Genomic DNA, 72089 nt, shown 5'->3' with positions numbered 1-72089 from the left:
CTCTTCTGTTTCACCAGGCAGTTCCCAAATCCATGACTCTGAACCATCTGACGCTCCCGAGCCATCTGAACCATCTGACTCTTCCGGGCCATCTGAATTATCTGACTCTTCTGAACCAGATGCACCAATTGAGTCACCAGAGTCATCGGAATCATCTGATCCAACCAGACCCACTGCCTCACCTGAACCGACTGAACCATCTGAAACTGCTGAATCTACTGAAGCTACTGAAGCATCTGAACCCTCTCAACCAATTGAGTCACTTGATGAACTGAAAGGTTTTTCATTGCAGAAGCGGGATGAGTGCTCCAGTGAAGAGGAACTAAAACCTCAAGCAAAGTCCAGCTTCCCTGATCGTACAGCTGAAGTGTTTGAAACACAAATGAGCAAACAAGCTCAACCCGATCATGAAATTTCTCTTGTAGAGAACACTTGTGATAATTTGATTGCCATTGAGACCCCAGTAGAAGATCAGATGATATGAGTTCTTTTCCCTGGGTCAACACCACAAGCTAAGATACTGGAAGGTCAGGAAAAGCTGAAGCACCTGGAGTTTCTCAAACGTCCTGTGGTGTGCTCCAAAGATATTGAGCCGAAGTTAGAAAAGCATCCAAAAAGAGCTGAGAGCTAAGACAGCGTCAAGTCTCAGACCAAAGAATCCAGGACAAGCGGTGGCACAACAAAGGAGAAATCAGTTCAGGGAAATCCGGAGCCAAAAAACAGCTATGAGAGTCCAGAGAAGTCTACAGATGACATACTGAATCCGGTCAAGTTCACTGAGGCCTCTGGAAATATCAAGAATCCAAAGACTGAGCACAGTGTAAATCTCGACCTTACACCCGCTGAGTTTAGTTTGGTCGACGGCACTCTGAAGGACAATCCACCCCAAAGTGGCCATGACGAAGTCTGCATCAGCCCAGATGACAAGACTTTGAAGGTGAGTTCTCCAAGATCTGGTCCAAACAGTGCTGGTCATACACCATACCACATATCCCTTGAGGAAACTTGGGCCTCCAGTGACCGCAGCAGCTTAGCGGCTAAGGTGTGCTTGGGATCAGACAGTCAGCAAGGAGCATCATGGAAGACTTCAGAGTCTGGATGTCCCATAAGCACACGAGAGCAACTTCAGTTCTTCTAAAGAGAAGCACTCAAGTTTCCCGTCTCTGAGCTCTTTCAAGGACATTATCCCTGATATATCACCCACAGTGACCACCACCACTGAGGTTGATGAGTCTTTATCAATGTCCTTTGGACAGGGGCTGCCTACGGTGAGTGAATCCACGAACGAGGACGAGACGTCCTACTCTAATGGACACTATGGAGATCCTGACTTTAAAGTAGGCATGTCTTTATCTTTGAAGATGGCCAACTATGAACTCTCTGCCTGGCCCAAGATGGTCGTTTCCGGGTTCCCTGAACTCTCTGCCTGTCCCAAGATGGTCGTTTCCGGGTTCCCTGAACTCTCTGCCTGGCTTGAACCAACCAATTTTCTCGTGTTATCTGTCTTGTGTTTTATTCCACTGGCTTTGCCAGCCCCTCTACCTCCTGTCTCTGTTTACAAGCTCAGAATACCTCCAGCACCTCCTTGGATTGCGATGCTGACCAGTTTACTGAGTTACTCTGTGGCACCACCCTGGTCTCCAGCCCTGCTCTGGTCTCTGGCTCTGCCTGCGGCACCACCCTGGTCTCCAGTCCTGCTATGGTCTCTGGTGCCGCATGCTGTACCTCCCTGGCCGCGCACGCAGCTCTGGTCTTGGGTTTTGCCTTCAGCCCCACCGGCTCCGCCCTGGCCTTCAGCTCCGCCCTGGCCTTCAGCTCCGCCCTGGCCTTCAGCTCCGCTCTGGCCTTCAGCTCCGCTGACTCCACCCTGCCCTCTACCGCCACATGGACCTGGCCCACCATGCCACCCCCTGTTCCGCCTCCACTCCACCACCCTCCGGATCTACGTTGGAGTGTCTGGAATCCACTCCTGGGGGGCTCTGTTATGAGAGCCATGAGGGCTCCCTCTGCTGGCCTGCAGAGGATTTGCTGCACTTTATCATCAGGACTCTATTTCCCACAATCCATTGCACCACCAACTCAGCACACCTGTTTCCTGTTCGTAATCACCTGGTCTATTTAAGCTCACTCAGAACGCTCCAATGGCGTGAAGTATTGTCAGCCTTGTCTGCATTCTGAGTGTATTATCAGTTCCGTCTATTGCTTTGTTTTGACCCTGCTTGTTTTTCGTGTTTATGAATGTTTGCTACCCGCCCTGACCTATGCCTGGATTATTGACTACTGTTTTGGATTTCCTTTGTTGTTGTTTGTCTGATGTTTGACCCTTGCCTGTTTTGGATATCGCCTAATAAACCAGCATTTGGATCTAACCTGTTTCACATGCATGACACCAATGGAGTTAAGAGATTTGCGCTCAAGCTATTTTCAAGACTTTAGATTGGTTAATAACTTGTACAAATAACAGACCCACGTGGGGACTGACCAATAGCATCGATATGTGAAAAAATATGAAATTGACAAAATTTGGACATAGGAGGTTTCCGCCCGACAGTGACGAGGTGTGTGTGTGTGTATAGGAAACAAAAAGGAAAGGATTAATTAGGCTCTTGTAAAGACTCACAGCCTTTTACCATTGTGGAGAGGATGCTGGCTTCAGAAATTGTCAGCCTTTTTAGAGCCTACATGCCTTCTCCCTTCAAGGCAAACACTGAAGGCGAAGGCAATAAAAGGTTTACAGAGGAGAAACAGATGGCTAAAAAAGAAGTGCTTAGGGCTACAGCTGTGACCTTAATTTCTGATGTGTGTACATCCATCCAAATGGATTCTTATTTGCCTCTTATTTTATTGAGAGTAAAGAAAAGCTTGCTGTTGTCTTGGCAGATGAATTGTCAAGTCAAGATTATATATAAAGCACTTTTTTTAAACAAGTGTTTGTCAAAGTGCTGTACAAACAGAAAGTACACATGGTTTATTAATACAAACACACAAATAAAAGAAAAAAATACTTAAGACACAGTAAAACAATAAAAGAAAGCAAGCAGCTCTCACATGGCATCATATGCCAGACTGTAAAAATAAGTTTTTAGGGCAGATTTAAAGATTTGAGCCTGTCTAATATAGAGAGGCAAACTGTTCCAGAGCTTTGGGGCCATGCCTGCAAAAGCTCGGTCCCCCCTGCTCTTTAGTTTCACTCTTGGAACAGCTAAGAGCAAGTGGTCAGCAGACCTTAGTGCTCTTGACGGAGCATACAGATTAATCAAATCTGATAAGTAACTTGGCGCTGACCCATTAAGAGATTTAAAAACAAGCACCAATGTTTTAAAATGAATCCTATAATGGACAGGAAGCCAGTGAAGAGACGCGAGAATGGGAGAGATATGTTCCCGCTTTCGTGTGCCCGTCAATAGGCGAGCTGCCGCATTCTGGACCATTTGCAGTCTGGAGAGGGAGGCCTGATTAATACCTAAATAAAGGCTGTTACAGTAATCAAGGTGACTTGAGATAAAAATATGCACAACTCTCTGAAAGTCCTTAGAGCACAGGAAAGGTTTCACCTTGGTGAGTTGTCTCAATTGGAAGAAACATGATTTAACTACTAAATTAATCTGTTTATCCAATTTAAAATCACAGTCCATAACAACACCTAAATTTTTTACAAAGGGCTTCACATAAAGATTCAGCTCACCGAGGTTTAGGTCTACTGACTCACAGGTTCCCCCTGGCGTAAACAACACCACTTCTGTTTTCTTTTCATTAAAATAAAGGAAATTTAGTGCCATCCAGGTCTTAATTTCTTCAAAGCACTGCAGTAGGGGCACTAGAGAGCAGGAATCTTTACGTTTCAAGGGCAGATAAATTTCCAGGTCATCTGCATAACAATGAAAAGAAATACCAAATTTCCTAAAAATATGCCCTAAAGGGAGCATATACAGGGAGAACAAAATAGGCCCCAAAATGGAGCCCTGGGGGACCCCACATGTGAGTATAGCAGTTGAGGAGACATAGTCTCCAAGATGAACCGAAAAAGTTCTTTCAGCCAAATAGGATTTAAACCATTCCAGAGCAGTACCCTTAATACCAACACATTGTTCGAGCCGTGAAATCAAGATATTATGGTCAACTGTATCAAATGCAGCCGAAAGGTCCAGTAAAATTAAAATAGCACAGTCACCAGAGTCAGTGGCAAGTAGTAAGTCATTAAAAACCTTCAATAGTGCAGTTTCTGTGCGTGCTTTAAAACCAGACTGAAAAACTTCATGAATACCATGTAAATCTAAGAATGAGTTCAGTTGTCCAAATACAACCTTCGCCAATAGTTTGGATAGAAATGGGAGTTTTGAGATAGGTCTATAATGAGCAAAAACTGAAGGATCCAAATTAGGTTTCTTGATTACTGGTTCCACAGCTGCATGTTTAAAAGATTTGGGTACAACTCCTAAATCCAGGCTGCTATTGATAATAGCAAGAATTTTAGGACCAATGGTTTCAAATGAATCTTTAAGAAGATGGAGAGGGACAACATCCATACCACATGAGGATGGTTTCATTTTAACAAAGGTCTCTTTCAGTGAATCAAGAGACACAGACTCAAACTGATCAAAAACAGCAGAGCACTCAGTGGGAATGGATGAAAAAGTTGAAGGGAGCACAATATTAGCTCTAACAGCCTCAATCTTGTCAATGAAAAAGTCTAAAAGTTTCTCACACATCTCGGCTGAAGGCTCTAGGCAGGCTGCTTGGGGAGCGTTTAAAACCGAGTTAATTGTACTAAATAGCACAGCTGGCTTGTTGGAGTTATTACAGATGACACTAGAAAGATACTTTGATTTCTCAGATTTAACAGTTTTTTGCTATTTAAGCAAACTCTCCTTCAACATATCAAAGGAAATCTGTAATTTATCCTTCTTCCAGCGGCGTTCCACCCTTCTACACTCGAGCCTAACAGTTCGAGTTGTAGCGTTCAGCCATGGTTGAGTTCTAGGTTTTGCTCGAACCATCTTAAAAGGAGCCACAGTATCCATTAAGACAAGTTGAAGAGAACAAAGAAGTCAGATCATCAGTGTTAAGGCCGTATGAAGACCTTGAATAGTCATCGTCAATAGCATTAAAAGCCTCTAAGAATGATTGAATGGTTGAAGAGTTAATTGTTCTACGGCGACGGGTTGGAGCAGTCACTTTAGGATCACCGGTAATACATATCTCAAAGAAAACAGGCAAATGATTAGAGAAAACAGCATCACCGACTTCAACATTACCAATTGGCAAGCCATATGATAAAACCAAATCTAAGATATGACCACAAACATGTGTGGGACTAGACACAAGCTGAGTTAAGTTAAAAGACTCCACCAAATTAAGAAAGGCTTTAGCCAAGGGTTTGACAGGACAAAACACATGGATTTTAAAATCCCCAACAATTAAGACCCGATCATATTTTGGCATAATTTCAGCCAAAAAATCTGAAAACTCCTCAATAAAGTCTTTGTTATATTTGGGTGGGCAATAGACAACAGCCCACAACACTGAATAACTCAAGCTTAGTTCAAAAATACTGAGTTCGAAGCTGGAATAGGAGTAAGCAGACAGACAACGACAGTTTAACTGATCTTTAAAAATACCTGCTACTCCACCTCCTCGACCCGTAAGCTGTGGAGCATTAAAATATGTACAATTCGGAGGTACGACTTCTGAAAATACACTTGACTCACCAACACTGATCCACGTCTCCGTCACACACAACACGTCCAAGTCCCTGAGAGTGAAAAAGTCATTCAAAATAAAAGACTTGTTGGCTAGTGATCTAGCATTCACCAAGGAAAACCTCACTGGGGTTGAGTCTTTCAGCAACGGAGGTGCACGATCAAAGGATCGGAGGAGCGAGAAGTCCACACCAGCTCTTCTAAAATGAGGAGGCCGATAAATGTTCTCTGACGCCTTCCCATCCACGCCAGCAACTGTTACCGGCACCAGCCACCCATACGCGGGATCCCAAGAGCGCGGGAGCACATACCGGCAATAATCCACGCCAAGCTTGGACAAAATCCAACGGGGATCAGCCTCTGGAAACAAGGCCATCAAGGTCTTAGTTCTCACCAGTAGGCCACCGTGTTTACCGCGGCGTCGCTTCTTCCTCCCGGGAGAGCATAGGGTATGACAAAGAAAGTCAGGTAATCCACACAGGAGCGGAGGAGGGGCGAGTAGTTTTTTCCACCCTGATTAACCTTATAGATCGCTGTATTTTCAACAACCGATCTAATATTAAGAAGAGTTTGGCGATCATTCACCAATAGAGAGTCTGCAGTATTTAAAACAGTCAATAAAAACACAACAAACATCCAAACAACCAGGAGCAGTAGACGGCCGGTGTTGTAAACTTTTTCCAGAGAAGACCAGGAGACTTGGATATCCTTGTGCAGTAGTCTTTATTGTAGATACACGATGAAACGGGTCTGCAAGTCGGAGCGTACTGGCACGGGTGCTGCAGTCATCAAGTCTGACTTAAAGTTGTAATACATTGTAAATATACACATTCTGGGGGGGCAGTCCCAGCAGATAGAGACAAAACACTCGGGTGACAATCAAAGCATGAAAGGATGTAACAGCCCCCACACCAGATCCTGGAATTTCACCCACCCTTAATCCCATTAACATAACAGTCTTTCTCAGACCCCTTCATTATCATAGAAACGAGTTCACCTCTGATGCTTGCCATTCCTTCTTGACTCAGTCCTTGAAACCCATTGCCACCTTAAACAATGGGACAAATGGTGAAAAGAGACAGATGATACCCTGAGTTACCTTGTCCCTTTCCTTTGATATTTATGAGATACAGGAACCACAAGTCTAATGTGAAGTTTGAATTTAACTAGCATTGTAACTTGATTTGGCTTCTACATGATCCACAAAATATGCTAGAACTAAAAGGAAATAAAACAATGACTTAAAATTATTTTCCCACAATTCCCCCTTTGAGAGTTCTAATAACTCTCACAATATATTTAAGTCAATAATAATAACAAAGTTAAAATCATGCTCAGTTTTCTATTTACAAAATATATCTGGCTTGAGTGCTTTAACATATAGCCAGTATTCTTGCAACTTTGAGTTGCAGGCAAAAGAAAACTTCTTAAGGGCAATAGTTCTTTGTTGTTTCCTGGAGTCCAAAGCTTCTGCAGTGCACATTGTAGATTGATATATGATGTCCCTTTTGTCATCAGGTAAATGAAGACAGTGAGAATTGATGTTGTCTGCCAGTCCTGAGCAGTTGTTCTGCAGATGTCTTCAGATGTCAGTGTTTTGGTGCTTCTGCTGCCTTGGTTGTCGCAGTGCTTTTCAGTCCTTGTATCTGTAACACAAACATAAGAAGGCGAGCAAGAGAGAAGCAGGAGAGCAATATTTCCATACTACAGTTTATATTCAGGATCTATGTGATCGTATAGTTTTTAGTTTCAGAATCTCTGTGATCGTATAGTTTTTTAGTTTACTTTCCCTAATCTGCAGTGTTATGACACCTAAGGACCAGTTAGGTAGGGATAAGCTAATAAAAGGGGAATTCTATAAGGAAGTCTTCACCACCGGGTTGACCCCCGAGGCCTACTGCCTTCGGTTCCTCCCTGGGCTCCTTACTAGTCTATCCCTGCAGGTGATAGATCTACTTTACAGTGTGAGGCATGAGTCCTGAGACTTTTTCCTTGACATAGTAGCATTCTGGCAACTTCCTTCGCTACTTTTCCTGTAAAATACATCCTGTTTGCTCTCTGTACTTGACCTGATGCTTGTGGTCTATATGGACAATGAAGATTCCACTTCATTTTAAGCATTCGGGCAACTTCTTTCAATGATTTCAAAATCTACAACTGCCGAGACATCAGTTTTTCCCTTACATAGGTTCATTGAGATTTAATCTACCTGTAAGTGTTAAAAAGGCCCTGGTGGGGCTGGGGTATGTGCTGCTGATGGGATGTTATTCTGTTGGCATACAACCGTGTTTGTCGGGCTCTGTGGCTATACCTCTAAAAGCCGGATTCCAGGATTCCACCAGTGATTTGACAAAGGTTGAATCATTGCTGCTGGACTAATGTGACCTAAGTTATGTAACTGCTGAGCCAAATATGGCAGAAGTGATTCTGGTGCCATATATTTTCCCCCTTTGGTCCAGCAGCCTGTAAAATCAACCATGGCTCCCTTATCTAACCATTTCCATGCTTCATACATTGGAACATCTTTGTAGAGGTCTGTTAGGGAGTCTGGAGGCATAATGACACCGGTTGTTGTCATTCTAGTACCCACTTGCACTGTACTGTATGAACAGGCTTTTTTAGCAGCTACGTCTGCAAGAGCTTTACCCTGTGATTCTGCAGTGTTAGGTTTAGAATCTGGGAGATGACTAGAAGCTACTACATCAGATACAGAGGTCATTGCTTTTCCTGCTCTATTATTCCCTCCAATGACTTGAGCTGAACCATCAACAAACAATTCAAAATCAGCATTATTTAGCAGAGTCTCTGCAATAGCATTTGAAGATGAGTGTGTAAGCATAACACAGTCATTAGTCATTTCTTCTTCCTCTAAAGGAACATCAGTCATTGCAGACCTCACACAAGAGGATGGGTTAGTGACAGGGGCATTGTCCAAAACCAAGTTGAGGGCTGTGAGAGTAGTTAACCAATTTCCCCAACAGGAGGAGGTGATTTTAGCTTGATTCTTTGATGTGGATACTGAATTTGGGCACCTGACTTTTATTGTTTGGCCTAAAACTGCATTTGTACAGGCCTGAACAAGCTGTCCTAGGGTTTCACTAGAAAGAGGATGAACTACATCTGGGTTATAAGCAGGCTGGGTGAGTGAGGCGTTATGTTGTAAATTTCTTCTGCTATCTTGCTGCTTTTTCCTACAGTCTTTTACCCAGTGCCCTGATTTTCCACAATAGTTACATGTTCCCTCTCTCATAGGGAATCCGGGTTCTTGCCTAGTCTCTGCATAGGAATTATTTAGCGATGCTGCGGCTGCTCTGACTTTTATCCTAACATCAGAATCCCTTTCCCAGATGGCTAACCTGTCCAAGTTGCTTTTCAGTGTTTGAATAGACTAATAAGGTCTAAGAAAGGCAAAGCATTCCTGTACTCTGATGAAAGGCCATCAAACCATGCCCTGACTAATGGTCCCTTATCATCTAATACATCATCTGGACTGTTGGCTATTCCACTGTATGCAACAGCTGATTGACAAAATCTTTCAGTGTATTCACTTACAGTTTCTTCCTTCTTCTGCACGCAACTAGTGACTCTGGCCCAGTCAATCTTTGGCCCAATAATATCCTTCAGTATCCTAAGGACTCCTTCTCGAAATTCAACTTTGCTATCATGTTTGAACTCCGAACTATTCACAGCACTTTCAAAACAATTAAATTCTGACTCTGTTAACACCTGAGACATAAGTTGAGTGACCTCCGCCAGAGACATGTCATAGAGACGCAATTATTTTGATAATACTCTCCTAAATTCAGAAAAGTTAGCACGTGCTGATGGCAAACTTTGAGAAAGTCTCTCTATTGCTTCAGGCCCTAAGGCTTTAATGACTGTTTGCACTTGTAAAACTGGAGATGGGCAAGAAGTATTTTCTACCTCTTCTTTCCTACTATGAACCCTTTTTCGTGCTCCACACACAAGGGCATTGACCGGCTGATCAGCAAGGTCGCTAAGGGACACATTGTCTCCCTCTTGGTTAAACAAAGACTCCAAGTCAGGATATACATTTTCTGATGCCGTTGTCTTTTTCACATAATTTTTTTCTGAAGCCTTGCTGTGCCCTAACTTCTTAGTGATGGAAGATACTCGAGCATGTAATTCTTTGTTTTGCTCTTCTAGCTCTGCAATACGTTGGGCATGCTCATGTGCCGAGGAAACACAAAATTCCATGTGGCAACAGATAATTCCTTTGACGTTTTTCTTTCTGATACAAGCACCCATCACCTTTTTCCACTCTTCAATAGACCACATTTTGTCTGGATGAATGCCATATTTCTTTGCCAAATTCTGTTTGACTGAATATGTCACTATAGCATTCATTTGCTCTGCCAACATTGATTTGAATTCTCTACTAGTCCACAAAGGGGTAGCTAATCCACCTTTTTCAGTAGTGGGGATCAGTCTTGCATTCTTTTTAAACATTTTGATTGCTATGGGATTTCTCTTTTTTAGACAATCTGCTGTTGGTTTCTCTAAAGTAGAGACTAACCTAAAACTTTTTCTGATTTATAGAGGATAACACACAATTCTTCCCTGATGTACAGAGGATAAACCTAAACTCTTCCCTGATAAACAGAGGGTAACTCAAATTTCTTCCCTGCTTCAACAGAGGATAAACCACAAAATCTTCCCTGGTAAACAGAGGATAAACCAAAATTCTTCCCTGATCAACAGAGGATAAACCAAAATTCTTCCCTGATCAACAGAGGATAAACCACAAAAATTCTTCCCTGCCTGAACAGAGGATAACCCAATATTCGTCCCTGCCTAAACAGAGGATAGCCTAAAATTCGTCCCTGCCTACACAGAGGATAAACCAAACTTGTAGTTAACCAAACCCTGCAGCTGTTTGTTAACTCTTCCCTGACAAAGCAGAGGATAACCACATGTATACTGGTCTGTAGGTTCTTTGGATAGAGTGACACTCACCAAATCAAAGTTGAGTTGGAAAAAAATCTGAAGATTCTGGAGTTTTGAAGAAGTTTTGAAGACGTTTAGTGAGATGAGAAGCTCTATCCGGGTCACAGCACCATCTGTTGTAAACTTTTTCCAGAGAAGACCAGGAGACTTGGATATCCTTGTGCAGTAGTCTTTATTGTTGAAACACGATGAAACGGGTCTGCAAGTCGGAGCGTACTGGCACGGGCGCTGCAGTCATCAAGTCTGACTTAAAGTTGTAATACATTGTAAATATACACATTCTGGGGGGGCAGTCCCATCAGATAGAGACAAAACACTCGGGTGACAATCAAAGCATGAAAGGATGTAACAGCCCCCACACCAGATCCTGGAATTTCACCCACCCTTATTCCCATTAACATAACAGTCTTTCTCAGACCCCTTCATTATCATAGAAACGAGTTCACCTCTGATGCTTGCCATTCCTTCTTGACTCAGTCCTTGAAACCCATTGCCACCTTAAACAATGGGACAAATGGTGAAAAGAGACAGATGATACCCTGAGTTACCTTGTCCCTTTCCTTTGATATTTATGAGATACAGGAACCACAAGTCTAATGTGAAGTTTGAATTTAACTAGTATTGTAACTTGATTTGGCTTCTACATGATCCACAAAATATGCTAGAACTAAAAGGAAATAAAACAGACATAAAATTATTTTCCCACACCGGCCAAATACACTGGCGCCATATTGGAATGTATAAACTGCCACTAATTGTCACTAATGAGGCTGCTAATATGATTGCGTGTGCCAACAATTTTCAGCTTAGGCGCAGCATTTGTATAGAACATGCTATGAATCTTGTCATAAAAAAGCTATTGACTTTCCAGGGCCTGTAGAAATAAAGAGCTAGTCAAGGAAGATTGTTGCTTATTTTAGTACAAGCACTGTAGCAAAGGGGTGACTTGTAGGTTTCCAGCAACAGATGGACAAACCTGCTCATAAGTTACAGCAGGAGGTGGACACCTCCTGGAACAGCACAATTGACATGCTGTCTAAACTGTATGAACAACATGAACCAGTTGTGCTCTCTTTCCCCAGAAAGAACCGGTGCTGGTTCGAAGTTGGTTCCACTGGTGAGCCTTCTAAGAACCGGTTTGCCTTTCCATGGGCTAGATAGCCATCACAGAGCCAAGTGTTACGTCTCATCTTTCCCAGCAACGTTAGCGCAGCAGTGGCAAACACAACATCATCAATGGCAGATGTTGCTTTACTGTTCATGCTCATGGCTTTGCGGACCTACATTGGCATTCAAAAGTAATTTGTATAAACGGAGATTACAATCGAGAATAACAGAAAGTACAGGTAGGGGAGACCAGGGACAGTTGTAACAGGGGACGGTTGTAACACTTTGAATTCCTCCAATCAGAAACAACCTAGAGTGATGACACACTGTGCACATGCTCAGTTAGTGTCCCTCCATTTTTGCCATAAAGGGAGCCACATTTGAATCTTCCTGATGGAGTTATCTAAAAAATATTGTTTTTGAGGTATAAAAAAATTACTTTTCTTTCTGATATACTTTTTTGGATGCTGTTATAGGATCAAATGTCTATGAATTCAAAGAAGTATTATTAGAATCACTATTTTGTAAGCTAAAAATATAAATGGCTAACAAGTGTCAAACTAGCAGGCAAGCTAGCTCACATGAGATGAAAACTTGGTTGGTGATACTGGGACGGTTGTAACACCCCGTTCTGGACAACCATACCTCCCACCTTTCTGTGGAGGGGATTGATTTTTGCAAGAGCCATGGCATCGTCCTCCTCTCATTCCCCCCACACTGTTCCCATAAGCTGCAGCCCTTGGATCGCAGTGGGCCACTGAAGAGGCTGGTATACAACTGCTGTGACGGCTGGATGAAAGCTCATCCAGGAGCCACAATGTCCATTTATGATCTGCCAGGCATTGTGAAGAGTGCCCTTCCCTGTGCTGCATCACCGGCAAATATTCAGGCAGGGTTTGCATGCACTGGAATTTGGCCTTTTAATAAGAATATTTTCACTGACAGTGACTTTGCACCATCCTAGTCACAGACTGCACAATGCCAGCAGTGACACCAGAGGTTCCAACTTCTTCTACAACTCCATCACCCAATGTGGCAAAGGTGGCATCCTCCATGCTACTTAGAGCATCATCCTCTGTCACACCATGTGTGGTGTCCAAGCTTGAGCCTGAGCCATCATCCTCTGCTATAGACACAACTCTTTCACCTGTGTCCATCCGTCCACACCCAAAAGCTGTCCCAAGAAAGCAGACGACAAAAGGCAGGAAAAAAAGGGAAACCTGGGCACACAAGGACTGCACGGACGGAAGGGATTTTTACACTTGCCACAACTGTGACTCAGACTAGGCCTACCGAGCCCCCCACCCCCTCTCTCTCTGTTTTTGAGAATGTTTGAGTTTTTTCTTTAACCTTTTTTTGAGGTGTTCTACCCAATAAATAATTTTCTTGTATTATAATTTGACAGTTTCATCCGATTTTTTTGTCATTTGTGTGAAAAAAAAGGTAATCATTGTTTAAAAACATGAAATGAATAGTCACAATAACATGACTGATAAATAATGACTGTTCTATTTTGAGTATACTGTATGATTGATTGATTCATTCATTCATTCATCTTCTACCACTTATCCGATCTACCTCGTTTCACGGGGAGCCAGTGCCTATCTCAGGCATCATCGGGCATCAAGGCAGGATACACCCTGGACGGAGTGCCAACCCATCGCAGGGCACACACACACACACTCTCATTCACTCACGCACTCACACACTAGGGACAATTTTCCAGAGATGCCAATCAACCTACCATGCATGTCTTTGGACCGGGGGAGGAAACCGGAGTACCCAGAGGAAACCCCCAAGGCACGGGGAGAACATGCAAACTCCACACACACAAGGCGGAGGGGGGAATCGAACCCCGACCCTGGAGGTGTGAGGCAAACGTGCTAACCACTAAGCCACCATGCCCCCCTGATTGATTCATTATGTATATTTTAGACATGTTACAACCGTCCCTGACATGCGTACATCCCTGTACACTGGGACGGTTGTAACAGTGGAGAGACTGTATTAAACAGTGGAGAGACTGTATTAAAATCAATTTTGCAGCCTGTACATATTTCATAAAACCACTTAAATACATTGTTTCTGCTGTTGACAGATTGAAGTTTATAATATAACAAATTGGTTATTCCAGTAAAAATGTTTATTGATGTATTGCTAAAAATTGCAAAAAGTGTTACAACTGTCCCTGGTCTCCCCTACATAACATTATTTTATCATTAACCCAGAAAAAAGTTAGCCTTAGCATGTAGCTACCTACTATCATATGTGCTGATAACTGATCATACTTGATATACTCAAGGTACATTATCACAGGCGTTCTGTGGCGTTCTGTGGTGTGTACATTATCACAGGCGTTACATTCTGGTTAACCCCTACTGAATCTAAGATGAAAACAACTACTGTTCTCAGAGGATCTTTTAAATTATCAAAATGAATGTTAAAGTCTCCAACAATTACTGCTTTGTCTAAAGAAACAACTTTGTTGGTTGGGTCCAGGTTCCCCTTAGATTGAGGAGTCACTGTAAATCAATACAAAGTTCTTCTGACTGATCTATCTATCTATCTATCTATCTATCTATCTATCTATCTATCTATCTAAAGCCCAATTATTTCTCATTTAATGGCATCCTTTTGTGTGGTTTGTTTATAATACCTCAGCAAATACAGTGTAAAAATGCTCCGTTCAACCCGGTGCGTGGGGCTAAATTAAAAGTGTGTGCGAGCTCGGGCTTGATTGAATTTAAATACCCTGAGTTGTAAAAAACGCAAAAAAAACAGTTCCCTCGAGCACTGGTAGGAGTTTCAAAGGGAGCAGTTTTAGTACTCGGAGAGTCCCGAGCTATTTTTTTTCCTCCCTTCCTCGACATGCCCAAAGTTTTCCTAATAAATTTACCATCATCCAGGGAAATCAAACAGGATGATAACACGGAACTACGCTTTCCTGAGGGGTAAGAATACACACACACACACACACACACACACACACACAAACTTACTCTGACGTTAAAGCTGTAATTGCTTTAATTGAAATTGTGTTTAGTATTTATTCACTCTAACACTTGTCATTGTGCCTTTATACTAATCACTAGTGTGTGTGTGTGTGTGTGTGAGAGAGAGAGAGAGAGAGAGAGAGAGTGTACCATGAGAGAATGTACCTGTACCTCTAGAGGCAACTCTCACCACACAGTCTGACTACAATAATCAATCCATTTTAATGTTCCACAAACTTCATTTCTGACTAAACACAGTGGATCTGTTATATTGGACATGTAGGACTTTTAGACCCTGTTAACTGGATCCTGATACTCAAACCCTGATACTTAGACCATAACTCCACCATGTGACTCGACTGGGCATCGTGAACACTAATGATGAATGTACCCTGAAGTTTTATTTCAGTAGTCATCAGTAGTTTAGGAATGTTACTAGGTGTAAAAATAAGGGGGCAAGCTAAAATGAATGGCCCTTATCCAGGAGCGGAGGCTGATACACACTGTAGATCAGTGCACTTCATCCATGTGGATTAGAACCTAGCCCTTTCTGATACAACTGTAAACTAAAAGATACACAAACAAGAAACAAAACTACTTTAAAGATACTCAAAGAATGTGTCAAATAAGATACTGAAATGTTTTCTGTTTCCTGCACATGACATGCAGACAGTCCTTTAAAAATGTTATGATTATTAAACTGATTTCATATATTACATGTCCTATATGTATTCAAATTCAAATGTACTTTTATAGCACTTTTAACAATAACCATTGTCTCAAAGCAGCTTTACAGAACATAAACATAAAACAAAAGGTTAATATAAAGATTATTATAATACAAAAATTCAAGATTAATATTAAATATATATTTAAATATTTGTATTTATCCCCAGTGAACAAGCCTGAGGTGACTGTGGAACTGAGGAACAAACTCCTTTAGGAAGAAACCTTGAGAAAAAACAGACTCAAAAGTGAACCTTATCCTCATTTGGGTGACACTGGAGGGTGTGATTATAAATATACGCTAATTCAATATACAGTCCAACAAATGTTGTATTGATGAGGAGTTTGTTGTTCTAAAAGACCACATGGAGTTGGCATCTCCTCTTAGTATGTGTGAATACTTCATGAGTCCAACTGGAGCTGGACCATCTCTAGATGTATCAGGATTCTCACATGGTTGGCCTCATCTCAGCGAAGGTCCAAAATCTTCATGACACGGAAGACAGTCGGAGCTTGTACAACTACTGGATGTCTCAGGATGCATAGAAAGAGAGAAGCATTGGAAAGGAATCAGTGTAGCTGCTATTCATAATATTAGCTAGCACTAGATGACAATGTGCATGTGATCAGATGTAATAGAGCACAATATTATGGGATGTATTATGTGTATGCCTGACTAAAGAGATGAGTTTTTAATCTACATTTAAACTGGGAAAGTGTGTCTGAGCCCCGAACACTATCAGGAAGACTATTCCAAAGTTTGGGAGCTAAATAAGAAAATGCTCTACCACCCTTATTAGACTTAGATATTCTGGGAACTACCAGAAGTCCTGAGTTTTGTGATCTTAGAGAGCGTGAAGGATTGTAATGTCCTAGAAGACTAGTTAGGTACATGGGAGCTAAACCATTAAGAGCCTTGTATGTAAGTAGCAGCAGTTTGTAATCAATTCTAAACTTAACAGGTAGCCAGTGAAGAGATGATAAAATTGGGGTTATATGGTCATACTTTCTTGTCCTAGTGAGAACTCTGGCAGCTGCATTTTGAACTAACTGTAGCCTATTTATTAAAGATGCAGGACAACCACCTAGTAATGCATTACACTAGTCCAGTCTAGAGGTCATGAATGCATGAACTAGCTTCTCAGCATCATTCACAGACATCCTGTTTCTTAGCTTGGCAATATTTCTAAGGTGGAAGAAGGCTGTTTTTGTAATATGGGTGATATGATTTTCAAAAGACAAGTTGCTGTCTAATAAACACCCAGGTCTTTCACTGTCAAGCTACTGGTAACAGTACATCCCTCTAAATGGAAGTTGAATTGTAAGAGTTTCTGTGTACTAGTTTTTGGACCGATAAGTAGTATTTCTGTCTTATCGGAGCTTAACAACAGAAAATTACAGCTCATCCCATTTTTTAATCTCTTTAACACACTCAGTTAATTTAGACAATTTCATCTGGTTTTGATGAGAATTATAACTGGGTATCATCAGCACAACAATGGAAACTAATACCATGTACTGTATTCTAATGATGTTCCCTAATGGAAGCATGTATATAGAGAAAAGCAGAGGACCTAGAACCGATGCTTGAGGGACCCTATAATTAAGTGGCAATAAACTGGAGGATTCACCATTTAATTCTACAAAATGGTATCGATCAGACAGGTAGGATCTAAACCAACTTAAAGCCTGTCCATGAATACCTGTGTAGTTTTGTAAGCGATCCAGGAGAATGTTGTGATCTATAGTGTCGAATGCAGCACTAAGATCACGTAGAACTAACAGTGAAACGCAGTCTTTGTCTGAAGCTAAGAACAAGTCATCTGTAACTTTAACAAGTTCAGTTTCTGTGCAGTGATGGGGTCTGAAACCTGACTGAAACTCTTCAAAGATATTGTTCTCCTGTAAGAAGGAGCTCAGTTGAACAGACACAACCTTTTCTAGTATTTTAGACATAAAAAGAAGGTGTGAAATTGGTCTGTAATTTGATAGTTCATTAGGATCTAGATTCTGTTTCTTAATGAGGGGCCTAATGACTGCCAACTTGAAAGATTTAGGGACGTAACCTAAAGATAACGAGGAGTTAATAATATTAAGAAGAGGCTCACCAGCTTTATACTGTATAACACTTCTTTCAGTAATTTAGTTGGAATGGGATCTAAGACACATGTTATTGATTTAGCTGTAGTAATAAGTTTAACTACTTCTTCTTGCCCTGTACTTGTAAAGCACTGTAGTTAAGCACAGTGTGAGTGTAGAGCTTTAGGTGAGACTGGATCATGAGATTCTGTCACAGGTCGAACATCAACCTGTGAACACAAGCACACCCGAGACAAGTAAAATAGAGGAAAATATTGTTCTTTTAAGTTATAAGGTGGGTAAAAGTGCAGGTGAAGGAAGGACAAGTTCCTCTTGTCATGGAGAGGGTGCTCTGTGCAGTAAACAAATTATCAGTAATGAGGCATGACCCAGGTGGCTGGGAGTGACGTCTTCTGTCTCTTTCACTGTCTCTGTGAAAAATAAACACAGACATGCATCAATTCACTGCCTAGTGAACTCATCTTACCTCCCTGAGTGTGCTGTGTCCCATTAAACTCTCTCCTCTTGCCTATTGCTCTCGTTGTGCTCCAGCTGCCCCATACAGTGGGGACTACAGTGCAGCAGTTGTGTGAGAAGTGAGAAGTTGTCACATGTAGGTGGTGTGCAGGATCACACACACACACACACACACACACACACACACATGTTCAGTGTAAAACATCTAATTTATTATTACTTTTTTGTGTTGTTTTAAAGTAATAAAATGTAACAGCTCTGTGTTCAACAGGTCAATATTTAATAAAGAGCTTTTAAGCTTAGTTACCCTGCTGAAAAATCCAGCATATATCAGCATGAATTCCATGCTGGTCCAGGCTGGTTTTTACTGGTTCATGCTGGTATAGTGCTGGTATAATGCTGGTCAGTGCTGGTATAGTGCTGGTATAGCTGGGCCAGCATAGTCATGGTGTTATCAAGCAAAACGGGGCTGGTGTAGCTGGTTAACCAGTATGATCTTGCTGGAATGGGCTTTATGGGAACAACCTTTATTTTTGCTTGTGTATGTTTCTATGTAACACATTAATATAAGATTAAAACACAATATATTGGAATATATTTAATTATAAGTGTGTTATTTCTTTTGTTCCCAAAGAACTGAAATAACAAAGCTCAAAAAGCTTTGAATAACAAAGAATAAAAACATTTAAAAATCGTTCGTTAGGGATTAAACACAAATTAAATATAGTAATACCAACAAATGTTGACTGTGACTCAAAATCATACAAATGTGATGGGCTCCATGACGGAAGTAGCATATAAATCATGTAGTTAAGTTGTTTGTCTGTTTTTTTAGTAAAGCGGTAATGTGAAGAGATATTACCCAGCATCAGCGTTGCTATGCAACCTTTAAAGCGACTATGTTCACGAAGGTAAATATAGTTCCTGCACTTTCCTAAAATAAATCTTGCAATGTTTTCGACTACATTATATACCTTACAGTATTTATTGAAATTAGTATAAGTGCACGTGTTCCAGATCATCATGTTTTTGCCACCGTAAATAGGATTTTGTTTTGGGGTAAATAAAAAGCTTCCGCTTCTACACGACGAATCTGCTGATCACTGGGAATCAGAATGTTTGCATACGTGAGGTACCTGGATGACGGCTGCACGGCAGTTGTTTCAACCAGCGAAATTAAGGACTTTAACTATGACATGTTTGACCAAACTCAGGTTTCCTGGGTACGATGGAAGCAAGACTTCTTCAGGGCACAAATACTAATGCTTAAAGGTATGTAACTTAAGCAGTAGCTGTTTTATCGTAACTCGTTCTCTGCACAATATAAACAAATGAGTGATATATAGTTTTGTTTCTTATTTTGTTTCTATAATTTTTCAGAGAATAAAGAAGACATAGAGCAGGAGTTGTCTAAAGGCAAACGACTCCGGGTAGCACCTCTTAAAAAAACACGGTCATCGCCACCACATACTACTTGTTCCTCGCTAAAAGAGAGAGCGGAAGCTAAGACCTAAAATGTGTGTTGTAAAGGTTATATTGTGTAACGTTATTTGTGCACGTGTGTATATTACAGTGTGATTGAACATGTCATTGTCCAATAAATATTTTAATCAAACTTCCAGAATGTTTTTCTTTATTAAAAAGTGAATTGAAATTCTCTAGAAAATTGTCTTGGTCTTTATTTAACTATGAATATGCACTAAGAAATGTGATATGCAACAAATGGGTTGTGTTGTGGTCTTGCTGGGATTATACTAGCATCCAAAAGACAACATATGTTGACCAGCACACCAGCATCCCAGGCTGGTCGACCAGCACACCAGCATCCCAGGCTGGTCGACCAGCACACCAGCAACCAGCACCTAATGCTGGACCAGCACACCAGCATCCCAGGCTGGTCGGCCAGCACACCAGCAACCAGCACCTAATGCTGGACCAGCATACCACCATCCCAAGCTGCTCCCAGCATGCAAAACATAGCTTACAGATGCAGCGGCTCAAAGTTGTACTTTTCCAACGTGTGACTGACCTTAGTCAGACTTTCATCACACCTTTATCACACGTTTAGCAGACTTTTGTCATGAGCCCCCCTCTCTACAGGCAATAAAGGACGTGTGAATATTCTAATGTAGACACCCCCATTTTTAGCTGTTGTATTGCAATTCCAGGGCACAACCTGAAGATGAGTATAGAAGCAGTTTTCTCTTTCACCTTTTACCTGTCCAGCAGGAAGATAGTAGGAAGGACCTGAAACTTGGTTTTGAACTTGTGCAAATTAAAGTCAGTTTTTATTTTATATATATATATATATATATATATACATACATATTTGATTTGAACCAAGGACAAGATCTTTTCAGGACATGCATCTATGACCTGTTTAGACTTTAACCCTCTTATTACAGTATGTTGCAGGTCAAATTGACCTCAAATTGCTAAGGTTTGTCATTGTCATAGTACATATGATATTTATATAACCCTTGTGCAGACATGGGGTCTATTTGACTCATCTGGAAAGTTTAATGTGTCATAACTTGGGTTTCCTTCCACATATTTGCCTGAAATTTACCAGGACTGTTCCAAATTATGAACATTGCAAGTAAAATTAATACTTTCCTCCTCAAGTCCTCCCGAGTCAATTTGACCCGGCCACATTTAGTGGGCAATAGGTCACACTTTTGCCCTTTTCAGCGCAATGAACATACATACAGACACAAAAATGCACACATAAACTGTCCACTAACACACACACTCACCCCCCACACACACACACACAAATTGGGCATTGCATTTCATTAGGCCTCCAGAAAAAAAAAACCCACACATTTGTAAATATTTCACACTTTTGATATGCCTTTGCCTAGCAGAGATCAAAATATGATCTAACGAAATGATGCTACACACACACACACACATTGTGTTTTCATATTCAAATCATATTTAATGGTCAAAATGGTTTTAAAACAATCTCCTGGCTTTCAAAGAGACAATGCCCCGAGATAGATTCATTTCAATTATGCAACACCTTCTAACAGACAAATTTGCTGCGGTCTCCGACATCTGGACACGCTTCAACAAGAACTGTGCTGAGAGTTTCACTCCAGGAGAACACATGACCATAGATGAACAGCTGTTCCCTACCAGGGTTCGTTGTCCATTCACACAGTATATCGCAACCAAGCCAGACAAATTTGGGATCAAGTTCTGGATGGCCACGGATTTGGAGACCAAATATGTCTGTTATGCATCTCCTTACTTGGGAAAGGACCCCAGTCAACAGAAGGGAGAGAGGCTGGCAGAGAGCGTGGTCATGAAGCTGATGGAGCCATTTTTGGATGATGGCAGAAATGTCACGTCGGTCAATGTCTTTACTTCACTGTCACTGTTCTTCTTTTGTTCTTCTTGAAGACCTGACACACCTCATCTTCACTGAACTGAATTTTAGGTGTGTTGGAGTCGGGGTTTTGAGCCCGTAGCTTTTCAGAATAATTTCTCTTTGCCACTCTGATCTCCTTTTCTAGTGTGTATTTGGCCTGTTTGTACAAGACTCTATCCCCATGAGCACTTTGCACAAAAATGCTGAAAGCAGCACATGCGAGAACCAGAAACTGAGGTTTGTTGGATGGATATGTTTCCTACTGTAAGTGCAACGTGTCAAAGCGGTACAAGAGGTGTGATTCCCCCTTGTTGAGATTTTCAAAGTTCTTCAGCTCGATTCGCCTCCTGCTTTTGTTGTGCAAACACCCCCATCACCTGTGAGGCCAGGCACATTTGCATTTGTTCACTCAGAGTAGCCCAGATCCAAGGCAGGCCAAACCTCTGTGTGTGACATGGAAACCTTCAGAAATGCCCAAATAAATAAATGCAAAATAGTCTGTTTTGTTTATAAAAAATTGTGTGAAAACAGAATGAACAGTTGCTCATACAATGACATGGGGTCTATTTGACTCATCTGGAAAGTTTAATGTGTCATAACTTGGGTTTCCTTCCACATATTTGCCTGATATTTACCAGGATTGTTCCAAATTATGAACTTTGGAAGTAAAATTAATTTTGTCTATTTTCGTTGAACTATTTGTTCATAAAATAAATACTTTACTCCCGAGTCAATTTGACTCGGCCACATTTAGTGGGCAATAGGTCACACTTTTGCCCTTTTCAGTGCAAAGAACATACATACAGACACAAAAATGGACACATAAAATGTACACTAACACACGTACCCAAAACACACACACACGCATCATGAGGTTTCTTGTTTATAAATTAAATATAATAAAAAGCATAAGAGGTGTAAAGGAAGTTTTATTCACAATAAATTATGCCATGTTTTTGAGTGGTGTGTGTGTGTGTGTGTGTGTGTGTGTGTAGCCCGTTTTTGGGTGATCAGATGGCATCTGGTAGGTAAAATAGACATAACAAGTGTAAAATGTTTACAAATATAAGCTGATCACACAGAATGCTGATCATTGTAGAATTTTTGATTTATAAGCATTCAAGTCAATTTGACCTGGAAAAAAACAGGTTTTATTATTTACTGACATTAAAAATGGTCAAAATGGTTTTAATTTAATTTAGAGACGGTTCATTGGTTAATGCCAGCAGCTGTTACACTGATCACGGCGCCACCTGGTGGATCAATGCGTCATTGCAACAGACGCGCATAGGGGGCGTGAATAAGGCAGCTATTCATTAACTACGTCGGAGCGGGGGAACAAGATCATTGTAGCACTCCTGGTGGATGTCTGGCAGAATCACACAGTAATCATGCACTTATCATGCAATAGTCAAACAGCAATTCTGAGCTGCTGCATCTGTATGCTGGACCAGCAATGCTGGTTTTTTTAGCAGGGTATAGTGCCATCAGAACATGTGCTTCAAATGTCTTTATCCTGCATCTAACACACTGAGCTGCTGATGTTAAAGAGACTTCTTCATCTGGCTCTACTGCTTCTCATTAAGTGACATAGAAGTGTTATGTTCTGTAGTATATCATAAAATCTTTGTACATCCTTGATTTAAATCCTTGATGAAAACAGTTTTTGCGGGTAGTGAGAAATTTTGGCTTGGGAAAAAGAGTTGTGTTCACAGTGGACACAACAATCGTGGACATCAAAGTGGCAGCTTGGTGGAGAAAGACAGTAACGCATCAGTTTGCAGCTTGCTGTGTGAGAGAGGTCAGTGAGAGGCCACGTACTTCAGCCTTGTGTGAGACAGATATGGAAGAAATATAACATGAGGATTTTGGGTAAGAGAATATATCGTTACTTTTATTTGTTTGGTTAAATTAAGATAACCACATTCTTTGGTTTATTTTCTCAAGTTCAAAGTTAGTTATAATAAGTCATAAAATTAGATTGAAGTCCAGAAGAATATACCAATGTTTTTTTATTAATTCTGAGTAAAAGCATCGCAGTGGTGTGTGTGTGTTTGGAGGTCATGTCACATGCGTGATAATCATCACAACGAGACTAAGCTATTGCCTGGACAAACACGGGAGAACTGTGCAGATAGTAGCAGACATATTACCTGCTGGCTGCACCTGAGACTACAGGCTATGGAATATTATATCAAAGACACATGGAACGTGGGCTACATTCAACTCTCCATCTCTTAAGCTGCTGAAGGTTTCTTCTTTGTGGAAATTACAAACGGCTATGTACTGACTACAGAGGTCTGAATGCCATCACAGTCTGACACCCAAATTCACTGCCATTCACTGTCCGTTTTTTATTATGTGGATCATGTGTTATTTCCAACAGAAATATCCACACTGACCTTCCACATAGACCATCTGTCTGTCTGCATTGTAGTTAGTCTGTCACCTAGTGAACCAGTATCCATGTTTTCATAGACAGAGACTTTAATGAACATGATTGAGCTGATTGCTCAACTTTGGTCTGTTCCTTACATTTTGGAATTGTCTTTCTGGTTAATAAAAACAACATTGAACTTGTATCTGACTCCAAGTCTGTGTTCTAACAAAATAATAAATGATTCTTCCTATAACAGCTCATACACACAGTCTTGTATAATGGATGGTGTTGTACAGTGTTGTGTAGAGTCTAATGTCTGACTGTACTGTTTTCTGCTGTTTAATGTAAAATGTAGCACCGGTTCCTCACATAACATATCTGTGGTGAAAAGGATTAACAATAAAATGCAATTGTTAAAAGTTTGAAAATCAAAAAACTACTACATTGTTTTCTTTCTATTATTATTATTATTATTATTATTATTATTATTATTATTATTATTATTATTAACCCTGAATGTTATGGTTAGTGTTCACCAGCACATTCTCCAATAACCCAACAAACTTCCACCAAAATTCTGATTTGGTTTAATCAAAGTAAAGTAATACAAAGGGACTGAGTGGACTGCGTAAGCCATTTTGCCTAAAAGAAAACAAAAATGGAGCTCAGAGCTCAGGTTATCACCAAATGAAAAAAGGCCTCTGACAGAGAAAGTGACAAAATACAATATTGGATAATATAGGATTATGGCAAGGGTAAAGGGGAAAATACAAAGTAACCACTGATGCACACATATTATGACTCCATAAATGTTATCAAAAGCCCTAGTGGTAGTTCACACATACACACACACACAAACACACAAACACACACACACAGACAGTAACACCGTTGCTGCACATACTCAAAATCATAGTCTAAACTCTGGCTGTTTTAGTTCTTTTAGGACACATTCCTCCATATTAAGTGTTAGGGAAACTTAAGTCTTTCCTAAGGAGTAGTGTATTAGTAGGGAACTGAAATATGAAGGTGCATCAGTTTTATGGTTTTATTTTAACTTTGTAACTTTAAGAGTGTACTACAGTACAGTATATTTGATAAACTGAGATCCTTAGTCATCTTCCTTCAAGGAAATTTGCTTATGCAAATCACTCGTTCCCTTTGCCCTGCATTACATAAACTCTGCTTTCTTCCTGCATTCTAGTGACATCAGAGAATTTAGCCTGATGTTTTAAATGTGAAACATACAGAAGAGCTACATTTTCCTTTTCTCACTTGGAGACATTTACAGCATTTTTTCATCTCATTTAGTAGACACCCTTATCCAGAGTGACTTTTATATCTTAATTTATACAACTGAGGGTTAAAGGCTTTTCTTACAGGCCCAGCAGTGGCACTTTGGTGGGCCCGGGATTCTAACTCACAAACGTCCGATCAGTAGTCTAACGACTTAACCAGTAGGCTACCAGTGTTGTAATGTAACAGAATACAAATACTTCGTTACTTTACTTAAGTAGAAATTTCACGTATCTGTACTTTACTTCGCTATTTAAATTTATGTCAACTTTCACTTTTACTCTACTACATTTCCTAGGCAAAATGTATATATGTTATATTATATGTTATATATGTTAATGTTATATTTCCACTAAGCATCTTCGTTACTCGTTACTACAAAATAAACTCAGAAAAAATGTGTGCGACTGCAATAAGGGAGGTTTGGCAAATCATTGCTCCTAGATTGCATTACGCAGCTCCGCACGCTCTACGGAGAAGCACAGGGACGCGCAGTGTGCACACGCAGTCAGAGCTGGAGGCGTTTATCTATAACGTTAATTGGCAGAAAGCCACAAATATGGTAACCAAAAGCAGTGAAATTTCACTATTCTTATTACCAGAGTTGATACCACAAACAAAATATTAACGCAAACAATTCTTTCAACATACATACATGTACTGATCTGGTTCAAGACTGGCATCATGCATAAAAGTTTGGTGTCCACTTTTGCCATTTTAAATAATACCATAACATTTGGCTTACTATGTAGTCATATGATATATAATATAAAATCCTAGAACTGCCCCTGCTCTTATGCCTACCAAAAATCACTGAAATTTAACTTTTTACTTTTACTTCAAATACTTAAGTACATTAAATATCAGAAAATTACTTTTGATACTTAAGTACAGTATATATATACTTTAAGACTTTTACTTGAGTAATATTCTAAAAGGTAACTTTCACTTCTACCAAAGTCTTTTTCTAGTACGATACTTGTACTTTTACTCAAGTATTGCTTTCTAATACTTTATACATTTACATTTACATTTACAGCATTTGGCAGACGCCCTTATCCAGAGTGACATACATAAGTGCTTAAATCTCTAACATTGAATCATTAATGCTGGCTTACTACGTTACATACATAAGATACCATGAGTTTAAAACATTTGTTCAAAGTTACAATGAAAGTGTCAAAGTTTGTGTTTTTTTTTTGTTTTTTTTAATGCAAAAGAGAAGGAAAGAAGTGCTAGTTGAAGTGTTTCCTGAATAAGTAGGTCTTCACCCGCCGTTTGAAAATAGCCAGTGACTCAGCTGTCCGGACCTCTAGGGGAAGTTCATGCCACCACCTTGATGCCAGAATGGAGAAGAGTCTTGTAGTATACTTGCCTCTTACCCGGAGAGATGGTGGAACCAGTCGAGCAGTGCTGGTAGATCGGAGGGTGCGGGGTGCAGTGCGAGGAGTGATGAGGGCTTTGAGGTAAGCGGGAGCTGGTCCATTTTTGGCTTTGTAGGCCAGCATCAGTGTTTTGAATCTGATGCATGCATCTACTGGAAGCCTGCGGAGGGATCGCAGCAGCGGGGTGGTATGCGAGAACTTTGGCAGGTTGAAAACAATCCGTGCAGCTGCATTTTGGATCATTTGCAGGGGATGGATGGATTGCATTCATAGGTAGACCTGCCAGCAGTGCATTGCAGTAATCCAGTCTAGAAATTACAAGAGACTGAACAAGTACCTGAGCAGCCTGTGAGGACAAAAATGGCCGAATCCTTCTAATGTTGTAGAGAAGAAACCGACATGAGCGAGTCACATTGGCAACATAAGAGGAAAAGGACAGTTAATTGTCCATGGTTACCCCAAGGTTGCGAGCTGTGGCTGAAGGGGAGATCCTATCATTGTGCAAGGATATAGCAAGATCATGACCTGCGGATGAATCACCTGGGATGAACAGCAGTTCAGTTTTGCAAGGATTGAGCTTTAACTGATGAGCAGTCATCCATGATGAAATTTCTGCCAGGCATGCTGAGATCTGATCAGAAGCTGCAGTATCTGAGGGTGGGAAAGAAGATAAGTTGTATATCATCAGCATAGCAGTGGGAAAAGAACCCATGTGAGGAAATAACTTCACCAAGAGAGTGAGTATACAGGGAGAAAAGAAGAAGACCAAGTACTGAGCCCGGTGGGACACCAGTGGAGAGTCTGCGTGGAGCAGATGTCACTCCCCTCCATGTTACCTGATTTGAGCATCCTTCCAGGTAGGACACGAACCATTCCCAAGCTGATCCGCAAATCCCAAGACTCCTGAGGGTGGACAAGAGAGTCTTGTGGTTGACCGTATCAAACGCTGCTGAAAGGTCAAGGAGGATAAGGACGGATGACAGTTTGGCTGATGTAGCTGATGTAATTTCTCAGAGAAATCCAAAAGGGCTGTCTCTGTGGAATGAGCTGCTTTAAAGCCAGACTGGTTGGGATCTTGGAGGTTGTTCTCTGCGAGATAGACAGACAGTTGATTATAGACAATGCGTTCGAGAATTTTTGAAAGAAACGAGAGAAGTTATACTGGTCTGTAGTTACTGATGTCTGATGGATCCATTTTTTCACACAGGGCCATGTAGGTTTGGATTTTGTTTTCCCTGAATAATAAAAACTGCATGTTGTGTTTACTTGTGTTATCTTTGACTAATATTTAAATTTCTTTGATGTGAAACATTAAAGTGTGATAAATTATACAACACATAATTAAATACACACATGAATAAAAAAAGAGTTACAACTGCTGGGATGGACAGTGAATGGCAGTGAATATATCAGGCTGTGATGGTATTCAGACCTTTTCAGGTTTGAAGGTTAGAAAGAGTACAAATAACAGTGGTGTGAAAAAGTGTCCCTTTTTGTTATTTTAGTTTTTTGCACATTTATCACACTTTAATGTTTCACATCATTCATTCATCTTCTACCGCTTATCCGATCTACCTCGAGTCACGGGGAGCCTGTGCCTATCTCAGGCGTCATCGGGCATCAAGGCAATATACACTCTGGACGGAGTGCCAACCCATCGCAGGGCACACACACTCTCATTCACTCGCACAATCACACACTACGGACAATTTTCCAGAGATGCCAATCAACCTACCATGCATGTCTTTGGACCGGGGGAGGAAACCCCCGAGGCACGGGGAGAACATGCAAACTCCACACACACAAGGTGGAGGCGAGAATCGAACCCTGACCCTGGAGGTGTGAGGCGAACATGCTAACCACTAAGCCACCGTGCCCCCCGCACAAGTAAACACAATATGCAGTTTTTATTATTAAGGGAATACAAAATCCAAAACCTACATGGCCCTGTGTGAAAAAGTGCTTGCCTCCTAAAACTAATAACTGGCTGGTCCACCCTTAGCAGCAAGAACTGCAATCAAGAGTTTGTGATAACTTGCAATGAGTCTGTTACAGCACTGTGGAGGAATTTTGGTCCAATCATATTTGCAGAATTGTTGTAATTCAGCCACATTGGAGGGTTTTCGAGCATGAACTGCCTTTTTAAGGTCCTGCCACCGCCTCTCAATAGGATTCAGGTCAGGACTTTGACTTGGCCTCTCCAAAGTCTTCATTTTGTTTTTCTTCAGCCATTCAGAGGTGGACTTGCTGGTGTGTTTTGGATCATTGTCCTGCTGCAGAACCCAAGTTCGCTTCAGCTTGAGGTCACGAACAGATGGCCGCACTTTGTCCTTCAGGATTTTTTGGTAGACAGCAGAATTCATGGTTCCATTTATCGCAGAAAGTCTTCCAGGTCCTGAAGCAGCAAAACAGCCCCAGACCATCACACTACCACCACCATGTTTTACTGTTGGTATGATGTTCTTTTTCTGACATGCAGTGTTACTTTTACACCAGATTTAATGGGACACACACCACATCTGAGACGAGTCTTTATGTTCTTTAGTCTTGTAACTCTGCCATGCAGGCTATTTTTGCCCCAGTCTCTTTCTTATGGTGGGATCATGAACATTGACCTTAACTGAGGCAAGTGAGGCCTGCAGTTCTTTGGATGTTGTTGTGGGGTCTTTTTTGACATCTTGGATGAGTCTTCGCTGCGCTCTTGGGGTAATTTGGTCACCGGCCACCCCACTGTTCCATGTTTTGGCCATTTGTGGATAATGGCTCTCACTGTGGTTTGCTGAAGTGCCAAATCTTTAGAAATGGCTTTATAACCTTTTCCAGACTGATAGATCGCAATTAATTTCATTCTCATTTGTTCATGAATTTCTTTGGATCTCTGCATGATGTGTAGCTTTTAAGGATCTTTGGGTCTACTTCACTTTATCAGTCAGATATTTTTTGATTGCGAACAGGTGTGACAGTAATCAGGCCTGGGTGTGGTTAGAGAAATTTAATTCAGGTGTGATAAAACACAGTTATGTTTTAACAGAAAAAATCAGGAAGGGGCAAACTCATTTTCACACCACTGTAAGTTCTGGATAAGGGCGTCTATCAAATGGCATAAAAGTAAATGTGAATGATGTCATCTGTAGGACAGGGCAACGCTCTGTAAAAAAACACTAGGGAAAGCAGAACACAGGCACATCAAGAGGGAAAATAGTGCTTTATTACATGAAAAGGTGGGGTAAAATTGCAGATGAAGGCAGGACAAGTTTGTCTTGGGGTGAAGCTGGTGCTCTGTGCTCTGTCAATTGTTCTGGAAATAAAAAAAAAAAAACACACACACAGACATGCATCAGTTCACTGCCCAGTAAACTGATCTTGGAGCCAAAAAGGTATATCAGTATCAGAATCAAGTTTATTGCCCATGTGTGTTGACACACACAAGAAATTTGGTTCCAGTTGTTTGTGACTCTAAAAAGCACAGACATAAATAACACTATACTATACAAGACACATTACAGACTATACAAGACAATGCAGATGTGATACAATGGAGAGTATGAGTATTAAATATGAATACAGAATATATGACAGATCAGTTATATCCATAAAGTGGGAGAAGTGCATGGTAGAGCAAATAACAACATTGTGCAATATTATGCTTTTTGTACAATATACAGCAGCAGTAGTGTGTGTAATATATACAGATGATGTGATGACTGACAGTTTTGATAATGCAGTACTTATAGATATGAAGCAGTGAATATAATTAGAGTGAGTTGTTGAACAGGGTGATTGTCTGGGGAAATAAACTGTTCCTGTGTCTGGCAGTTTTAGTAAACAAAGCTCGATAGGGCCTGAGAGAAGGGAGGAGCTGAAAGAGGTTGTGTCCAGGGTGTGAAGGGTCAGTGGTGATTTTTCCTGCCCTGATTCTGGTTCTTGTATGGTACAAGTCCTGGGTGGTGGGCAGGGGGGCAGCAATTATTTTTTCTGCTGTTTTTACTTTGTTGCAGTCTGTTCCTGTCCTGTTTTGTTGCTGCTCCAAACCAGATGGTGATGGATGTGAACAGGGCAGATTCAATGACTGCAGTGTAGAACAGCATCAACAGCTCCTGTGGCAGACCAAACTTCCTTAATTGTTGTAGAAAGTACATCCTCTGCTGGGCCTTTTTGATGATGGAGCTTGATGATGGAGCAGTACCGGACCACGCCATCCAGCCGGCCGAGTTCTCTGTTTACCGCATGGACAGAACACTGGAGTCGGGGAAGTCAAGGGGAGGTGGAGTGTGTGTCTGATGGTGAGCAACCACTGGTGCGACAGCGTGAGCATCGTTCCTCTTACAGTACACACTCCTGCACACCAAATCTGGAACTACTGACCATCAAATGTCAGCCCTTCTATCTACCTCAAGAATTCAGCTTGGGCTTAGTCAGTGGCCTTTATATTCTACCTCAAGCAGACACGGACACTGCAGTATGGGACTTACAAGAGTCACTATGCTACACCAAACACAGCATTGGCTGTGCTCATTGTGGTGGGAGATTTTAATAGTGTCAACGTCAAATGCGCACTACCAAACTTTCAGCAGCACATCACCTGGCCCACCAGGGGCAAAAAGACATTGGACCACTGCTACAGACCGTTCAAAAACAGCTACAAGGCACAATCACGTCCACCGTTTGGGAAATCAGACCATGCCGCCATCTTCCTCATGGCTGTTTACAAACAAAGGCTGAAAGTGGAAGCAGGAAGAAAGGCAGGAAGCTCCAGTTCACAGGGTGGTTGCGCGCTGGAATGACCAATCGGTGGCCGCTCTGCAGGACGCTCTAGATGACGCTGACTGGGACATGTTCAGGCGCAGCTCTGATGATGTCAACATGTTTACAGAAGCAGTTGTGGGATTCATCGAGAAACTAGGGGATGATGCGGTGCAGAACACCACCATCAGAACATTTCCCAACCAGATGCCGTGGGCGGATAAAACCATCCGCAAGGCTTTGAGATCCCGCTCCGCTGTCTACAACATGGGGTTTGACACCGGGGACATGGACGAGAACAAGGCTGCATCGTATAGTTTGCGCAACACGGTGAAGGAAGCAAAGCAGCACTACATGAGAAAACTAGAGTCACAGTTCCAACATAGTGGCTCTAGGAGCCTGTGGCAGAGACTAAGGAACATTACGGACTATAGAACACCTGCTTCTAGAATGGGGAATGCGGACGCTTCTCTGGCAGATGAGCTAAACACCTTTTATGCGCGCTTCAAGGCTGAAGCTAACCACGCTAGCGGTGCTATCGACACAAACAGCATGCATGCTGAGAGAGCTGGAGAGGTAAACACGTTCACCATCTTGGAGCATGACATGAGGAGGGCATTCAGGAGAGGGAATACCAGGAAGGCAGCAGGAGCAGATGGCATCACAGGTAGGGTTCTAAAAGCCTGCACTGACCAGCTAGCACCGGTGTTCACTGAGATATTCAACCTCTCACTGGCACAGTCTATTGTCCCCTCATGCTTCAAACAGTCCACCATTGTTCCTGTCCCAAAGAAACCCTAGCCCGCCTGCCTCAAGGACTACCGCCCTGTAGCTCTGACCTCAGTAGTGATGAAGTGCTTCAAAAGACTTGTCAGAGACTTCATTATTGCATCACTACCAGACACACTGGATCCACTACAGTTCACGTACCGCCAGAACCACTCTATTGAGGATGCCATTGCTCATCTGCTCCACACCACGATGAGCCACCTGGACTGCAGAAAAGGGAATTATGCGAAAATGCTGTTTGTGGACTACAGTTCAGCGTTTAACACCATAATTCCCTCCACGTTCACCTCTAAGTTGGAGGTCCTGGGACTCAGCCTGCCGCTGTGTCAAGTGGATCTCCAACTTCCTGACAGACAGACCACAAGCCGTACGGGTGGGCAAACACACATCATCCACCCTCACCCTCAGCACTGGAGCCCCACAGGGTTGTGTTATGAGCCCCCTGCTGTACTCACTGTACACGTATGACTGAGTGGCCACTTCCAACTCCACCACCATCATCAAGTTTGCCAACTATACTGTTGTGGTGGGCCTGATCTCCAAAAACGATGAGATGGCCTACCTACAGGAGACTAAAAACCTGGAGAGATGGTGCCAGGAGAACAATCTTCTCCTGAATGTCAGCAAGACTAAGGAGCTGATAGTGGACTTCAGCATAAAGCAGGAGCAGTCATACCAACCACTAAACATCAACGGGACCCCAGTGGAGAGTGGACAGTTTCTGGTACCTAGGTGTTCACATCACACAGGACCTGTCTTGGTCCTGTCACATCAACACCCTGGTGAAGAAGGCCCGGCAGCGTCTGCACCACCAGAGATGCTTAAGGGACTTCAGACTACCCTCTCAGGTGCTAAAGACCTTCTACACCTGCACCATTGAGAGCGTCCTGAAGGGAAGCATCACTTCCTGGTTCGGGAACAGCACCATGCAGGACAGGCGAGCCCTCCAGAGGGTGGTGCGGTCAGCTGAACGTACCCTCCACACTGAGCTCCCTGACCTGCAGGACCACAGCCAGGAAGATTGTAAAGGATCTCAGCCATCCCGACAATGGACTCTTTTCTTTGTTGCGTTTCAGGGAAACGCTTCCGCTCCCTGAAAGCAAACACAGAGAGAATGAGGAGAAGCTTCTGCTTCTTCTCGCAGGCCATTCAGAGTCTAAATCAGGAAACACCCAGGATCTAGTACTGGACCTCTCTCTCTATCTTCACTGTTTTCATGCACACCTTTTTTGCACTGACACTTTAACTTTGGAAAGTCACTGTAACTTCAACTCTGGACTTGCACAGCACAGTGCCCCTTTATACACTATATACACTATTTACACAGCATACTGCACCTGGACACTTTAAGGACAATCTTTAAAAAACCATACATATTTCTGTATATATATATATATATATATATATATATATTTGATTTGATTTGAACTTGATGTGGTTGTTGTTGAATCTTGTAAACCAGTATAGTTTGTCAGTAGGGTGAACTGCAAGGAACTTAGGATTCAGCCATGTGTTGAGTCTGTGCTTAATCAGGTCTAGGATCCAATAGCATGTGCTATTTTCCAAGTTCAGCAAACTCAGCTACTTTGCTGCTTTAATATGACTGAATTAAATACAGAGCTGAAATCACTGACACAAGTCACTCAGAGCACTTTGGGAAGTCAGTGCTAGCTGGGTTTAACTTCTTGGGCACCTGTATAATAGTCACACTCTAAAGGCAGTTGCACACTACTGCTTGGCTAAGTGAGCTGTTAAAGATGTCAGCAAACACAACCTTCAACTGTTCAGACCTTAAGAATTGACGGGAATGTCAGCCTTGCAGGGATTGATGATGGAGAAAGCACTCTTTAGTCTGGCTGGGGATGGCTAGAGAACTTTGATTGTGGAGATGCTTGTATTCTGTCCTGGAAACCTTACCACAAGCATGGTGAGATACTGATGTCTGTGTAATGGCTGTTAAGCTTCAATCCATACAGCTTCTTAGTTTACCTGATAACCCAGGATAAGTTGTTTTTATGTCATTAGCATTTGATAAATCTGTTGTTATGTATATGTTTTAATGGTGCTATTCTTTTGTTTTTAGTATTTTCACTGGATTGTTGCCTTATTATTGCAATTAAAAATAACGGATCTTAGAGTTGTGTTTATTAGATAATAATGTCACTTTTAGTGGTTGTTTTAAATGGATTTATTGTTTATACTGAGTATGTCATTTATATTATTAATGATATATTTCTTTGTCATAATAGACTGGGTTCTTGTTTATGGTAGTTTTATTTTATTTTTTTTGATAACTCACTTGTTTTCAGTCTTATTACTAATGTAAGTATCCATTTAAACCATTGTGTGTGCTGTCTTCTTGTGCTGTCTCTCTGGTCATGATAATAAGCTTCTTGTTCCTTGTTTCTGTTTTTACCCCGTGTGACCATAGCCTGATTCAGACCTATCGATTACCTGCTGTTTTTGACCTGTCTTTGCTCTTTCTTTGGATTTATCTGTCTTTTAGATTTGTCTAAATTTAGATTTATCTTTTAAAATAAACTCAGAACAACACTGCTTGAGAAATTATATACATTCAGTAATTACATGAATACTCAATTCACATTCCCTTAATCTGATCTGTGTTTAAGTTCAGTTCTAATCATATGTAGTGATGTGGTACTTACAGTTATTAGTTTTACTGTTGAGGGACTTTAATCACAATTCTTTTGTCTTGAGTTATTTACACATCGATAATGGAGCAGCGTCTCTTCATATTCCTGTTTTTCACAGGTGAGAGAATATTTCATGAATAAAACTCTCACTCACTCATTTTCTACCACTTATCCGAACTACCTCGGGTCACGGGGAGCCTGTGCCTATCTCAGGCGTCATCGGGCATAAAGGCAAGATACACCTTGGACGGAGTGCCAACCCATCGCAGGGCAGAATAAAACTTCATAATTTTATTTATTTAATAAAATTGAAACTATGCAATTAAAGCAAGGATAATTATGGGAATAATTAATTAATTGAGCAAAAATATTCTGACAGAGCTAATATAAATATAATATGAATATGATATAATTGGAACAATTCAGTTCCAGTGCTTGGATTGGACTCTACAATCCCATCAACAGCTACCACTGGTCCATGAGAAATGAGATGATAGGAACTATGAGATGGAAACAAGGTGAACCCAACAACAAGGGTGGAAATCAGGAGTGATGCAGTACGTCTCCCTGGGGCTGGTCGGATCTGGAATGTACTAGGTCAAACCCTGCTGTCTGTTTTGATGGTAAAGATCTAGATATTGCTCACTTTCCTATTTGGCAGTAGAGAATGTTGTTTCATTCATTCATTCATTCATCTTCTACCGCTTATCCGAACTACCTCGGGTCACGGGGAGCCTGTGCCTATCTCAGGCATCATCGGGCATCAAGGAAGGATACACCCTGGATGGCGTGCCAACCCATCGCAGGGCACACACACACTCTCATTCACTCACGCAATCACACGCTAGGGACAATTTTCCAGAGATGCCAATCAACCTACCATGCATGTCTTTGGACTGGGGGAGGAAAACCGGAGTACCCGGAGGAAACCCCCGAAGGCACGGGGAGAACATGCAAACTCCACACACACAAGGTAGAGGCGGGAATCGAACCCCGACCCTGGAGGTGTGAGGCGAACGTGCTAACCACTAAGCCACCGTGCCCCCCAGAATGTTGTTTTGTAATAAAAATTCTATACCGTATGTTTCAAATATACTCACTGAATTTGAGAAATACCGAATTTAACAGAATATCATGGAACACATTTCAGACTCCTCTATAGTAACATTGACATTTCAATGTATATAGCCGACGACCAGGAAATAGGGGTGGCGAAACTGAAGGAGCGCATCCTAACATGTTCTTGTTGTTCTGTTTTCAGAGCTTTGAGAAATTTCCTTTTAGGGTTTTAATGTTGTAATCTGTATAACTTTTCTGCTTTGACGTATTAGCATTGCCTGATACTCACATTTCATCATGTTTTTTATTCTTACAGGCAGTTATACTGGAAAACAGATAATTATTAAATAATGCAGGATAGAGACTCACCTGTAGGAAATGATACAGAAACTGAATACAACAGTCAGAATCTAATTCCAATACAGTTTATATGTGTCAGAGTTTGATGAATACTGGGAAATGTATATTATAAGTCTTGTGGAGGAGGAGACTCACCTGCTCCAAGATGGCCATCATCACTGCAGGATCATTCACATCCTCTTTGGACCTTCATTCTTAGTGTTTGATGTTTTCCTGTGATATCTAAATGCAGAAGCAGAAACAATAACACGCAATTAAAATATTATACTGGACCTTCTGGTTTATTTTGCCTAAATGTAAGACTGAATAAATCATTAAATCACCTGAATAACAGAAGAAAGGCATTATGTCTGAACACAGAGCATCAGCAGCCTGGTTGTTATTTTTATAACCACAATTTTCATTAGCCAGAGCATTATTAGGTTTTCCAGTCATCCAGATGATGGTAGAGAAATCGGTTTGGTCTGTCCACTTCTAGGAGTCTAGGTCAGTGCCTTTATAACTGAGTCTTCAGTTGTATTTCTTGAGCTGGCCAAGTCTGTGTGATACTGTCTACAGTAAGCCTGAGATTCAAGCCAAGTCATAGTAGTACAAATGTAAATGTACCTCTAATTCCCAGTATAACTCTCTGTAAGAATAAAAAACACATGGTGAAATGTGTACATTCTGACAATGTTAATACTTCAAAACAGAAAAGTTACAGATTACAACATTAAAACCCTTGAAGGAAATTTCCTAAAACTGAACATCAAGAACATGACACACATTTAGACCTGGTTAGAATGGAAAAGAAAGTATTTCCCATGTATCTGAAATGTCAAAGTTTATAAAGATGAGTCTGAAATGTGTTCTAAGAAATTCTGTATATTTTTACAAAACATTCTCTACTGACAAATGGGAAATTTGGAAATATCTAGAATCTTACCATCAAAACAGACAGTGGGGAGTAACTTACAGATCACATCCTCTGGGAGAGGTCATGACACACTCCTCATGTCCGCCATTGTTATCGGTGTCAGCACTTCCTTTTTTGCTGCACTACTTCCAGGTCGCCGGCCATCTTGGATTTGCACTTCCAGAGCGGGGGCCATTTTAGGTGTCAGGCACTATATAAGGACGCTGCTTTCGCATATGGTCCCTTGCTAGATGGTTTTCTCAGCTTGCTCTGTGATTCATCCAGCCTTGTTCCTGTTCTTCCCTGCCTGGTTTGACTCGGTTTGTTTATTGTTTCTGTGTTTTGCCTGCCCTGTATTACTCTGCCTGCCTGTTTATTGTTTATTGTTAAAAGGATCCCCATTAGCTGTCACCAAAAGTGAGAAGCTAGTCTTCCTGGGGTCCACAAAATAAATAAATCACATACAATAATAATCTAACAGCAATAAAACATTGTAGACATCATTATAACCATCATCAGAAATTATTCAGAATAAATTATTACGGTATTATATTCATTATTACATTCATACATTCGCTACTCACAATTTAAATAGTACATTCTCAGATGATACCTGAAAGAGACTTTGCCATTCATTTTACGTATATTCAATGGGCAATTATTCCAGTAATTGATGGCATGATAAATAACTGTTCCCCTAAAGCATTTGAATGGAAGTGGTAATATTAGCTGGCCATCATCAGCTGACCTAGTCAAATGAGAATGAACCTGATCACACCTAACAATTTGGTAATATAAGAACACTGGTTGAGAAAAAAAGATTGTTGTTGTATTGAAAACTAACCTTTTCTCCACCATTAACCATGAGAGTCGATGGTGCATACTGATAGTATTTGTTCTTATGGGACAATGTAATACTAACCTGGCAGCTCTGTTTTGGGCAGTTTGTAATTTATTTAGTTGACCTTTAGATGTAGAGGACCATACAGGGGCACAATAATCCAGGTGACATAAAATTAAAGATTTAGCCACCTGTCCCACGATGAGTGTAGGTACATAAGAAAGACATTCCCTCACCATTGCGATACCACAACCCATCTTCTTCACAATGATGTCAATATGTTTTGCCCATGACAGCTGACAATCTATTATTGTGCCCAGTAATTTTACTTTATCTACCTGTTCTATAGGTTCCCCGGACAAGTTCAAACTCATCTTTGGTGTTGATGACAATTTATGACTCGATCCCAAAATAATTGATTTGGTTTTCGAGATGTTCAGCTTATTTTTTTTAATCCAATCAAAAACCATATTTAACTCAGCTGATAAAACATTGTCCAGTTCACTGACAGTTTTTGCAGCATAATACAATGTGGAATCATCAGCACACATTTGTACAGTAGCTTTACACAAAACTAATGGTAAATCATTTGTAAAAATGGCGTATAAAAGTGGTCCCAGGCAGCTTCCTTGCAGGACCCCGCAATCCAAGACCTTAGAATGAGACCAGCTGCCAGTATAATAAACCCTTTGCGTCCTACTTGTGAGATAACTCTTCATAAATTGAATGGCAATTGGACTAAATCCATAGCATTCTAGTTTACCGATAAGTAGATTGTGATCTATGACATCAAATGCCGCACTAAAATCAAGTAATACTGCACCGTCATCTTTAAATTATCTATTTCCTTAAGCCAATCGTCTGACATTGCTGTAAGGGCGGAACAAGTTGAATGGTTATGTCTATAAGCATGTTGGAAATCTGTGTTCAAACGGTTACCTTTAAAGTATTCCTGTATCTGTGTGTGAACTATTCTCTCCATTAGTTTACTAAGAACTTGGAGAATAGTAATAGGTCTACAGTTCTTCCCAGTGAATACTAGTCTACCATTTTTAGATAAGGGAATAATTTTACCTTCTTTCCAGATAGAGGGAAAGACACCCTTCATTAAGCATGCATTTAATATTTGACATAATGGACCACAAACATAGTCAGCTGCCAGACCAAGTACTTTACTGTCCAGCATGTCAGTACCCACTGAGCTGTGCTCGGGCAGGGATTTCAACAACTCTCAACTGTATCCTGCCTTGATGCCCGATGACACCAGAGATGCAGGCTCCCTGTGACCCAAGAGTTCAGATAAGCGGTAGAAAATGAATGAATGAGCTGGTTTGGTCAGAAACTGGTTTGGTCAGCCCCTCCAGTTGTCCGTCTCCCCATTATTTCATTAAGGGTTTTCCAGAGTTCTTTGCCATCTTGCTTTACAGCAATTATTCTCTGCATGTAATATTCTTTTTTCATCAATATATTCAGTTTTGTAACCTTATTTCTCAGTTGACAGTACTTAAATCTGTCCTCCAGCAATCCAGTCTTTACTAATATAGATTTGGCTTCATCTCTTTCCTTCATGAGGCTCTTTATAGTCTCATTAAGCCATGGGGCTGGTCTTGCATTTACAATACACTTTCTCATGGGGGCATGCCTATCAACAATCTTCGTGAACCTTTCCATAAAGATATTTAAGGAGACCTCAGGCTCCTCAGCAGCATACACATCAGTCCAATCAATATCACCAACATCTGCCTAAAAACTTTTCGGGCTAAATTTCTTGAACATCCTTTTATGTACTATATTGACCTTACATTTAGGAATTTTACTCGAATTTTAATCAGAGCATTCACATTGTTCACAAATAGTTCCACAGCAGTCTTAAAGTTGCATGAAGAGATCCCTTTGTTGACTCATTAGATCTTTTATCTGTGAAAGCAACACCAACTCCTCTCCAATGCTTTGGTCCTTCTTAGGTGGCATGATGTACTGAGATTCTCTGCTAGGAAATCCTCAGGCTTCAGCTGATGAAGTAGGCTGAAATAGTATCCACCAAAAATCTCAAAGTATGAATATCATCCACTGATTTTCACCTAGTTTCTTAAAAAATATATAGAGTCTCAGAGTGGATATTTAGGTTAATGTAGGTAATAAAGCAGTCTGAAACTGAAAACTAGACTTAAATCTAGACTAGTCTGAGATAAGTCACTCATAGGAGTAAGGTGAGTCTTACTACACTGGGACGTTTCACTGTGTGTCATTGATGTGCCTGTGTACCGGATTATTGGACTGTTCTTCACTCTTTTTTTGCCTGCCCTGTGTTACTCTGCCTGTGTAGTACCTGTATATGAAGTACCGAAAGGATTAATTAATGAAACAATGATGACACAGAGAGCACTGCAGTGATGGTGTATTAACTAAGAATGAACATGAATGTACACATAAAAACTTATTATATGACAGTATCAATACATGTTTGTATCACTGTTTTTTTTCACAGTAGTGACCAGAATATAAATAGAAGTGACTTAACACTTTCCTCGCTTCACATGCTCTTTGCAAGAACGGAATATTCTGAAACGTCTTACATATAACCATTAAATATGCACAATATTAATACTTACTCTTAAATTGAAATAAAACAATCAAATCAACTGAAACAATATAACAATATAATTATACTTTCAATAACCAATATTTTAATTATTTATAACAGATAGTGTCTCTCGCGTTGACCGCGAGGTACCCATACTAAACATGTGCTCAGGCCTGCTAGCTCATGACGCACTATCAATACAGTAATATAAACAGTTTAACACACTTAAATCGATTATATTGCATTAAATAGTGTTAGTTTCTACATAAGTGTCTTAATCTGCAACTACCTCTTAGCAAACACTGCCGTACACGGCACACACGCCCCCTGAGCTGAGGCTGCATCAACTTCATTGTAACTTTTAAGCATTAAATCCTCTAAATATACGGTCATGTTATACATTGTTTGAAAGCTTAGACTCTCAGGATTTTATTAAGCCCACACACAAAGCATAATATGATTTATAGCAGTCATATAAATGTAATCAAGTTGATAGTCACTTGAACTAGGCGGTGCTAGTTCAGTTTGTTTACTTACATTTAAACTCTTCCCTTTCTTCACTGGGGTAATATTTTCCAAAACAAATATTTTTCATAAATCCCCAAGAGTCCAAGGAAATGGAATATCCAAGCCTTTTAATCCAAAACGCTTTGCTCGCCTCACAATAATTACGTTTCTGACCGAAAACTGTAAACAGTAGTTCACTTCCCGTCCATTCTTTCGGCTCTCACTTCTCATTGGAAGCTTATAAAACTTTTGACTTCAAACTTTTTCTGGTGAAAGCTAAGACATGTGGCTATGACCTTGACTTTGTCTTTAGCTCCTGACATGTGTTTACAGTAGTGTATTTTAGTCAGTTTACAGAAAAATTATTTGGGCGGAAATGAAACCCTCCATTCTAGCCTCTGTAACTCTGTTTCAGTAAGGCCTAGGATCACACTGATACTTGTATCAGACACTAGAGATTGTCTTCTTTCCAATGACGCCAGGCACACCCCTGAGTGTCAAAGTATGTGGGAGCTGTACCACTTTTATTTGGGTATGTCATTTAGGCGAAAATCATGAAAATCTAGGCCGTTCGCTAGTATCGAAAGGATTAATTGGATTAAAAGGATTAACAATGATGACACAGAGAGTGCTGCAGTGATTGCTTCCGTGATGGTGTATTAACTAAGAATGAAGTGCATCTCGGGGTGCACCACCTAGTCACGCGTGCGATGACGTCATCATGCAGGTATGTCAACTAATGATAATTAATCCAGTAAACACGCTAAATTAAACACTTGTTTTATGTAAAATATGAATTGGGAATTAAAACCTTTTTAATGAATATTAGAAAAATAAATGTAAACACTTATAATGCATTTAAATGTAAACTTGTTTGATATCACTTATATTCAATATATCACACTTTCCCCTCCATGAAAAGATGTTGTCCGGACATCAAATTACTAAGTCACAGATATGCTCAAATTACAGTATTTAACCTCTTTTAACTTTACCTAGCAGGTGTCTACAACATAAGATATTACAACATAGTTGTCACATGTTACTTGTACATTCTCCTTTTTTTTTAAAGCATACATTCACAATTGTGATATTGCTCATTTCAACTTACAAAAGTCCTTGTTTATCAATAGACAATAGGCACTTGTCTGTAAATAGTTACAAATAGGGAGTCATTTGCAAACTCCATTCATTTGCTCTAGCAAGAAAAATATGAGAGTCCTTCGAAAAAAAAAACGATTCAAATAGTGTCAATTAGGAAAGTCTCAAAATTCGAAGTCTCAAAGATTCGAAGTGTCAGCAGATTTAAAACCACACAACAGTCCATTGTCTGAACTTAGAGCCTGTCTCCAAGTCGACACATCGCAGGGTGATTTGTACTTATATACTTTATAATACTTTTATACTTTATAGTTTTTAATTAAACTTAATTTACTGATAGCACTAACATTAATACAAATAAAACAATGAGAAAGCTCCTCAGACCTGGATGAGAATGAGCAAGCTTCTTTATTGTGGTCAATCAGCCAACAATTCTCCAAGAGAAATTGCTAAGTTGAAAGTAACAAAGTAACAAATGAAAAACCCAAAAAGAGCATCTTCATGAAGAGCATCTGCATGCAATCAAAAACAAAACTCTCAAGACATTTCCTCCCCTTGGTTCCCAGGGCCCAGGTCTGGGAGCCCAGGTCTGGGAACCTGGGTCTTCTTCATTCTACATAACAATGTATGAGCTAAGGTCTGGGAACCATGGTCTTCTTCATTCTAAATAACAATTTTGTTATTGTTATTAAAACCGTGCTCAAAAGAGCTTTACTTCCTGGTCAATGTTACCTTTGCTTCTTAGTTTTTTTCATGACAGACATCCTGAGGATTAATCCTTCATTCAACTACAGTACAATGAGTATCTTATATTGTTACTATTGCTAAGCTATTGCTGCTATAATGTTGTTTGTGTACAAATGGAGTTCTCTGATGACTCCTTAAGCCTGCTAAACTTCTGAATTTATTATGATCTCAGCCTGTCTTTGCCCAGGCTGGGCTTGCTTACGCATATCTCAAGCTTCAGTTCCTCTATCTCTACTAAGTTGCTCCCCTTATCTCCCCTTAGATCCTTCGCCTCGGGGTCAGCCAATTCATCCTGGTCACACCATCTGGTCCTTGCCTCACCATCCTCGTCCTTCGCCCTACCCAAGGCCAGTGCCTGTTGACGTCCACCTGGATCTCCAGATTACACTCCTACTTCACCCGTTTACTAAGTTTATTTATAATAAACATATAAACACTTCCTCTTTTATCCACCTCTGACTCAAGTGTGGTTATTTTATTCTCTAGTTATATATTACCTTAAAATTATTACAACATCTGGGGTTTATTCCCATGTGTCTTATGACTCCAATCATAATTCCCTTAAGGCATATCTCTCTCTCTCGCCTCTTCTTCCTCCGATTCTGGCCCTGAATCCCCTGTTTACACTTTTTCCTCTCCTGTCTACTGAGTTACTATAATAAACACTCCTTTATCCAGTATTATAGTATTATAATATATAATATATATATTATAACTATAATATATTCTCTTAAGGTTCCAGGATTTTTCACAACACCATTATTTTTGTTTTGCAATAGTGTCTCACCGTAGCAATAAACAGTCCCTGGGTAATGTTCTGTATAGTGACATTTCATGCCTTCAACACAGGCCATACAGTGACAAGATGTACTGTAGGGGGAAAATGCATGTGGTAGTGCAATTCAAAGTTAATAGCACACATATGTAGGCGGTGGGTAACAAAGGGGTGTTGATGACCAGCAGGTTCTGAGGACATAATTTTCAATGTCTTTTTGCATGTATGGCCAGAAAAAACTATCCCTAATTAGAATGATAATACGGTCAAGACCCTGATGACCCTGAATTGAGTCGGAAATACCAGTTGGGTCCTTTGGGATGTTTTTCGAAACAGAATACCATGTTCATCCAACTTTATTTTATCCCATTCTCTCCAAAGACTTCTGGGTATTGAACTGGCTGAACGCCACTGCTGGAGTGGCTTGGATCCTGACTGTAAGTGTTCAATGATTTTTCCAATCTCTTTGTCATTCATCTGAGCTTGTTTAATCTCCTCTTTTGGCAGGGCTTTGAGAGATTCCACACTGTCCATCTCACATGCTGGTGCACTCTGGCAGGCTATAGTGAGGGGTGCATTTTGATCATTCTGAATCTCCACTGCTTGGATCATTGCTCCTACATCATCAGATGAAAGCTCTTTGGTGTATTCTCTCATGGTTTCTTCCAGATCTACTGGCATTCTGGACAGTGTGTCTGCATCTGTGTTTTCTCTACCAGGACAATAACGGATGGAAAAGTGAAAAAAGTGAAAAGTTGGTGCATAATAGAGATAATCTCTGAATTTTTCAGTTACAGCCCATTTTAGAGCCAAGAATTCCAACTTCCCACTGTGCACGTGATAGTTCTTTTCTGCTGCTGTTAACGTCCGAGAACCTTGGCAATGACTCTCAACTTGCCATTCTGATTCGGGTACAGAACTTCTCCCAACCCCTGGTTGGAGGCATCTGTATGAAGAATAAATGGTTGGGAGAAATCAGGAAATCCTAGCAGAGGAGGCTGGATCAGGTGATCAATCAACTTTTCAAGAATCTCCTGATGGTGTTTTGTCCACTCAATTGATTGACTTGATGGCACAACCTGATTTTTCTTGTGAGTTTCCCTTTTTCTTTTCCCTGGTCCTCACTACAATCAGCCTTGGCTTTTAGCAAGTCATACAGAGGGTTGGCGACCCGGGAGAAGTCTTTTATATATTGCCTATAATAGCTGAGCAGGCCCAGTACTTTATGCAATTCTCCCACAGTGCTTGGTGTCTTTTTTTTGAGTGCTGTTACAGCAACAGTATATGCAGAGTCCACACGGCTACCTTCAGCTGAGACGAGTCTCCCCAGATAATGTACTTCATTCTTAAAAAGTTCTCATTTTCTTGGTTTCAGCCTAACTCCGTTGGATTTCAGTCTTTGCAGTACTTTCCTCACTGCCTCAACATTTTCATCAAATGACTCGGTGAAGACAAGAATGTCATCGTGGTAGGGTATGCAGATTTTATCCCATAGTCCCTCCAGGCATTCCTCCATAAAACGTTGGAATGCGGCTGGCGCATTCATAAGGCCAAACGGAATGCAGCACCATTCATATAAGCTCCAAGGTGTAGTGAATGCAGTCAAGTGCCTGCTCTCGGGGGACATAAAACCCTGATGATAGGCCTTTCCTTGTTCTAATAGAGAGAACCATGCATTGCCTCCTAGTCCATCTAATACATCCTGCACCCTAGGTATCGGCTGGCGGTCAGGAACTGTTTTGCTGTTCAGCTCTCTATAGTCTATACAATCTGAGGCTCCCATCTTTTTTCCGGACGCAGGCGATTAGGGATGAGTAAGGAGAATGAGATTTCTGCACCCATCCTTGGGCAATCAGATCATGTAAGTAGTCTTAATTTCCTGGTATAGCAGTTTAGGAACTGAAGTGTAGGTGCGAGCAAGAGGGGTGTGATCATTTAAGGTAAGACACAGCTGCAATCCTGGAATACAGCCAATGTCATCGTCTGATTTTGAGAAAATGTGACATTCTTCCCGCAACATCTGCTTTACTTGTTGTTGTTGGGGCAAGGTTAAATGGCTCACGTCGACTGGAGGATCCCATGACTCCATGTTGACGTCTCCACTGATTGTTTCCTTTGGGGCCTGAGTAACAGAGGCTGTGACTGCACTCTGTGATGGTGTGGCTGGTAGGACTGATTTAACTGCTTGCAGTGTCCCTAGTTCTGTTCTGCCAATAAGTGTGATGTCATGATCTGTTCCATTCTGCGCACTGATAGTAACTGATGGGTGAGCACCTTTTTTCATAATAAGAAGGGTGTCAAATAGTTCAAGTCCATCAGAATGTTCGGGGTTAACATGTGGTTCAAACAGCAAGACGCTATCTTGTGTCACATAAGGCACTTTTACCTGACATTGAATCTTCATAACAGTGTGCTTGGGGATGTTCCCAGTTTCCTTCACTGTCCTAACTGCATACTCTTTGGAGTCCTCTGCGGACACTAAATTGATGGTGTGTACCTATACTCTATACAAGTTTACACTAGTCCCATCAGGAAATCCATACATGAAGTGTATGCAGTTAGGACAGTGAAGGAAACTGGGAACATCCCCAAGCACACGTTATATCCAATCTGTCGGTCTGGACAATTCTTGGTCCTTCAGAACAAGCACAGGAATTATTAACTCCCTTCCCCTGGTCCCAGGAGATGCCAGCTTGAAGGTCATTTCCACCCATCCGCAGTATGCCATGTTGTAGGCTATCTGGTGCTTCTGTTGCCTCAGAAATATTTCTCAGTGTCAGTTCAGGTGCATATTTTGTTTTCCATTGCTCATCTATAATACCTACAGTGATACCTCGAGATACGAGTGCTTTGACATACAAATTTTTTGAGATACGAGCTGTGATTCAACCAAATGTTTGCCTTGAGATACGAGCAATGAAGAAAATTAAGCAAAATTAATGTAAAGAAAACAGAAATTGTAGCAATTAAGTTCAGTTAAATTAAGAGAATTTCAGTTAAGTTTGTTAATTTTAGTGAAGTTTAGTTAAGTTCCATTTAAGTGTAAAGTAGCATTAAGAGTGTACATTAGCGAGTAAGTGAACGAAAGCGAAAGTGTACGTATGAGACAAAATTCCTCCTGTTTACTCCTCCCTCAACCTCTGTGCGCATCTTCCATAAAGTAAAACCAGTTAATTTTTTTAACATTCTCTTTTACTACTGTATGTTTTTATACAATATGTCATTTATAAATACAGGTACTGTACATTTTTCATATTCAAAACACATAAACAAAACAACTGGAGTGTAATTTTGCGAGCTGGAACGGATTAATGGGATTTCAATTAATTTAAATGGGGAAAATTGCTTTGAGATACGAGCAAGGTCACGGAACGAATTAAACTCGTATCTCGAGGAATTACTGTACTTGGGACCCTGTTTCCCATAAGGCTTCTGTCTGTTGTCCCTGTAAATAGCAGGTCACCAGGCACTGTCTGCCTACTAACGATGTTACAGCAGAATAACAGTTAACTTGGCAAGGGGTAGCTAAAATTCTGTTGAGTAACTGGTATTCGAGCTCAAGCTGATGGTTTGTGCCACATCTCTCCTGTTTCTGGGATGTATCTACCGCTCGGGTCACACCCTGTCCCTTGGGGGCAACCCGCTCCTGTTTACTGCTGGGCTGCCAAACTTGAGTTGCATAATTAACTGACATGGGAGTGTGCTGAGGATAAGGATACACAGGTGGTTGTCCATAGTGAGCCTCTAGTGTTTCATACTGTTTTGCCAGATTCGCACACTGCAAGTTTGATGGTTGCTGTGACAGATATGGATGTTCTTGTGGAACAGAAGAGGACTGCACTGAATTTGCAAGTGGAAGAGGTGGGTTTTGTCTCACTACCTGAGTTTGACTTTGTGAAAACTGATGTGAAGACATGCATGGACCTGTCTGCTGTTGTTAGTTAAGTGATTCTGGTCTCCAGATCGGAGTCTCTTGGTACCATAGGTCAGGGTAGGAACGTAGATCGACTGGTAAATGGAGAGCTTCGCCTTGCGGCTCAGCTCTTTCTTCACCACAACAGACCGATATATCGACTGCATCACTGCAGAAGATACACCGATCCGCCTGTCGATCTCCCGCTCCATCCTTCCCTCACTCGTGAACAAGACCGCAAGATACTTAAACTCCTCCACTTGAGGCAGGAGCTTTCCACCAACCTGAAGGGGACAAGCCACCCTTTTCCGGCTGAGAACCATGGCCTCGGACTTGGAGGTGCTGAATCTCATCCCTGCCGCTTCACACTCGGCTGCAAACCGTGCCAGTGCATGCTGAAGGTCCTGATTTGAAGAAGGAAGCCAACAGGACAACATCATCTGCAAAAAGCAGAGACGAAATCCCGTGGTCCCCAAACCGGACTCCCTCCGGCCCCTGACTGCGCCTAGAAATCCTGTCCATATAAATAATGAACAGGACCGGTGACAAAGGGCAGCCCTGCTGGAGTCCAACATGCACCGGGAACAAGTCTGACTTACTGCCGGCAATGTGATCCAAACTCCTGCTCTGGTCATATAGGGACCGGACGGCCCTTAGCAGAGGGCCCCGGACCCCATACTCCCAGAGCACCCCCCACAGATCACCACGAGGGACACAGTCGAATGCCTTCTCCAGATCCACAAAGCACATGTGGACTGGTTGGGCAAACTCCCATGAACCCTCCAGCAACCTGGTGAGGGTATAGAGATGGTCCAGTGTTCCACGACCGGGACGAAACCTGCATTGTTACTCCTGAATCCGAGGTTCGACTATCGGCCGAATTCTATCGGCCAGTACCCTGGCATAGACATTTCCGGGGAGGCTGAGGAGTGTGATCCCCTGTAGTTGGAACACACCCTCCGGTTCCCCTTCTTAAATAGAGGGACCACCACCCCAGTCTGCCAGTCCAGAGGCACTGTCCCCAGCCGCCACGCGATGTTGCAGAGGCGTGTCAACCAAGACAGCCCCACAACATCCAGAGACTTGAGGTACTCTGGGCGGATCTCATCCACCCCCGGTGCCTTGCCACTGAGGAGCTTCTCAACCACCTCAGTGACCTCAGCTTGGGGGATCGATGAGTCCTCAACTGAGCCCTCTGCCTCTGCTTCCTCAGTGGAAGACATGTCGGTGGGGTTGAGGAGATCCTCGAAGTACTCCTTCCACCGTCCGAGAATGTCCCCAGTCGAAGTCAGCAGATTCCTGCTCTCACTGTAAACAGTGTGAGCAGGGCACTGCTTCCCCTTCCTGAGGCGCCGGACGGTTTGCCAGAATTTCTTCGAGGCCAACCGATAGTCCTTCTCCATGGCCTCACCGAACTCCTCCCAGACTCAAGTTTTTGCCTCTGCAACCACCCGGGCTGAAGCTCGCTTGGCCCTCCGGTACCTATCAGCTGCCTCCGGAGTCCCCTGAGCCAACCAGGCTCAATAGGACTCCTTCTTCAGCCTGACGGCATCCCTTACTTCCGGTGTCCACCACCGGGTTCGGGGATTGCCGCCACGACAGGCACCGGAGACCTTACGGCCACAGCTCCGCGCAGCCGCGTCGACAATGGAGGTGGAGAACATGGTCCACTCTGACTCAATGTCTCCAACCTCCCTCTGGATCTGGTTGAAGCTCTGCCGGAGGTGGGAGTTGAAGATCTCTCTGACCGGAGACTCTGCCAAACGTTCCCAGCGGACCCTCACAGTACATTTGGGTCTGCCAAGTCTGTCCAACTTCCTCCCCAGCCATCGGATCCAACTCACCACCAGGTGGTGATCAGTTGACAGCTCCACCCCTCTCTTTACCCGAGTGTCCAAGACATACGGCCGGAGGTCAGATGAAACAACCACAAAGTCGATCATCGACCTCCGACCTAGGGTGTCCTGATGCCATGTGTACTGATGGACACCCTTATGCTTGAACATGGTGTTTGTTATGGACAAACTGTGACTAACACAGAAGTCCAATAATAAAGCCGCATTTCTTTTTTTTCTCCCATGCTTTCATTGCCATATGACCTGCATTGCTCAGAGTTAAGGCTCCTCATGCATCTGATGTATGACATATTTTATGGAACACTCATGAGGTGGTGATCTGTGGAAAAAAAATCAGGAGGTTCCATTGAAGAGGCTTACCAATTCAATTAAATTTATAGCACTTTTAACAATTCACATTGTCTCAAAGCAGCTTTACATAAGTATATAAACAAAAAAAATATGTAAATATTACAGTAACATTACAGCCCCTAACATTGCCCCAGTAGGCCTTTGTTGTTGGTCTGTAGGATGACAGAGCTTCCCATAGGGGTCATTCCCCTCCTTCCTCGATCCAATGTGAATAATATTGGCGTCAACCACATGGGCAGAGCACAGCTTCTTTTTGGCCCATCATACAAATGGAGCAGCACTTGCATTGATGCATATGGGGTCAACATGAGGTAGGTTCATTATGGTTGTATGGGGAAGTTGAATAGCACAGCCTTCAAGACAGCATAACACCACACAGGACAATGCATGACCCTCAACTCGTACTCCCCTACCATCTTGAGCCACCATTATAACTGTCCTTCTGGTTCCTTCTTCTTTATGAGTCACTGTAGACTGCTATGGTCTGGGCATACCATGAAACTTTGCCCAATAGGTATTGACTAATTGTATTTGAACTTCACAACTAACAGCAATTCTCTCTGAGTAGTGCAGTAATTCTGAATTCCATAAGTACATTTTTCTCCCTCTTCTGAAAATGGAACAACACAGCTCTGTTTCTAAAGGTATTGGTATGGGTGTCAAGAATAGAGATGTGGTAGCCTAGTGGTTTAGGTGATGGACTACCAATTAGAAGCTTGTGAGTTTGATTCCTGCTGCCACTGCTGGGGCCCCTAACCCTTCTGTAACACCCAGCTGAAGTTCGTGAGGGCAGTCAGGTTTTATAAAGAGCTGTATAGGAGTGAACTCATGCACAGGCCAACCCCAGAAAATGTCTTTCTTCAGAACCTACCCCAGGGGTCTGCGGGGGCCATTGACAAGTTATGCAGAATGCTGACCATAGAGGAGCTACTTACAGCCCTTCAAAGCATGGCATGTGGAAAAGCAGTCAGGGTAGACGATCTGCCTATGAACTTCTACAAGTCCTTCTGGCCAGAGGTGGGTGCGGACTTACTAGCAGTTATGAATGAAAGTTTAGCCATCGGGGGTCTGCCGCTGAGCTGCCTTAGAGCAGTCCTCACTCTGTTGCCGAAAAAAGGAGACCCAAGTGTCATTAAGAATTGGAGGCCTGTGTCGCTACTCTGCAGTAATTATAAACTGCTCTCTAAAGCACTAGCTAGTAGATTAAACAAAGTGCTAGAACAAATCATCAATCCTGATTAAATGTACCGTACTGGCAGGCAAATTAGAGACAACATATCCCTTGTTACAGATATATTAGATATTAGCAAACTTCTAAATCTGAACATTGGCTTAGTGTCAATACATTGGCTTGGACACCAGTACCTATGGATGTTTTAGCAGCTTTTAATTTCAACCTGGATGTTATGGATAGAATAAAAGCTTTGTACTGTGACGTTAAAGGTCTATTGAAGGTAAATGGTGAATTTTGTGCTCCATTTAACGTGGACAGGAAGGTCCAGGGTGTGATAATGCTTTCAAGTTATCAGCTTACGCCGATGACATTATTGTCCTGATTAGTGGGCAGAAAGATTTTGACGCTATGAACAAACTTGACAAGTTCACACTTTTTTCTTCTGCAAGAGTCAACTGGCAGAAAGGTGAAGCCTTTTTAACTTGGGGGTGGTCACAAGAGGACCAAGACTTCCAACTGGCTTAACCTGGGCCAGAGGGGGTCTCAAATATCTTAGTGATTTTTAAATCACAAAAAATTAGTCAAAGTTAGTCAAGAAAGTCCTTTTGGTCTGAAGAGAAAGGCTGTTTATCATACCTTTATGGACTGCCCCAGATTAAAGTCTCTGTTCTCTACATTGTAGGCAATGTTTAAATGTTTTTCAATGTGTACTTTTATTCTTTGGTTTAAATGTGTCTGCAGGAGGCAATACAAATGAACACAAATACAATGAAAATACAATGAATACAAATTCAACTATTGAATTTCCTGCTTGGTCAAGCAAAATGGTACCTCAGCAGAAGAAACAAGATTGTACAGACTTTGGTGACAATGTAACAATTTTCTATAAATTTGTTAAATCCAGGATATTAAATGATTTTCATTATTATAAGTCTGAGTGACAATGGACACTTTGAGCAAGTGTGGTGCCAAAACAGAGTGTTATGTGAGGTTGTTGGAGATTTGTTCTTTATACATTGTATAATATGATTAAACATGTTTGATAAGTGTCTGAATTTGTTCATACAGAAATGTGCAATAAAGTTTTTTTCAAAACTCAAATCTATCAATTCCTCTCTCTCTTTCTCTCTCTGGGCATGTGCATCACAGGTGTGAGTGTGGCATGTAGAGTGTGTGAGAGGATTTTTTCGGCATTAAGTACAATTTTTTTCGACTAAACATCATGGAATAACTGCGTATATTGTGAAAGCACGTGTCTGTGTTTGTGTGAGGAAATAATAATACTAATAATAACAATAATAATAATAATAATAATAATAATAATAATAATAATTATACTTTTATTTTATATAGCGCCTTTCAACAATCTCAAGGACGCTTTACATGATGTGATATACAATCAAACAGAATTAAGGAGGTATAGTAAACATCACTATACGTATACAAAACATTCATCATAGAAAAGGAAACAAAACATCAAAACATCCCAATCAACAAACATGTACATTAGAGCAACAAACATTCTAGTATAAAATACACATGGTACATACAATTTATATTGAATGCGGAAACTAATTGGGCCAATGTAAACTGTATAAGATGGGGGTTATGTGGGAGGATTTCTTTGTGTTCTTTTAGCACTCTTGCTGCAGAATTCTGGATATATTGGAGTTTCTTTAAAGAAGTTGGTGGTAAGCCATAAAAGAGCGCATTACAGGAATCTAGACGGGAGGTAATGAAAGCATGGACAGGGGTCTCGGCATCATTGATCTATAAACATGGGCGTAATCGTGCAATATTTTGTAGATGAAAGAAGGCAGATTTTGTATTTTATCAATATTAAGAGATGAAGTACATTTTGTAGGGCCAACAAAGAGCAGATCTGTATTTAGTTTGAGGAATTTCTTGGGCATCCATATGTTTATTTCATTGATACAATGAGTTGTAACATCTATGTGAAAGAGATCAGTGTGTTTAAAGCTCATGTATAGTTGTGTGTCATCTGCGAATAAGTGATAACTAAGCCCATGACGATAGATAATGTGACCTAATGGAAGTATGTAAATAATAAAAAGTAAAGGCCCAAGAACAGATCACTGAAGAACCCCACATGTGACTCGAGCAATAGTCGACTTTGCCTGTTTTAAAGATATGTAGTACTGATGAGTGGTATTCAGGTAGGTATGAAATAAACCATGACAAAACGGTGCCAGAGACGCCCAGAACTGATAGTTGTGAGATGAGAATGGAGTGCTTTAACTCTCTTCATTTGAATATATTGTTGTATCATATGTTCCTGACTTTTGTATACTATCTGCTTAACTCACTTTGTTCTAGAGTAGTGTGATTTGAATTTTGTTATATTCTATACCATTGTTGATCTTATAGTATTGGTCTTTGTTGTTTTCTCAGCTGATTAATCAGGAGGAGTTTCAGTCTCCCTTAAGGTGTGAATTGTGGGCAGGGATTACTTATTTAAATTGAAGGTATCTCTCTCACATTCTACCATACCTTAAATCTCACTCTGGATTGACTGCAGATATGTGCCTCAAACCCATCTCTATTCTCAATTCTTACTCTCACAGACGCTCTCGTCCACAGAGCAGAGGTCGCAATCCCAGTAACCTCATCTACCCATCTCTGTTGTGTAAGTCTCAATCACTGGTGGTAGGTGGGCTCTGGAATTGCCATTCTGCTGTAAAGAAAGCTGATTTTATCTCTGCTTTAACTTCCCATTACTCCTTTGATTTTATTGCGCTAACAGAAACCTGGATATACCCACAGAACACTGCTACACCAGCTGCTTTATCCTCTGCCTATGCTTTCTCTCACTCACCACGAGAAACGTGCAGGGGTGGTGGTACAGGTTTATTGTTGTCAAAGAAATGGTGCTTTACACCTCTCCTCTTGTCTAATTTAACTATCTCCTCTTTTGAATACCATGCCATTTCAGTTAGTGCTTTAAAGCTTAGTGCTTTCCCTTCCGATAGCTCCTGTCGGAACTTAGAGCCCGCCTCCAAGCTGACGTATCACAAGGGTGATATATACTTATAACTATAACTGTTTTGTCATCTACTTTAGCCAAATCCTCCTAATTATACTATATCTAATATTAATATAATAGTGAGAAAACTCCTCAGACCTGGATGAGAATGAGCAAAACCTTCTTTATTGCAGTCAGTCAATCATCCATCCCACTGAACTCAAGGCAAACAAAAATCAATAAGTCAAAAAGAACACATGAAAAACCCAAAAGAGTATTCACATTTAACCCAGAATATCTCCTTTGCAAAACAAAGTATCAAAAGAATAAAAGAGCTGCAGCTTTCAAAAGATGTCTTCGCCGTCCAAACGAACTGCTCTCCCCACGAAAAAGGAACTGTCCTTTCAGTGAAATTTCTCCTCAATATATACCCTGGCGCCTCTAGGCGCCTCCTTTCTCAATCTGCGTACTTTTCTTCTGAAATCCCCTTATTTCCCTGAAATTACCTCATACACCTCCTCAGTGACCTAATAACCTGCCTTACTGAATTCCCCTTATTTCCCAGAATCATCAGCTGATGTTTGCTCATATGCCCATATATGGGTTTTCCTCTTTTCTTAATTTCCTATTATTTTCGGCCTTATTCGCCACTGTTATTAAAAAATACGCTCAAGAGAGCTCTACTTCCTAGTTGGTATCACATTTGTTGCTCAGCCTTTCATGACGGATGCTTCGTGGATTACGCCTCTGTTTCAGCTACAATGAGTACGTTTTTCCTCATTTCTTTCATTATTATTTTTTATTTTACTTGATTATATGTTACTGATTATATGTTTAGTTATATGAGATCAACTTTGTCTTACTTCTACTTGGTTATATTATATTGTTACTGTTGCTAAGCTTTATTGCTGTAATGTTACTTTGTGTGTTATATTAGAGTTCTGACTCCCTTAAGCTTTGCTGCCTTTTTGAACTTTATTATGATCTCAGTCTGACCTTCAGACTGGGCTTGCTTCTTGCATACTTTAAGCTTTAGTTCCTCTATTTTCTATAGTTCCTCTATTTCTATAGTTCCTCTATTTCTGTTGAAGGCTACTCTTTTTTTCCCTTTAGGTTCTCAACCTCAGGGTCAGCCAATTCGTCCTGTTCACACCATTTGGATTTCTCGGCCTACTCCCTATAGGAGGCCAGTTCCTGCTGAATTGTTAGCCACTTTCCGTCGCTATCACCTGAATCATCTGTCTCATGAGCTCTGCTCCTTCCTGGAATGACTGTGTCTCCTTTTCACATTGTGCAACCGCCTATGACCCGGTCTTTCTCTACTCAGACACTTCTGCCTCCTGTTCTGGTGGACCAAAGGACACAAACTGATGGTTGTCCTCACGCTGAACCCTGCTGCCCTGGGCTGACAACTCCTGCCTCCCCTCCTCATTCCTCATCTCCTCCCTTCGCCTATATTCGCCCTCTCTCTCCCCCTTTGGTTTCTTCTCCCTCCAATTCTGAGCCTGGCTCCCCAGGCTATGTTCCTTCTTCCCCCTCTCCTAGGCCTGGGTCTTCAGACTACACTCCTACTTCTCCCAGGCCTGATATCTCTGGGTCTCACTATTATTATTAAGTTTATTTGTAATAAACTCCTTCTTTCCTCTCTATACCTTCTGAGTCCTGTGTGGTTTATTTATGTATTAGTTATATATTACTTTACTCTTATTATGACATCTGAGATCTATTATCATGTATCTTATGATACCAATCATAATACTCTTAAAGTATGATTCCTACTCCTTTGGGGCACTTCTATAGTGTAAGATTTTGCACAACATCGATTCTTCACAACATCACTCCCCTCTGACAGTGCTTGGTGATTTCAACATCCCCTCTGACAAGCTTCAATCTTCTTCCCTCCTGACTCTTCTCGACTCATTCGCCCTGACACTCAACAGCTACATCCCCACACACACAGGAGGCAATGTCCTGGACCTGGTTTTCACCCGTCCTTCTCCAGCTACAGACATGACTGCTACCCCACTACACATCTCAGATGATCACCTGGTATCCTTCACCATCACTCTCCCTATCCTACCTAAAACTACACCAGGTTATGTAACCCGGGAATGAGATGCTGCATCAGTGCTGATGCTATGGGAATGCTTCTTTGAGGAAGTTGTGTCTGAAGCCATTTTAATGGCTTGGAAAGGACATGTGACGAAGTGATTACACGCCAGTAATTCCATATAAGGGCATCTATGTCACAATGCTCCAGCTTCTAGTTGTCTAAAGGAAGCGCCAGTTGTCTAAAGGAATGCTCAAGCTTCTAGTTGTCTAAAGGAACCTTCTCAGGGAACCGGGTGACATACATAACCTGGTGTAGTTCCCTTTCGAGGGAACTTGACGCTGCGCCAGTGCTGATGCTATGGGAACGCCGCTATGGGAATACCCACGCCGCCATGCACTGGTCGATGACTGTGCAGGAGGCCGTGAGAGAGCACGCAAAGCCTGGGGACAGAACATCAAAGGCCCTGCAGGACCTGGGACCCAGGAGTGGGGTCCAAGTCCAGGTCATAGAATCTGATAAAGGCCAAGGCACTGGATGAGGCGATGCCCCTAGTAGAGTGAGCCCTGATGCTGAGAGGCAAGGCAAGATCACGCACCTCATAGGCCTGAGTAATGGCCTCCACTACCCAGTGCGCCAGGCGCTGTTTGTAAACCAGATTACCCCTATTCCGGCCCCCAAAACAGACAAAAAGGGCGGAGGAGTTATACCATGAGCTAGAGCGGTGGACATAAGTCCTCAAGGCCCTTACTGGGCAAAGCAAATGCAGCCTCTCCTGTTCCACTGACTCATGGGGTGGGGGACAGTAGGTCTGCAGGATGATTGGACAACCCGCCATCCTGGGCACCTTAGGGACATATCCTGCCCTGGGGTGCAGATAAGCCTTTTCTCCAGCAGCCCCTGCAGAACCACAGAGAGGTCCCAGGAAGGAAGGCATGATCTACAGGAAGGCCTAAGCCACCTGACACCACGCAGAAAGCTAGAGAGCAGAGGGTGCCTACCCAAGGAGGCCCCAAGGACAGGTTTGTGGTTCGCAGCGATGGCGGCCACGTACACCTTTAAAGTAGATGGGGACAGGCCCAGAGAAAAGCAAGACTGCAGGAACTCCAGCACTGTACCGACCGGGCAGTGAACTGGATCCTGAGAGTGTTCCTCGCATCAGAGGTGAAAAAGCCTCCACGTCAGAGCATACAGCTTTCTAGTGGAGCTCCCTAGCATTCAGCAGAGTCTCTGTCGCCTCAGATGAGAGGCCTGCCTCTAGGAACTAGTCCCCCTCAGGGGACAGACCCAAAGCTTACACATCTCTGGGCGGGGGTGCAGGATTGCCCCTGCGTCTGAGAGAGGAGATCCTTCTTGATGGGAACCTCCCACGGAGTGCCGTTCAGGAGGGAGACTAGGTCCATGAACCAAACTCGAGAGGGCCGAAGAGGGGCAACTAGGAGAAGGTTGATTCGGTCGTAGCGCACTCTGGCTAGGACTTGTGGGAGCAGAGCTACCGGGGGAAAGGCATACAGACAGAGCCTCGGCCATGTCCATACCAGGGCATCCAGGCCCAAAGGGGCCATAAGAGAGAGGGAGAACCACAGCGGACAGTGGGATGACTCCTCGGAGGCGAACAGATCCACTTCCACCCGGCCGAAAATCTGCCATATTTGCTCCACCACATGGGGGTGGAGACACCTCTCCCTGGGCCTCAGCACCTTCCTCGACAGGAAGTCTGCCTCCCGATTCACACGCCCTGGAATGAAAACCGCTCTCAGCGAAAGAAACTTGGTCTCTGCCCAGAGCAGAATCTGCAGCGCCAACCTGAACAGGGGGCGTGAACGCAGACCACCCTGATGATTGATATAGGACACCACCGCAGTGCTGTCTGTCCATACTAAGACATGGCAGCCCCTGAGGTGTGGGAGAAAGTGTTTCAATGCTAGAAACAGCCCTCATCTCCAGGCAATTTATGTGCAACGAGAGATGGGGCCCTCCCATAGACCCTGGGCAGGGCGGACATCCAAGGCCGCTCCCCAGCCCGAAAGCGAGGTGTCCATCAAAAGCGTCCTGCGACGGTGACACGCCCCTAGAATGGGACCCAAGGCCACCGGGGTCTTTTCCACATAAGAAGGGTACGAAGCCAACGGCATGTAACCTGTATAACCCTGAGGGGATGTCTACGGGGATGAAAGCCTGCACTCCTGAGCCAGAGCTGGAATGGCCTCATGTGAAGCAGTCCCAAAGGGATAACTTTGGCTGCTGCTGACATGAGGCCTAGCCAAATAGCTTTCACTGCTGACAAGATGGAAGCCACCCGAGTGGGAGACAGATGTGCCCACATCGTGGTGGAGTCCAAAACTACCCCAGAAAAGTGGTTCTCTGAGAAGGAGAAAGCACACACTTTCCTGGGTTCAGCCTGAGGCCTGAAGACCTCATGTGGGCAAGCACAACTTCTTGATGACTGACTGCCATAGCCTCCGACTGGGCCAGAATGAGCCAGTCATCCAGGTAATTCAATACACGGATGCCCTGGAGACGCAATGGTGCAAGGGCAGCATCCATGCACTTTGTAAACATGCGTGGTGAAAGGGCTAGCCCAAAAGGAAGAACACAATACTGGTACACTTCGCCCCCGAAAGCAAACATGAGGAACTTCCTGCACTCTGGCAGAATTCTTATGTGAAAATAAGTGTCTTTGAGGTCGATCATCACAAACCAGTTTTTGGACCTGATCTGGGACACAATAACCTTGAGCGTGAGCATCTTGAACTTGTAAGTCTTCAGAGTACAGTTCAGAGCCCGCAGGTCCAAAATCAGACACAGCCCCCGTACTTCTTGGGAACAATGAAATATTGGCTGTAAAAGCCGGAGTCCCGCTCTGGGAGGGGAACATGCTCTATGGCCCCTTTCCTCAGAAGCGAGAGAAGTTCCTCTTGGCGGAACACCGCCTGGTGCCTGCCAACGATCGTGGGTAACACACCCTGGAAACACGAAGGACGGGCGGAAAACTGGATCCTGTACCCTTTTTCTACAGTATCCAGGACCCACTGAGACACCCCTGGCAGAGGTTTTCACGCCCTGGAACAGCACACGGGCAGGTGCTAACCCAGGGAGATCTGTCCCAGGAAGGGGAGCAGGCACAGAATAGGTGCAGAATATTCCTGAATAGGACGCTCCCAGGAACCCCAGCCCTCGGGCATCAGGACTCCTTTGTAGCCCACCTGGCTGAGATGACGGACCTAAGGTCCCCTCTCACCAGATGGGTCTGGGCCCGGGTATGCTGACTGGCCTCCCTAGTCTTAGACGGGGGGGGCACGAGCCACCACACTAACCCATATAACTGCCATGAGTGAGTTAGAAGGGGTGGTGGATGCGGCTGGATGATGTCCCAGGCTGCTTGCCGCGGCGAGGGAGAAACTCCCTGACTGGCGTTTCCCCTCCTGGTGCCTGTCAACGACAGTACTCACTGAGTCACCGAACAAGCCCTGAGGTGAAACCAGGGCGTCCAGGAGAAAGGACAACCAGCAACCAGCACAGCCATTGAATATGGAAATATGGACCAGGCCGTCTGCTTCGGGGCATGGAGCGCAAGGTCAGTGTCTCGGCGGAACTCAGATACTGCCTGAGGTCCCAACCCCTCGCCACCATCAAGCTCTGCCAGCAGGGCAGCCTGGTAGGCCTGCGAAACTGCCATGGTGCGTAGGGCCACACCTCCTTGGCCTGCTGTCTTATAGGCCTTACCCACAAGGGCTGAAGTGGCCTACAAGGCTTGGATGGAAGGGCAGGTTTCCTCCATGCCGGCGATGTAGGCGAGAGATAGCCCACAAGCGTCTCTTCAACCCCAGGCATCCCCCCTTACCCATGGCTTTCAAGCTCTATAATGGCTGAATAGTCAGGTATGGCTGAAGAAAAAATACGTGCCAAAAACAGCAGTCGCCTGTGTGAAGGTGGTCTGCGGCCTGAAGTCAAAAAGTGGTCGTCCAGCTTAGAATGGACGACACTAAATTCCTCTTCAGGCCAATCTAAATTTAATCTAGCCACAGCGCAAGTCACCACCTCCCAAACAAACAAAACAAAGAGAGTGCGTGTCGCCCCCCGTGATGTGACTTCTGGCAAGACTTCCTTCTACAAGGAAAAACTTGAAGCTTCCTCACATGACCCTCCACAACATCATCTCTTCTCTACTCAACCCCCGACTCCAACTTCTTCATCCTCCCTGACTGCAGAAGACTTTGCTTCTTTCTACCAGGAGAAGATTGAGGAAATCTTCCGGACCTTCACTTTAGCCCCGACTGCACTTACATCTCCTAGTATGGATTGCCCCACTCCTTCGTTGTTGCATTTCTCAACTGTTGCAGCAGAAGAGGTTTGACAACTCATCCAGTTGTCAATCCTACCACCTGCCCACTGGATACACTCCCTTCCACTATGCTCCAGACCATCTCGAAAGATCTTCTGCCCTTCATTACCACTATCATCAATAGATCCATAGCATCTGGTCAGGTACCAACTACTTTCAAGAGAGCAAGGGTTATTCCCATCCTAAAGAAACCTGCTCTGGATCCATCAGACATCAGTAACTACAGACCAGCATCACTTCTCTTGTTTCTTTCAAAAATTCTTGAACGCAACTAGTCTGGCTTTAAAGCAGCTCATTCCACAGAGACAGCCCTTTTGGATGTCTCTGAGAAACTACGTGCTGCTAGATCAGCCAAACTGTCATCCGTCCTTATCCTCCTTGACCTTTCAGCAGCGTTTGATACGGTCAACCACAAGACTCTCTTGTCTTGGGCTTTGAGTCTTGGGATTTGCGGATCAGCTTTGGAATGGTTCGCTTCCTACCTGGAAGGACGCTTATATCAGGTAACATGGAGGGCAATGACATCTGCTCCACGCAGACTCTTCACTGGTGTCCAACAGAGCAAAGTACTTGGTCCTCTTCTTTTCTCCCTGTATACTCACTCTCTTGGTGAAGTTTTTCCTCACATGGGTTCTCTTACCACTACTATGCTAATGATACACAACTAATCTTTTCTTTTCCACCCTCAGACACCACAGTTTCTGATCAGATTTTAGCATGTCCGGCAGAAATATCATCATGGATGACTGCTCATCAGTTAAAGCTCAATCCTAGCAAAACTGAACTGCTGTTCATCCCAGTTGATTCATCCCCAGGTCATGATCTTGCTGTATCCTTGCACAACGATCTGATTTCCCCTTCAGCCACAGAACCTTGGGGTAACCATGGACAATCAACTGTCCTTTTCCTCTCATGTTGCCAATGTGATTCGCTCACGTCGGTTTCTTTTCTACAACCTTAGAAGGATTCGGCCATTTTTGCCCACACAGGCTGTCAAGACTGGACTACTGCAATGCACTGCTGGCAGGTCTACCTATGAACGCAATCCATCCATCCATCCATCCATTTTCTACCGCTTATCCGAGGCTGGGTCGCGGGGGCAGCAGTCTAAGCAGGGATGCCCAGACTTCCCTCTCCTAGGGTGTCCTAGGTCTTCCCCGGGGCCTCCTCCCGGTTGGACATGCCCGGAACACCTCCCCAGGGAGGCGTCCAGGAGGCATCCGGAACAGATGCCCGAGCCACCTTAGCTGACTCCTCTCCATGTGGAGGAGCAGCGGCTCTACTCTAAGCTCCTCCCAAGTGACTGAGCTCCTCACCCTATCTATAAGGGAGCGCCCAGCTACCCTGCGGAGGAAACTCATTTCGGCCGCCTGTATCCAGGATCTTGTCCTTTCAGTCATGACCCAAAGCTCATGACCATAGGTGAGGATAGGAACGTAGATTGACTGGTAAATAGAGAGCTTCGCCTTGCGGCTCAGCTCTTCCTTCACCACAAAAGACCGGTATATCGACCGCATCACTGCAGAAAATACACAGATCCGCCTGTCGATCTCCCGCTCCATCCTTCCCTCACTCGTGAACAAGACCCCAAGACACTTAAACTCCTCCACTTGAGGCAGGAGCTCTCCACCAACCTGAAGGGGGCAAGCCACCCTTTTCCGGTTGAGAACCATGGCCTCGGGCTGGAGGGAGTCTTGTTTGGGGACCTCAGGATTTTGTCTCTGCTTTTTGCAGATGATGTTGTCCTGTTGGCTTCCTCAAATCAAGTGTGAAGCGACGAGGATGAGAACCATGGCCTCGGACTTGGAGGTGCTGATTCTCATCCCCGCCGCTTCACACTCGGCTGCAAACCATCCCAGTGCATGCTGAAGGTCCTGATTTGAGGAAGCCAACAGGACAACATCATCTGCAAAAAGCAGAGACAAAATCCCGTGGTCCCCAAACCAGACTCCCTCCGGCCCCCGACTGCGCCTAGAAATCCTGTCCATATAAATAATGAACAGGACCGGTGACAAAGGGCAGCCCTGCCGGAGTCCAACATGCACCGGGAACAAGTCTGACTCCTGCTCCGGTCATATAGGACCGGACAGCCCTTAGCAGAGGGCCCCGGACCCCATACTCCCAGAGCACCCCCACAGGTCACCACGAAGGACACAGTTGAATGCCTTCTCCAGGTCTACAAAGCACATGTGGACTGGTTGGGCAAACTCCCATGAACCCTCTAGCAACCTGGCAAGGGTATAGAGATGGACCAGTGTTCAACGACCGGGACGAAATCTGCATTGTTCCTCCTGAATCCGAGGTTCGACTATCAGCCGGATTCTCCTCTCCAGTACCCTGGCATAGACTTTTCCGGGTTGGCTGAGGAGTGTGATCCCCCTGTAGTTGGAACACACCCTCCGGTTCCCCTTCTTAAACAGAGGGACCACCACCTCCCATCTGCCAGTCCAGAGGCACTGTCCCCAGCCGCCACACGATGTTGCAGAGGCATGTCAACCAAAACAGCCCAACAACATCCAGAGACTTGAGGTACTCACGGCGGATCTGATCCACCCCCGGTGCCTTGCCACTGAGGAGCTTCTCAACTACCTCAGTGCCCTCAGCTTGGGGGATCGCCGAGTCCACAACTGAGCCCTCAGCCTCTGCTTCCTCAATGGAAGACATGTCGGTGGGGTTGAGGAGAACCTCAAAGTACTCCTTCCACCGTCCGAGGATGTTCCCAGTCGAAGTCAGCAGATTCCCACTCCCACTGTAAACAGTGTGCGCAGGGCACTGCTTCCCCTCCTGAGGTGCCGGATGGTTTGCCAGAATTTGTTCGAGGCCAACCGATAGTCCTTCTCCATGGCCTCACCGAACTCCTCCCAGACCCGAGTTTTTGCCTCCGCAACCACCCGGGCTGAAGCTCGCTTGGCCCTCCAGTACCTATCAGCTGCCTCCGGAGTCCCCCGAGCCAACCAGGCTCGATAGGACTCCTTCTTCAGCTTGATGGCATCCCTTACTTCCGGGGTCCACCACCGGGTTCGGGGATTGCCGCCACGACAGGCACCAGAGACCTTACGGCCACAGCTCCAAGCGGCCGTGTCAACTATGGAGGTGGAGAACATGGTCCACTCGAACTCAATGTCTCCAACTTCCCTCGGGATCTGGTTGAAGCTCTGCCGGATGTGGGAGTTGAAGATCTCTCTGACCGGAGACTCTGTCAAACGTTCCCAGCAGACCCTCACAGTACGTTTGGGTCTGCCAAGTCTCTCCAACTTCCTCCCCTGCCAGATGCCCGAGCCACCTTAGCTGACTCCTCTCCATGTGGAGGAGCAGCGGCTCTACTCTAAGCTCCTCCCAAGTGACTGAGCTCCTCACCCTATCTATAAGGGAGCGCCCAGCTACCCTGCGGAGGAAACTCATTTCGGCCGCCTGTATCCAGGATCTTGTCCTTTCAGTCATGACCCAAAGCTCATGACCATAGGTGAGGATAGGAACGTAGATTGACTGGTAAATAGAGAGCTTCGCCTTGCGGCTCAGCTCTTCCTTCACCACAAAAGACCGGTATATCGACCGCATCACTGCAGAAAATACACAGATCCGCCTGTCGATCTCCCGCTCCATCCTTCCCTCACTCGTGAACAAGACCCCAAGACACTTAAACTCCTCCACTTGAGGCAGGAGCTCTCCACCAACCTGAAGGGGGCAAGCCACCCTTTTCCGGTTGAGAACCATGGCCTCGGGCTGGAGGGAGTCTTGTTTGGGGACCTCAGGATTTTGTCTCTGCTTTTTGCAGATGATGTTGTCCTGTTGGCTTCCTCAAATCAAGTGTGAAGCGACGAGGATGAGAACCATGGCCTCGGACTTGGAGGTGCTGATTCTCATCCCCGCCGCTTCACACTCGGCTGCAAACCATCCCAGTGCATGCTGAAGGTCCTGATTTGAGGAAGCCAACAGGACAACATCATCTGCAAAAAGCAGAGACAAAATCCCGTGGTCCCCAAACCAGACTCCCTCCGGCCCCCGACTGCGCCTAGAAATCCTGTCCATATAAATAATGAACAGGACCGGTGACAAAGGGCAGCCCTGCCGGAGTCCAACATGCACCGGGAACAAGTCTGACTCCTGCTCCGGTCATATAGGACCGGACAGCCCTTAGCAGAGGGCCCCGGACCCCATACTCCCAGAGCACCCCCACAGGTCACCACGAAGGACACAGTTGAATGCCTTCTCCAGGTCTACAAAGCACATGTGGACTGGTTGGGCAAACTCCCATGAACCCTCTAGCAACCTGGCAAGGGTATAGAGATGGACCAGTGTTCAACGACCGGGACGAAATCTGCATTGTTCCTCCTGAATCCGAGGTTCGACTATCAGCCGGATTCTCCTCTCCAGTACCCTGGCATAGACTTTTCCGGGTTGGCTGAGGAGTGTGATCCCCCTGTAGTTGGAACACACCCTCCGGTTCCCCTTCTTAAACAGAGGGACCACCACCTCCCATCTGCCAGTCCAGAGGCACTGTCCCCAGCCGCCACACGATGTTGCAGAGGCATGTCAACCAAAACAGCCCAACAACATCCAGAGACTTGAGGTACTCACGGCGGATCTGATCCACCCCCGGTGCCTTGCCACTGAGGAGCTTCTCAACTACCTCAGTGCCCTCAGCTTGGGGGATCGCCGAGTCCACAACTGAGCCCTCAGCCTCTGCTTCCTCAATGGAAGACATGTCGGTGGGGTTGAGGAGAACCTCAAAGTACTCCTTCCACCGTCCGAGGATGTTCCCAGTCGAAGTCAGCAGATTCCCACTCCCACTGTAAACAGTGTGCGCAGGGCACTGCTTCCCCTCCTGAGGTGCCGGATGGTTTGCCAGAATTTGTTCGAGGCCAACCGATAGTCCTTCTCCATGGCCTCACCGAACTCCTCCCAGACCCGAGTTTTTGCCTCCGCAACCACCCGGGCTGAAGCTCGCTTGGCCCTCCAGTACCTATCAGCTGCCTCCGGAGTCCCCCGAGCCAACCAGGCTCGATAGGACTCCTTCTTCAGCTTGATGGCATCCCTTACTTCCGGGGTCCACCACCGGGTTCGGGGATTGCCGCCACGACAGGCACCAGAGACCTTACGGCCACAGCTCCAAGCGGCCGTGTCAACTATGGAGGTGGAGAACATGGTCCACTCGAACTCAATGTCTCCAACTTCCCTCGGGATCTGGTTGAAGCTCTGCCGGATGTGGGAGTTGAAGATCTCTCTGACCGGAGACTCTGTCAAACGTTCCCAGCAGACCCTCACAGTACGTTTGGGTCTGCCAAGTCTCTCCAACTTCCTCCCCTGCCAGATGCCCGAGCCACCTTAGCTGACTCCTCTCCATGTGGAGGAGCAGCGGCTCTACTCTAAGCTCCTCCCAAGTGACTGAGCTCCTCACCCTATCTATAAGGGAGCGCCCAGCTACCCTGCGGAGGAAACTCATTTCGGCCGCCTGTATCCAGGATCTTGTCCTTTCAGTCATGACCCAAAGCTCATGACCATAGGTGAGGATAGGAACGTAGATTGACTGGTAAATAGAGAGCTTCGCCTTGCGGCTCAGCTCTTCCTTCACCACAAAAGACCGGTATATCGACCGCATCACTGCAGAAAATACACAGATCCGCCTGTCGATCTCCCGCTCCATCCTTCCCTCACTCGTGAACAAGACCCCAAGACACTTAAACTCCTCCACTTGAGGCAGGAGCTCTCCACCAACCTGAAGGGGGCAAGCCACCCTTTTCCGGTTGAGAACCATGGCCTCGGGCTGGAGGGAGTCTTGTTTGGGGACCTCAGGATTTTGTCTCTGCTTTTTGCAGATGATGTTGTCCTGTTGGCTTCCTCAAATCAAGTGTGAAGCGGCGAGGATGAGAACCATGGCCTCGGACTTGGAGGTGCTGATTCTCATCCCCGCCGCTTCACACTCGGCTGCAAACCATCCCAGTGCATGCTGAAGGTCCTGATTTGAGGAAGCCAACAGGACAACATCATCTGCAAAAAGCAGAGACAAAATCCCGTGGTCCCCAAACCAGACTCCCTCCGGCCCCCGACTGCGCCTAGAAATCCTGTCCATATAAATAATGAACAGGACCGGTGACAAAGGGCAGCCCTGCCGGAGTCCAACATGCACCGGGAACAAGTCTGACTCCTGCTCCGGTCATATAGGACCGGACAGCCCTTAGCAGAGGGCCCCGGACCCCATACTCCCAGAGCACCCCCACAGGTCACCACGAAGGACACAGTTGAATGCCTTCTCCAGGTCTACAAAGCACATGTGGACTGGTTGGGCAAACTCCCATGAACCCTCTAGCAACCTGGCAAGGGTATAGAGATGGACCAGTGTTCAACGACCGGGACGAAATCTGCATTGTTCCTCCTGAATCCGAGGTTCGACTATCAGCCGGATTCTCCTCTCCAGTACCCTGGCATAGACTTTTCCGGGTTGGCTGAGGAGTGTGATCCCCCTGTAGTTGGAACACACCCTCCGGTTCCCCTTCTTAAACAGAGGGACCACCACCTCCCATCTGCCAGTCCAGAGGCACTGTCCCCAGCCGCCACACGATGTTGCATCGGATCCAACTCACCACCAGGTGGTGATCAGTTGACAGCTCCGCCCCTCTCTTTACCCGAGTGTCCAAGACATATGGCCGGAGGTCAGATGAAACAACCACAAAGTTGATCATTGACCTCCGACCTAGGGTGTCCTGGTGCCATGTGTAATGATGGACACCCTTATGCTTGAACATGGTGTTCGTTATGGACAAACTGTGACTAGCACAGAAGTCCAATAACAGAACACCACTCGGGTTCAGGTAGGGGGGGCCGTTCCTCCCAATCACGCCCCTCCAGCTGTCACTGTCGCTGCCCACATGAGCGTTGAAGTCCCCCACTAGAACGATGAAGTCCCCGGTCGGAGCACTTTCCAGCACCCATTCCAGAGATGCCAAGAAGGTCAGGTACTCTACACTGCCATTTGGCCCGTAAGCACAAATAACAGTGAGAGACCTATCCCCGACCCGAAGGCGCAGGGAAACGACCCTCTCGTTCACCGAGGTGAACTCCAACACATGGTTGCTGAGCTGGGGGTTTATGAGCAAGCCCACACCAGCCCGCTGCCTCTCACTGCGGGCAACTCCATAGTAGTAGAGAGTCCAGCCTCTCTCAAGGAGTTGGTCTTACCCCACGGGGCCCGGCCGGGCTCAGCCCAAAGGAGCGACATGGGGCAGATCTGCTGTGGGCCCACCACCTGCAGGAGGAACCGTAAGGGGCTGGTGTAATGTGGATTGGGTGGCAGTCGAAGGCAGGGGCCTTGGCGACCCAATCCCCGGACACGGAATCTGGCTCTAGGGACATGAACGCAATCCATCCTCTGCAAATGATCCAAAATGCAGCTGCATGGCTTGTTTTCAACATGCCAAATTTCTCGCATACCACTCAGCTGCTGTGATCCCTCCATTGGCTTCTGGTAGCTGCACGCATCAGATTCAAAACACTGATGCTGGCCTACAAAGCCAAAAATGGACCAGCTTTCTCTTACCTCAAAGCCCTCATCACTCCTCGCTCTGCACCTCGCACCTTCAGATCTACCAGCACTGCTCGACTGGTTCCACCATCTCTCAGGGTAAGATGCAAGTATACTACAAGACTCTTCTCTGTTCTGGCACCAAGGTGGTGCAATGAACTTCCCCTAGAGGTCTGGACAGCTGAGTCACTGACTAATTTCAAGCGGTGGTTGAAGACCTATTTATTCAGGAAACACTTCAACTAGCACTTCTTTCCTTATCTTTTGCATTTAAAAAAAAAAAAAAAACGGACACTTTTTCATCGTAACATTGAACAATGTTTTAAACTCATGGTATCTTAAGTATGTAACCTAGTGAGCCAGCATTAATGTATCCAATGTTAGAGTTTTAAACACTTATGTACGTCGCTCTGGATAAGGCCGTCTGCCAAATGCTGTAAATGTAAACGAGTGAGATATAGTGCCAAATGCCGCAGAGATGTCGAGGAGAATCAAGAAACAAACTGAACCATGATCAACAGCCATGAGTAAATCATTAAGCACCCTAGGGTAATGCTGTCTCAGTACTGTGATGAGTGTGAAAAGAAGATTGAAAAGTTTTGTAAAAGCTTTGCTCTGACAAGAAGTTGTGAAGTTGAGCGGCAACGCCTTTTTCAAGGAGCTTCGAAAGAAATGGGAGATGGGAAATTGGTCTATAATTAGTCAATACAGATGGGTCCAGGTCTGGTTTCTTTAGAATAGGGGTTACTGTTGCAGTTTTTAATTCTTGTGGAACAAAACCTGAGCTGAGTAGCTGTGAAAATAAAAAAATTGATATAGGATTGGAAAAACAGAGTGGCATTTTTAAAGTAAGTTTGTAGGGGCTGGATCCAGATGACACGTGGAAGGATTAGACTTCTCTATTAATTCAGAGATATATAAAGGGGTGGGAGAAACATGTTGAGTAGAACATGTTGGTATGTTGAGTAGAAACTGAAATAAATTTATCAGAGGTAGGGGAAAGGCTACATATACAGTATAATCCAGTAACACAAAAACCTTTAAAAACCTAAACTTAAAAACACTTAATACTGACAAGGCAGTATTCTTCAAGCCAAAAATACCACACAGACTTTAGTAAAAACAACATCAAAACCAACTTCCAGAAATGCAGATACTTCTCCAAACAGCAGTAGGAAAACAATGGTTTGTGGCATACAACAAAAATACTTTATAACTTTACAAAATACTTTATAAAAATAAATTAAATTTCAATGATGCAATCAGTCTTTTGTGTAGAAAACAGCATGTGGGCATATTTTGTTGTTTTCTGACGCTTCCGTCACTCCACTTCTAAGGTCGTCATACATCTCCCAGACACATGGAGACCTCCTGCAATAGGCCACATAATGTCCAATAGCATACTGGGTTAAATCTGCTCTGAAAGCAATGACTGCCCTTAAAGTAAGTCTCTGTCCTTGGAGCATCATATTGGAGGGAAATTCACACAAGGGAAATTCTGTGTCATTGTTTCCCAGGTCAGTGTCAATCCACAGAAGCTCTCCCAATCTGTAACTGTGAGAAACTTTCCCTGCACAGAGCACTTTTCCTGAGCTATCTGTCTTGAATGCAGAGGGACACTGTGATGGACTTTGGATTGTCCTGAGACAGGGAGACTCCAGTATGTTATGGTTTTCTTCCATTGCAGTCTGAAGATGACCCATGCCAGAAGCCTGAAGTACAGCAACAGAAGTACAAAGAAATGGAATTTCCCTTGTGACTTGTGTGCTGAGTGCGCAGTACTGTGAGGAGCACTGTTTTGTGAAGGAAACACATGCACATTTTGTCATTGACTTTTCAATGGCAGTGGAGATGTGGTACTGTGCACAGATTTGGAGAGAACCAGACTTCAATTGGACAGCTGAAGGCCTGTGCATTCAGACCCTTGGTGGTGATGGACTTCACAAACTGGAGGAGATTGCTGGAATCCTCACTGCAAACAATATTTTCAAAAGTGACACTATCGCAGAAAGCACAACATAAGCATTGACAAAAAGCATCAAATACATGTGTTCAACACAGAGATTCTTGATTTCTTGAGTTTAACAGGCTGTTGATTATTTCCATTTTTCAACAGTTCCACTTTCAATCTTTTCCCCCTCACAGCTGGATCTGCATGGAGCCATTCAGGACAAGGAGAGAGGTAAGAATTCATCTTCCTCATTTTGGGGGGAACTGCTAGGCCTCTCCAGTTTTCAACAGCGTCTTCATTTGTTGGATGTACACTTGTGACAATATCAGACTTCCCAGAACAGGAAGCATCCATTTCTGGTTTTCCATCTACACTGGAAGTTGTGGTGGGTAGTGGATTGGCACCTGTGACAATCACAGTTCCAAAAGCTGCATCCTCTTCACCTTTTTCCTTACCTTTTTGTTTTGCAGAACAAATCCGCATGTTGCCTTTAATGAAGGACAGATGTTGTGCAATAAATTGATCCACCCGAATAGGCAAGTTTTCATGCTTGAAAAGACTGTTTTTGATGTTTTTGACCATTGCTTCAACATTGGCAGAACTTGCTGTGAAGCTGGTGCTTCGGAAGTGAGGGATCATTACCCCTTTCCAGAGTGGCAAGTAATTTGCCAGCCAGATTATATTTAGAATAATCTCAGGGAGGAAGTGCATCTTGTCATGATCACTGTTATCTATGGCAAGTGACCTGCTCTCCTCACATATGTCTGTCACCCACTGCCGTAAGTCTATCTGTGTTTGCTCACATGGATCCACTTTTTCCAGGTCCTCACCCTCTATATCTGGAATGATGACACACTCTTCTGCAATTCAAGCTTTCAGGTATTTCTTGCATCTTTCTGATATGTTGGGGGCTCCAGAGCTGTCATTTCCCTCTTTTTCACCGAGAGCCACAATAGTAATATTGTGTAGTAGCTCTCTTGCATCCTCCATGGACTGTGACATGAGAAGCTGTGCCATTGACCTCACAAAGAAATCCTTTATGCGATGCGGTTTTTTCTTCAAGCAGTCCCACTGGCAGGTCATCTTGATGCAATGTGCAACATCAATTCAAATAAACAAGCTAGCACTTTTGCTGACTGTTTACCAAGTAAGACACCAAAACACTCATTGATGTAGGTCTTTAGATCAGGATGAGGAGTAAAAGCCTTGACCAGAGCTCCGAGCAAAGCCAGAGAAAAATCACTCAGAACCTCTTTTGGAGTTGGTGCACCTGTGCGTATCCATTCTGTCAGCCAATTTTAAGATTATAAAAACCGAAACAGCACAACCGAAACTTTTTCAGCACAAACCAGCACAAACCAGCACAAACGAAGCACAAATGAACGAGACCGTTTTTGTTGTATTTGGAGCATGTGGAGGGGCTGATGATGTCATCGGCTATAATAAAATGTTTAATATTATAAAAACCGAGACAGCACAAATGAAACTTTTAGCAGCACAAACAAAGCACAAACCAACAAGACCATTTTTGTTGAATTTGGTGCATGTGGGGGGGCTGATTACATCATCGGCCAATAATTCAGTGTTTAATATTTAATAAACCAAAGCAGCAAAAAGAAACATTTTTGCAGCACAAACCAGCACAAATGGAGCACAAATGAACAAGACTATTTTGCTGACGTTTTGCGTTTTGTGGGGAGCCAACTTCACGCTGTTGCGATGGAAGAGTGAGAGTGGCGTGTTGAGCGTGTAAGAGCAGTTGGCGTCTTGCCAAATTTTGTTGCCATTTAATGCAAGATTTTACTTTTAACATTTCAGATAATTACTTTTCTTGTGTGAGCATGTGTGTGAGAAAGGAACTGTGTGTTCTTGCATGTGAGTGTAGGCATGTGCGTGCGTGCATGTGTGTGTGTGTGTGTGAGTGAGAGAGTGAGTGAGTAGCCTGTTGAAGGGGCATGGTGACTCCGAGCATGAAGCTATGTGCGAAAGTTTAACTCGCCATCACGAGAGTGAGGGTGGGGTGTGTGGCGAGTGTAGAGGAGTGTGTTTTAGCAGTCAGTAATTTGGTGGGGCATGAGAGTTTTGTCTCTGAACAGTGCGATTGTGATTTTTTTTTTTTAACAATGTTGAAAAAGTATGCAAACTGAATCAAAAAGGCATTGTGGTGAATAACGAAATCCCTAATTAAAAATGTTATGCTGTCTAATGTCCCTCCTTTTATTCCTGATGAGATATTAAGTAAAGAGCTTTCTAGGTATGGATGAGTGGTCTCCCCCTTTAAGAAAATCCCAATAGGCTGTACGTCTCACTTGTTAAACACCTAGTGTCTTTTAGGAGAGTGGCTTGTATCATACCTGCAAACTCACAAGGGGTGAAAAAGGTGACAAGGTTCGAAATATACACCCG

This window comes from Tachysurus vachellii, chromosome 3 (genome assembly GCF_030014155.1).
Source record: "Tachysurus vachellii isolate PV-2020 chromosome 3, HZAU_Pvac_v1, whole genome shotgun sequence".
Classification (NCBI taxonomy): domain Eukaryota; kingdom Metazoa; phylum Chordata; class Actinopteri; order Siluriformes; family Bagridae; genus Tachysurus; species Tachysurus vachellii.
Note: the sequence above shows the minus strand (reverse complement) of the source record.